This window comes from Clytia hemisphaerica, unplaced genomic scaffold (genome assembly GCF_902728285.1).
Source record: "Clytia hemisphaerica strain Z4C2 unplaced genomic scaffold, Clytia hemisphaerica genome assembly, whole genome shotgun sequence".
NCBI classification, from domain to species: domain Eukaryota; kingdom Metazoa; phylum Cnidaria; class Hydrozoa; order Leptothecata; family Clytiidae; genus Clytia; species Clytia hemisphaerica.
The window spans coordinates 119,979-192,067 of NW_027103409.1; the positions used below are offsets into that span (position 1 = coordinate 119,979).

The following is a 72,089-nucleotide window of genomic DNA, read 5'->3' on the forward strand; positions in this document are numbered from 1 at the left end:
CTCTCTTGTCTCTCTGAAAGACTTCTGGAATAGACTTTTTCAAGATACTGTAGAGCTGGATACTTATTCCACCAGTAGCATCGAACTGTGTCCCAGTCCAGTGGATGAATACTGCTGGATCTTTCTGACCTGGCACATTTGCACGCATGACATTGAGGTACGTATCCAGGAGCACTTTATTTTCGGGCGAATCAATATCTCAGCTGGCCCATAGTCCTTCGCTGTTTTGTGCTTCTTGACCAAAATTGAAGATTTTCCAGTAGCCGTTACTGTTGCCTTCTTGTATTCTTCAAGGGTCATATTGGCAACAGCACCGGCTCTGGAGATGTTTGGCACAACCAGAATTAGCAATATTGCGTCCCTGCAATTTGTAAACGTAGTCATGCTTGGAGATTATTTTTTCGGTGTATTTCCATACTGTTCTTGCAAATTTGTGATGCATCGCCGGACTGCCATACAATGTTCTGACTCCAGTGCCATCCTAAAGTCGTCGATTGACAAAACGCCCTCACCATCTTCGTACATTTTCTAAATTAAATAAAAAGTTGCTTAGACATTATAAATGACAAACCGGACAAAACACTTAATCACAGGAAAAAAATCTAATCTCTAGGTGGTGTGAATGATGAATGTTACTACCGACGAATTTTTTCGGCTAGAAATTTTGTTTTGAAAATCTAGGAAGGTAACTTCTTCATAATTTTTTAATATAGAGGGAATAAGTATACATTATTCATATCATAATTCAAATTCCTAGATGGTAAAAGATGAAGATTTTGCCATCTTGAAATTTACAACGTGGAAATTTTTCCTCAGGTAAGGCAAATTGTCACATCACTATCTTGTAGGAATTTTAATGTCGCCAAATGTAAAGTATTTTAAAATCGAAAAATCGCGCAAAAAGTAGTTATTTTGCTGTTATCTTCCATAAAAATTTAGGTTTGTAATAAAAATTATACCACAAGAAAGAGCATGAAATTCTTCATACAGTGATGTAAAAATTATCATATTTACGGTTTTTACGGTATAGTTACGGTTTTCTAAAGTTTGTAATTGCTAAAATATCCACTTTCGGATATATTTGACATATCTATAAATAGCAGTTTTTAACATCACCAGCTATTTCTAAAATCCTTTTTACAATCATATGTTTCCTCAATAGTTACTTTATCCTGGCCATCAAATGCATATTTATAACAGCAAGCAACCAGAGCCCACATATTTTCGAGCAGCCAAATCAAGATTTCAAGAACAACGACAAACAATCAGTTCTCTTTTCCACTGAATAAGAGGAGGGATAAATTCTTCCAGATTATCCATAACTTGAATATGTTCGTCCCCATTTCAAAGCAGGCAAAAAGGCCAAGTTCATGTTCTTGCTCACTCTCTTATAGTTATATTCGCTTTGCAAAAAAGGTTTTTTCACCACGTATGCAGGTCATTTTTTAGCTTTCCATTTCTGGAAATGACACAACAACTCTGTTGAGCCTGTCTTGTCAATGAAACCAGATGAAACAATAAAAATTGCCATCTTCTTTCTTTTGTTCTTTCTCTTTGCTACAGTTTCAGCTTCTTCTTTTCAACCAACATATTACACCTCTTCAACTTTTTCAAAACATTCAACGTTTCATTTTTATTTCTCACAAAAAAGTAAACATTCGAAATTGGAAAGATTCGAAGGTTCGAAAGTGTCTGTGCTTTCAATGCTCGAGTCAATGCAGCGACTTCTAAAAAGGGAGCACCATGAGAGCGCAGAGAGAGAGTTTGAGTTTTTTGAACGCTTCGACCGCGCGCTGGTTTACCGAACCAATCAGCTTTCTGATATTTGAACGCTTCGACCGCGCTCTGGTTTTCCGAACCAATCAGCTTTCTGATATGGAGCGGGAGTAAAGAAGCTAAAAATGTACGGGAACGATGGAATATCTTTTATGGAAGTTGCCCTGACTCGGAGATTTTCGGCGCCGTAGAGTGGTTCTTTTTCTCGACGAGGCCATCCTAAATACAATCTACCAAACCGATATTGTAACGCCTCTTACCTGGACGAAAACAACCGGGATCTGAATGCTTAATCCACATTTAACAGATGGGAACTGAATTTTCGTTTTCGTCATGCGCTCCCCTGGGTATATAGAATTTAAAGGTACATGCACACTATAGCAAAACTGCTTCGCTCATGTATATTCGCTTTGCAAAAAAGTGAAAATACAGTCCAGAAATCAACTATCCCATTTTGCGACCACTCATCCCAAGTTAGAGCAGTTGACGGTATATTAAGTTATTTCTTGAAAAGTTAGGTGGAGGTCGGTATTTGGTATTCAGACATTTATTTTAGGTTGATGTATCGATTAATTCAGTATTTCTTTTTTTTAACGGTCCGTATTCAATATTCCTGTGAAAAACGTGGTCGGTATTCAGTATTTCTACACTCCCGTACACCCCCTACTCTAAAGTTTATAAAATGATGCAGTGATGCTGGAACCACAATTTTGAGGATTACGATTTTACCAGCTTTTTAGCGATTTTTGCCTCGCTAATGGGCCATTGAATTTCGAATTTCAAATTTTTTAACGGCATTTGGCCGTTAAGGCTCTGGTCAAGTATTTGAGGGATGTGCAAGTTTCCATCCACTGTTGCAAGTTACATTATCTCACTGTATTACCCAGGATTGTATTCTATTATATTCCATTGATTCAGTTCTAGTTCTATTCGTTAATCGACATCATACATTACGTACACATAGTTTGCACCCCCCTTTTTAATAGGGGGATGACAATTTTTTGGGAGCCTTTGTAGGAGGGGGTACTAAGATTTGCCTAAAAAACTAGGGGATCGGATTGTAGGGGGATCAAATAATAAAGGGGGGGGGGGTCAGAAAGTTTGGTCAACTTTATCATATGCAAATGGTCTCAGTCTTGTATTCAGTAGATATATGTGCTATCAAAACATAAAAGTGTATCGTTTTGTTGAAAATGCTGGTTATAATTTGAAATTTATTGATTTGTGACCGTATACATTTGGTACTCTTTGAACACTTTGGTAGCGCTACTGTAAAGCGAGTTTAGATTTTCTGCAAAAAAGGGGGTGAAGTTTCATTTCAGAAGGGGGGATGGGTATATAGGGGGGATAAAATAAACCTAGGGGGTTCATACCCCTCTGCAAATTCTAAAAATTCATTACTGTTATCTTCTGGTTCAATCAAAATATCTAGGTTATCAAAAGCTGAAAGCTCATTAACTTCAATCATTTTGCAATATGAATGGGTAATATAAAGTTGAGGTAGAAAATATAAAGAATCAGGTCTCTCTCTTGGCAGAGATACATTTTAACTAGGTGAAAGTAAATACTGATTCCGACACAATGCTACATCTGTAACCTCTGCAAACTATACATATGGTACATATTCGTGATTTTAAACAAAAACAAGTGATACCTATGATAGACCTACCTGGTTATCAAACAGACTAATCGATCGTCTGTGGGCGATTTTAACAGTGTAGATATACAAGTCAAATCTCGTTTTTGAATCGAAAGTAAATGTTTGACTCGCTTACCTTTATAAACTCATTAGTTCCCTTACATTTTGTCTGAATAGGAGAGATTTTAAATTTTTTTTCAGGTTATATCCCATCCCCTTCCTCAAGGTGTAACTTTTTTCTCTAGGGTCTACGCTTTACTTTTGATTTGATCATGTGTTATGTACTGACTAATAATGGCAAAAGTTGCAGATCAAATAAAATGTATAACAGTCTTAAGTAGTTTATTGTATTCATCACTTTTGTATTGTTTATGACGTCATTCCCCTATCATTTCAATGTTCGTCTCATTTATCCATGTTCATTATGCTTAGAGCTGTCAAATTGATTTACTTTAAGCGAGACAATAATTTCACAGCTGTTTTAAAACGCATGCATAAACATTTTGTTTTTTTACAACAACGATTTTGATAGTAAAATTAGTAGTGTCTCAAATTCAAATTGCATGACCTTTAAACCAAACAACGATAAAGTAGCTTTTTAAAGAGGCAAGTTTCACTCGACCATTTTACTCGACTTTAGAATTTCGCCTACGTGCTCTATTCTTGCCCTGTTTTATCAGAGATAGATCCGCATCGCAGGGTGTAAAGTAATTGGCCATCAACCTTACCCTTCTACTGTAGCGTCAGGATGAGATTGAATAAACAATAACGCCGTGTTTGTAACACTGTTCAGTGCATTAATTTATTGATGTGTAGTAATGTAGTGTTCAAACTGAAAATAAAAATTGAAAGATACTAAGTCTAATGAATGAAAATAAAATGATGTAAGTCTATGAGAACAAAAGTAGAAGTAGAAAACAGCAAATGTATAAATGAATGATTGAAGTACTAATATAATGTAAAAGAAAATCTAACTTAAACTTAACTTAGGTGCCACAAATAGAGACAGAGAAAAGAAACAAAAAACTCACCAGCTGGCCTGAGGTAGAATGCTGTAAGCAGGCAGCAGAACACAGGGTGTGTCAAGACTAACACCAACTGTGTGAAATGAAAATTGAATGTGCTTGTATATGTGAGTAACTAAAGAGACTATTGATTGATTTCATTTGATTTGAGTTGACATCATGTCAGAGGAGGTCTTCACTCCTTGAAGTCTCTGTTGAAGTGAGGTCTGAGTGATGATGTGGCATTTATAGGCAGATCAAAAAGTCTAATTTACAGACCAAAATAAATTATGAGAAAAATTGAAATAAATTATAACAAAAGGAAATGCATATCAAATTGACATAAAATTAATGAATAAAATACTGACCAAATGCTTATCAAACACAGAAAAATGCAGAATAACCAAAATGGTGGGAAAAGTGAAATAAAATGCAGACCAAACAAAAACAAACAAAATGGCTGCACACTGAAAAAGGTGAGAGTGTTTGATTGACCAAAAATGGATTAAAACTAAGGTTTATGCCTTAACACTCCCCCAACAGAATGAAAAATAAGATTTTTTTTTTTTTTTTTTTTTGATATATTAGAAAATTTTAATTTTTTGAGTTATCCAATTGTTTCATCAAATCTATTTCATCCACACCACGTATCAAAACCAACGAGCGAACTGATCGATGGGTCTCACGTTTGACTTTCTCGGTTGAATTTTGATACTGCACAATAACATCCCGAATCTTTCCATCACGTCCTTTATTGATGCTCTTAACGATTCCAAATTGATAGTTTGCGGATAGGCTCGACTCCTGCTTGGTGAAAAGAACGATGTCTCCTGGCTTGATGTCATTGTCGTTTTTGAACCACTTTGGCTGATCCATTAATGCTGGTACGTGTGAAGTGAGCCAACATTCAAACCACGAGTCAAAGATCTTTTTGTTGGTTCGTAGAATCTTGTCGGTGTCATTTGTGACTGTTAAGGGCTCTGACGGTGAGCGGTCGTTGTTGCGGCCGAGGAGTAGGCGGTTCGGGGTGATCAGATCTGACATCTCGAACTCCTTGAAGTTGCCAACGGCCAATGGCAGATTGTTGATTGAGTTCGAGATTGTTGATGCCAGTGTCTCCCAATGAAGAATGGACAAACGTTGATTTCCGGCAGTTTTATCGATCGACTTCTTGATCTCCTGAATCTTTCTTTCTACACGTCCGTTGACATTATGTCCACCAACAGGACATGTCTCAAAATCGATATTCATTTTTGAATGAAGGTGTTGTTGTAGGTCGACGAAGTTGAGTTGCATTGTTTCACAACCCTTTACGAGCTGACTTCCTTCATCAACGAGAAGCTTTTTCGGGTAACCAACCTCACAGGCTAGTCGTGTAAATGCTTGAAGAAATGACGTTGTGTTGTAGCTGTCCATGACTTTGATTTTGACAGCTGTGGTTGTAGCGCAGCAGAAAACGAGTAGCCAGATCTTCACAGTGGTGCGCTTGTGATGTTCTGAATAGGACTGAAATGGTCCAGCAAGATCAGTCTGGGCGACAAAGAAGGCAGGGGCAATCTTTAGGTTGTCTTCTGAGAGTGGTCCCATTATGACTTGGAATTTCCTTTTTAATAGATAACGACATCGAGGACAAGAGGAGCGAACTTGTTTTACGAGTGATCTTCCTTCAAGTATGTAGCAGGTTTGAAGCACATAGCGCCAAGTGGTTTCGATGCCAGAATGGATTGCTGTAGGATGATTCCAGTGAACTTCTTGTACAATTGAATATGCCAAAGGTGAATTTTTGTCGATAATTGGCACACAGAAGGTTAACGCAGTTAGGTCCTTCATGATGGCGGTAGCTTTTCCAATAGCGGTGATCTGATCGGTTGGGAGGATTCTTCCAGTATAAAAAAGGATTCCATCCTTTTCTTCAGATATTTTGTTGTACTTCGTTTTGTTGGTGAATTGTTTGACTTCAGAGGTTGCCTTTTTGAAGTAGTAGGATTTGGCTCGTTCAATATCCGCATCATTTAGGAGTAGGTGTCTTTCCTTGGTAGAAGCTGAGGGATTTGGTTTGTGAAATTTTTTGAAGCTATTGATGAATTTAAGTACGTAAGCCATCACTCTGATTACATGGTTGAAATTTCTCCAATTGGGGTCGATCAAATAATTTGAGTATTTGTAGTGATTTGAAACGGCTTCTGGAATCATCGACTTGGTTGAGGATATGTAGCATTCGATACCTTCCTTGTGTACTTCTTCTCTTGACTCTTTCTTAAGATGTTGTTTCTCTTGCGCTGTCAGTGAGATGTCAGTAGTAGTCTTGGCTGGGAAGTCCGAAGGGTTGCTTCTCATCCATTCATATCCGTTGATCCACTTTGAATGTTGGTCGACATCTTGGATGGCTGTGCATCTTCTAGTGCCCAAGTCTGCAATCATGTCCTCTGATCTGACATATTTCCATTGGGATGTGTCTGTAAATCTGTGGACTTCAGATACTCTGTTTCTTGTCCATTGCTTTAAATTCAGGTGAAGGTTACAAATCCAATAGAGACTGATCTGAGAATCTGTAAATTTGATGCTCGACTTGTGTTTATCCTTCAGGGCTTGTTTGATTGTATGACCAGAGTGTGCATTGATCATCGCTGCATATAGCTCTGCACGTGGTTGAGTGTATTCATCTGAAATGAGTTTGGATCTACCAAAGATGAATTGACAGGAGAATGATCCATCCTTCTTCTTGAATCGAACATATATAGCGACACAAATGAGGCTTTTGCTTGCATCCCCAAAGTCAAGCGTCTGAATGTCCAAACTTGCAGCATCTTCTGGTACAACGGCTCTTTGATACTTGATTTGTTTGATTTCATTCATCATATCGAAATGGTCAAGCCAAATGGTCCGGATGTTATCGGGAAGAGCATCATCCCAATCCAATTTCCGAGTGACAAGGTCGTGAAGATCTAGTTTCATGGTGGCAACAATCGGTGTGATTAAACCAGTGATGTCGTAGAGTTCAGCTACCTTGGCCACGCATTGTCGTCGAGTTAGGTTCTCAGGTACCGTAGATACAAGTGTTGGTTTGCGACCTCGTGATTTTTTGGCGAAGTTGAGTTCTTGCACATCGAGAGAGATTTGATCTTTGAGTGGAAACCACTTGAGTCCAGCCACTCCAACCGATTGACCATCAGCAGATAGAGACTCTTGAGGAGGTCTTGATGAAAATGTGAAGCCTTTGAGGCCGAAGCCACCGTGATTGACAGCAACTTCTAGATCGTCTGCTATTGATTGGACTTCTGTCATGCCTGATGAACCTGACAAACAATCGTCCACGTACACATCTTCGGAAACAATCTTGTGGACGGTAGGATATCGGTCCTTGAGGATTCGGGCTGTCTCTCGCAATCCTCTCTCCGCTTGGTTGCCGCTTGACTTGATTCCATAAATGAGTGTTTTTATGACCTTCTCTTCTGGGGGCTGTGAAGGGTCCAGTGAGTCTTGCCAGAGATATCGTTGGAGTCCCCAGTGACATTGGTCCAATTTGATGGAGTTATACATTTTTTGTACATCAGTGTGGAATACCACAGAGTGGCACCTCCACCGCACAAATATATCAACCAATCGATTCATACTGTTGCGTCCTTTTGCCAAGATGTCATTCAGAGAGAATCCTGTGTCGGTGGGCATTGAGGCGTCGAATACCACTCTGCATGGCGTTGACACCGAACTCTCCTTCCAAACGGCACGCCATGGTATGAAATTCTGGTAAGGTGATTCTTTGAGGATTTGTTGAGATTCTGTTGATAGATTTTTGACGTAATCTACATATCCAAGCTTCTGAAGTTTTTGTTCCGAATGGAGGATGTCTTCTCTATCTTTGGTGTTCTTTGCGAGGCGATGAACTTGTTGGTTGTAGACCTTCAGTGCGATATGTCGATTTGGTTGCAAACGGTGTGTTGGGTCAGCCATCAGTGGGAGGGTGGCAATTGATTGGTGATTTTGTACATCGACTGTGACGGAATCATTTATGATCTGCTGCTCTGTTTCCTCCTTGATGCTCATGATTTCGTTTGGTTGGTTGCGACACGTCTCACATCCTCTACAATTAACACAGCGAAATGACCATTCGCTGCCAGCACGTTCCGCTTCATTGAATGTGATGAGCTTCTGAACATCAACATCATCGTCTTCGTCAAGTGTGTTGTTGCTAGTGACGTCACCGATGGTTGCAGAATATCCGAGCATGCGCACATCTGGGTTGACTTGATAGCCATTTCGAAAGAGAGCCAATTGATTGGAGATGAAGTGTGTGGAGAGGTGACTTGAGCCAACATTGTTGAAGACCTCATGAGGTCCTCCGATGACACCAGTGGAACCGTCTGCGTTGATGAATTGAGATCGGTATATCGTCAGTCCAGATGGAAGTTGGAAGATGGGTTCTGGGAAGTATCGCTGATATCTGATGCCCACCATAAAATCGACGTCTCCTCCAATGGATTTAGGAACGGAAGGAAGAAATTGAAGTTTATTACCTTCTTTCAAGTATTGAGTCTTGATGTCCTCGTAGACCCTTCCTTGGAGTGGGTAGCTTGGAAAAGTCTCGGTTATGCGATCCATGCAAGGTCCAGTCATCATGGCATTAACTCCGTGGCTGAGAGGAATGGAGATGGTGTATACTCCGTGAGATGTGATATTGACTGATCCACCAACACCACCCATTGAGATGTCCCCAGAGAATTGCTTGATTGCGTTGGATCCAAGATGCCTGACTGCCTCGAAGCGACTGATAAAATCGCTGCAGCCAGAGTCGTAAAAGATGGTGTACGTTCGTTTGTTGATTTGGATGGACTGCAGCATGAAGATAGCACTGTTGGAGTCGTCTGTTGGAGTTGAATGGCTTGATTTGAATGAAGTGTGGAAGATCTTTATATCCTTGGAATACGTAGGGACTGGGAGTCTTCTGATGCATCGGCTCTTATAGTGTTCGAGCACGTCTTTGTTGGTCTGGTCAAACTTGTGATCGTCACATACCAGTACATGTTTCTTCGTGATTTCGGAGTTGTGAGCCGGATTCTTGCAGATAAAGTCTCGTTGACATTTTCCTTCGGCGTGTTTGCCTCTATCCATTTGTGCTCCGGGATAAAGGCATTGATAACAGAGTCCATTGTCTTGGAGGAACTTGAAACGTTGGCTGGTTGTCATGTCGACAAACTTCTTGCATGAGAAATACTGAATTAACTTTGTACCTCTCGGACCATTGGATTTGATATGATTGGTTGCGCCACAGATGAAGCATATTGGCTCTTGGTGTTGTTGGTGTTGGGGTTTTCCATCTGACGAGCCATAGTAAGTTGACGAACCAGACTTCCTCTTGTCTTTCTCCTTGTCATTGGTTGAGTTGGATGTCTTGGTATTCGACTGGATGACAGTGACTTGTTGCTGTACCTTGATTTCTTTCTCCAGAAATTCAATCATCTGTTTCCATTTGTATTTTCCCTCTCTTGGACTTTCGCAGGTCAATGTCAGCCATCTCATCATTCGACTTTGACCAAGTTTGTTCGACAGGTGGGTTAGGGCGTCACCATAGTATAACTCGTTCTCGATGTTGTGGTCGGATGCTAGATGCATTAAGTCCCGCATGACGTTGATGACCTTGCTTAACGATTCAGTGATTTTGATGGAGTCCTTGTGCTTCAAGTCAATGGAATTGAGTTTGGACAGCTTGTTGGAAAGGAGCAGACGTCTATCACCAAACGCGTCTTTGAGTCTTGTCCAGATATCTTGGATGTCGGTTACGTTCTTGACAAGCTCCAGGGCATGTTTTCCGAGATGATTGTTTTTCAGTAAGTCAGACTGGTACGATTTTGGAATGTCTGAGAACAGTTTATTGAACTCCGAGTTGAAGGTGTAAATGTCAATGTGCGAGTCATAGCCTGTGAACGTAGGCAATTTGATATTGAGCTGACTCTTTTTAAAGTTATCAAGTTTATCAAGTTCTCTGGTTTTGATTTCCTCTTGAAGACTGCTCTGGTATGACAATCGAAGCTCTAATAACATGTTGTAATCCTTCTTCAGGCTGGCAAACTTGTCTGGTTTGATGTTGAGATCGAGGAGTTCCTTCATCTTTAGAGATAAACTGTTGAATTCTGTGCTGACGGACGATAGATCTTTCTTACGTTGCTTGAGGTCTTCATTGGTGCACTTTCCAGCAATGAACGTGATGGTGGTCTTCAAGTGCTTCATTGACTGAGTGAGATCGTCTATGGCAAACTCTGACTTGTGCTCTTGTGTGGCTTGAGATGTAGCAGAAATGGCGATGTTATATTTTGTGAGACATTTCACATATTCACTGACTTTTGATGTAATTAATGTCAATGGTTTACTATAACTTTGCTCATAAACACCATCTTGATCTTGAAGATGAAAACGAAGTTCTCTATGTTTCTCTCTGAACTGGTTACGAAGTGTCTCAATTTTGGTAGCACACGATTTGATGAGTTCTGGCGACTCTTTGATGTCATCTGGTGCATAGTCTTGGATGATGTCAAGTATCTGATCCTCAAGACCTGAGGCTGAGAACAAAATGATTTTGATTTCTGTCTCTGCCATTGAGCGAATTGAAGTGTCGGACGACGGACGAATTGAAGTGTCGGACGACGGACGAATTGAGGTGTCGGACGACGGACGAATTGAGGTGTCGGACGACGGACGGATTGAAGTGTCGGACGACGGATGAATTGAAGTGTCGGACGACTGATGAATTGAAGTGTCGGACGACGGACGAGTTGAGGTGTCGGACGACGGACGAATTGAGGTGTCGGACGACGGATGAATTGAAGTGTCGGACGACGGACGAATTGAAGTGTCGGACGACGGACGAATTGAGGTGTCGGACGACGGACGAATTGAGGTGTCGGACGACGGACGAATTGAGGTGTCGGACGACGGACAAATTGAGGTGTCGGACGACGGACGAATTGAGGTGTCGGACGACGGACAAATTGAAGTGTCGGACGACGGATGAATTGAAGTGTCGGACGACGGATGAGTTGAGGTGTCGGACAACGGACGAATTAAAGTGTCGGACGACGGATGAATTGAAGTGTTGGACAACGGACGAATTAAAGTGTCGGACGACGGATAAATTGAAGTGTCGGACGACGGACGAGTTGAAGTGTCGGATGACGGATGAGCGATAACCTTTTCTCCGGTTGATGCAAGGATGCGATAGTCAATACGATCTTTCTTCCTCGTGTTCATTGACCGCGCCCACAAACAGCAGTGATGTTGATTGAACGGTCCTGTTTGAATGTAGCGTCAGGATGAGATTGAATAAACAATAACGCCGTGTTTGTAACACTGTTCAGTGCATTAATTTATTGATGTGTAGTAATGTAGTGTTCAAACTGAAAATAAAAATTGAAAGATACTAAGTCTAATGAATGAAAATAAAATGATGTAAGTCTATGAGAACAAAAGTAGAAGTAGAAAACAGCAAATGTATAAATGAATGATTGAAGTACTAATATAATGTAAAAGAAAATCTAACTTAAACTTAACTTAGGTGCCACAAATAGAGACAGAGAAAAGAAACAAAAACTCACCAGCTGGCCTGAGGTAGAATGCTGTAAGCAGGCAGCAGAACACAGGGTGTGTCAAGACTAACACCAACTGTGTGAAATGAAAATTGAATGTGCTTGTATATGTGAGTAACTAAAGAGACTATTGATTGATTTCATTTGATTTGAGTTGACATCATGTCAGAGGAGGTCTTCACTCCTTGAAGTCTCTGTTGAAGTGAGGTCAGAGTGATGATGTGGCATTTATAGGCAGATCAAAAAGTCTAATTTACAGACCAAAATAAATTATGAGAAAAATTGAAATAAATTATAACAAAAGGAAATGCATATCAAATTGACATAAAATTAATGAATAAAATACTGACCAAATGCTTATCAAACACAGAAAAATGCAGAATAACCAAAATGGTGGGAAAAGTGAAATAAAATGCAGACCAAACAAAAACAAACAAAATGGCTGCACACTGAAAAAGGTGAGAGTGTTTGATTGACCAAAAATGGATTAAAACTAAGGTTTATGCCTTAACACTACGACTAAACGAAAAAATGGACAAAGTGAAAATTCTTTTCTTAGTGAACACTACAGAAGGTTCTTTCTCCGATGATTTTGTCGGAAATAAGCGATCGCCAACAGTGTGTTTGAAACACGCTGACCTAGTTAATATAAACATTGTTAAAAATGAATACAAACAATCAATGATATTCAGAACGTCAAATGGTAGTGTACAGACCAACGTTATATTTTGGAGCAAAATTGCTACATGGATGCAGGAAAAAATGTTCCGAATTCCAAAGAGGAGTAATCAAAGATAGACTTCAAAGGTTGATGAGTAAATCAAGTTAAATTTAACTAGTTAAAATATCATAAGATAGTTTTTTCTTTCCAATAAAAATAATGCAACTACTATAAAAAATAATAAACAAAAGTGACTTTTTCTTTTTTTCAATAAAATGCTGTTACTATTAAAAATAAAAACAAAATCAATTTATTTTCTAATCAATAAAAAAATGTTCCTACTAAACAAAAGACAAAATGAAAAGTCAGTTTTATTGCTACTGCAAAAATACAAGTTCACTTTCTTGAGTAGATAAGGTATAAGAACTGGAAATCAAGTTTCTATACGAACAAGAAACAAAAGAAATTACTACTAAATGAAAAATTAAATGTTTTTGAGGCGATACTATAAAAGAAAATCTCAAAAGTTTTCAAGTTCAATCACTCACTCCACTGCTTTGGTTAAGAATTTTCAAGTAATTCCATTTGTTCAGGATTTTTCTTGCTTTGCCTGGAAATTTGAAGCAAAATCATTTCCTTTGCATTGTACTTTATATTGAAGTTATTTAGCAGTAAAATCTCATCTTCTAAACTTTCGGGATCATTGACGTAATTTTCAGCGAAAAAAGACTTTAAAACTTCGTTGTCACACGATAGGGATACCTGAGCACCATTAATAGAAAAATCAATTGTTCCCTGAATGACGGTTTTCAACTTATTGACTTGTTGCTTTCGCTTACAACTTTTTGTTTTCGTCTTCTATTGTGATTTCAAATGAGCAGTTACTTTGACTACAAAGACGAATCTTTTCCAATGTGACAGAATCCACGGTTGGGTTTTCATAGCTCTCTCGGGGAAATGTCCAAAAAAGTAAATAAAGAAACGCGTTTCATTAGATCTTTTGCCCGCGGGTTATGACGTCAGACTGCGGTAAACGATTTGATTGGTTCTTTATTCTTTTTGATCATGAAAATCTGCCGTGAAGCCGAAAGACAGAAAAACAACAAAGCAGCGACAGGATGGAGCAAAATGGCGATCTGGAGATTTGGTGTTCAGGAACTATAGATATTGGTAGATTTATTTATGTTTAACCATTAAGGGGATTATTTTCAATCCTAGAAATCGATGGAGTATTACTGCGTTTCTTCTCCATGACCATGGTCCATGATATGATTAAAAGTAGTCTGACAGTTTGACAGTATTTTTCAATTTCTAATCCATTAAATGGATGGCCATGCAGATTCCATTACATTTTTCTAAGCTTGATATCTTCTTCATGGGCATGGACGAGAGAGTATAATATGGTTTTTAAATAAAAGAATATTAACCAACCTAGCATGATGATTTAAAAGGAATGAGCATCTTCCAGAGGGTTCAACCCCAGATTTCCAGTGGATAATTAGTTATTCAAAATTTCCAAGGGGGTTGGTGAAAAAGGTTCGTCAATACCCCTGTATAATTTTTGTATTTTTGGAATAGCCCATTATACGATACACTGGGTAATTACTCTTGCATGATATGCAAGGCTACGACGGCAGACATGTGCCCGTTGAAATAAAACTTTTACTCTTGATCTACAACTACCGTGAGATTGGGTAACTTGCATCAGTGGAGGCTAACATGCATAGCCCTCAAATGAAAGACCTGGCTGGCCATTAAAATACAACTACGCAGCTCTCTCGCAGCTCTCTACCCTACCATTTTTGTTTTGATTTAACTTTGTCTTTCATTTGAGTGCTATGCATGTTAGCCTCCACTGATGCAAGTTACCCAATCTCACGGTAACTTGTTATTCAAAACTTTATGGGCATTGGGGTATCAGTGTATTAGGTATTAGCATTGTTAGCTCGGTTGGTTAGGTAGGTGTGCGCCTTGCAATACAAGGGTGAATCATGGTACAGGTTCGAGCCCTAATGGCTGCTATTGAAATCTCATCAACATTCTCCTGGGAAGATGATGAATGAGAAAGTAACGTATCTCAACGTTGTTTCAAAGAGTTTGGCAATGAGAATACCGTGATTCAGCCATGTAGATGCAAGACGGTCTTCTAAAAATTGGAGGTAGCCATGCTGAATGCCGGCCCACATCAGTGATAACTCAACAGCATAGTTGGTGCAAGCTACAATTTGGCCTGGTTAAAATGAAATAATAATAATAACAGTGGTGTCAGTAGCATTTAGGAGTGTAAAAATGTTTTTATTTGGTTTGACTGATGGATACGATAAGGCTTACACCATTGCAGAATATAGATAAGATCTAACCCTACTTACAGCTACATTTCCAACAGTTTTTTGGTATTCTAATGGGGAAAAATGACAGAAATTCAGTACCATCATTTGGGGTTCATAACTTAGCCTTCAAACCAAAAGGATATTTCTGGTCCTTGGTTTAAACTATCCTGGGTATTCAGACTCAAAATTCTTAGTTGGACTAGACCGTAAACCAGAGACAAGACTATAAAAAACTAGACAGTAAAAAAGTTTACGGTCTGGACATCCAGGCTAGGTTTAAGCTAGAGAAGTCTCAGCATAACTTCTTTACATGCTAGAGACCTTTTCCTAATCAGGATGTCATGCTTGAATAATTAAAAACTCCATTCCAACTCCAGCACAGATTATAATTTTTTATTGTTGTTGTTTCCTTCGCATTGCGTCCATTGAAATGGGGAGTTGTCGTGATTTACGCTGGAGTTATTTTTAATATTCAACACAGCATTGTGATTAGGAAAATGTCTTTTCTAGCAGGTTAGTATAAATTACTTATAGGATGAAAACAAATTTTCGTTCAAAGTTATATACAAACCAAGAAAGTGAAATTTATGCAAAATTAAAATTTGTGATTTCTGCCTATACTTTGTCTGAAATTCAGCGGTTTCTCTGGTGTAGAAAGCTATTAATCAGGCTCATTATTATAGCATGGGCTTATAATGGAAATCCCATGATATAAGCCCATTATAGTATTATTTCTGAAATTAAGTGGTCCCCAGCATGTTTTTCTGGTGTAGAAAGTTATTAATCAGGCTCATTATTATAGCATGGGCTTATAATGGAAATCCCATGATATAAGCCCATTATAGTATTATTTCTGAAATTCAGTGGTCCCCAGCATGTTTTTCTGGTGTAGAAAGCTATTAATCAGGCTCATTATTATAGCATGGGCTTATAATGGAAATCCCATGATATAAGCCCATTATAGTATTATTTCTGAAATTAAGTGGTCCCCAGCATGTTTCTCTGGTGTAGAAAGCTGTTAATCAGGCTCATTTTTATAGCATGGGCTTATAATGGAAATCCCATGATATAAGCCCATTATAGTATTATTTCTGAAATTCAATGGTCCCCAGCATGTTTCTCAGGTGCCATCCATAATAGTATGTACGCAATGAAGGGGGAGAGGGGGTTTAGCAAAAGTGTACATCTATTGCTTAAATGACGCCATTTTATATATTGCATTTCCGAAATTCTTTAATCACAAATCTTCTGTTTTTTTATTCATGTGCGCAGTTTTTCAAATTGCTCATTAGAATTCAAGGCAGAACATCCAAACTCTACAGTATAGATTTTGAATGTCAACACTTTCTAGTTCATTATTTTAAATTTAAACTTACTGAAACCAAGGGGGGGGGTCCGAACGACAGAAAAAGGTAAAGTTAGACAAAAATCAGGTTATTTAGAGCAAAATGAGGGACTCTCTTTTGACAGTTGACATTTTAAAGTATTTGACAGTTGAAAATATTTTCAAAAATTAATAAATCTTGGCCTGCACTGAGAGATAAGTTAAGGTTGTCGGCACTTTTCGTATACCTTCTTAATTTTGGGAATGGAAGGCGTATACAAAATACTGCCAACAAGAACCTTTTGTTATCCCTCAGTGCAGGCTAAGGCCAATTGAATCAAAATCAAAAGTATTTTAATTAGACTAGACTTGATTTTATTGTTGGGCAGTACATAAATATAATATACATATTATCATTTAAGTAAAATTATTAAAATATGAATATATTAGAATCAGGTAAAAAATCATCAAATCTATACACTAAGATAAAAAACCTATTTCTTGGATAAACGGTCAGCTAGAAAAAAATTCTATTGTTCTCTTCATGCTCTCAGATTTTATATCTGGTGGTAAGGAGTAAAAATAGAAATACAAATTTAACACTTTATCCACTATATATAAGCACTATCTATATAAAAACTAACTTTGATAGATAGATAGATAAGGAACTTTATCATGCTACTTTAATTTCACGAAAATAAAAACTAATAAATATAATTACTCACTAATTATTGAATTATATATATATTTGAAAAATTAGAAAAATATTTGAATTTATGATTTCTAAGAAAATAAAAACGAACTGCGATAGATAGATAAGGAACTATAATTAATCACTAATTACAGCTAATTATTGAATATATATTTGAAAAATTAGAAAATTATTAGAATTTAAGATTGTCTCTAAGAAAGTAAAATGATGAATAAATTAGAATTGAAAATATTTGAAATCAATAGACCATATAAATAATAAAATGTGTCTGAGAAGCACGATAAATTAGAAAGCTGTATATTGGCATTATAAAATGTCAAACTTATCACTTCCTTTACAGTCCTGGTGGTCTAGTTTTTGAATATACATGGAACAGTAGAAAATTTACATACTCACTAAATAAATAGGAAATGCATGAATGAATAAATTAGAATAAAATTAGAATAAATTACAATTGAATTTTTTTATAAATAATAAAATGTGTTATGAGATGTTGAAGTGTTTCATAAGTGATTTAGAATTTATCATTTTCATGTAAATCTTTTTCATATCAGAATCCATGTATTTAAAAAGCGGGTCCGTCAAATGTTTCTTTAAGTAAGCGTCTTCCCATTCCTTAACTTGTTTTGCAGAATCACGGTAAATATTCTTCAATTCTGACGTAAATTTTGTGATCAAATTATTGCACTTCGCACGATCTGATTCGTACTTATAATCACGGAATTTGAGATGATGGGAATCAAAACTTTTCACTTCATTAGTCATACCAAAGACATGATATAAACTTTTACCAACTTTCGTTTTCAATTGGTATGACAGGTCGGTATCAGGGAGTCTTTCTTCTGAAATGAGTTAAAAATAATGATTTAACTATTTGTGTTCGGTGGGGAAACTAATGTTAATAGCTCATGAAATAAATAATTTGTTTAGAAAAGCCAAAGCTAGGACCAACCTCTTTTACTGGTCGATGCCATATTTTCATTGACGAAATTTTCTTCTGTCGCCTCCATCATATTCAACTCTATAAAGTAATAATTGAAAAATATTTTACTTCAAAGCACGATATTACTCACGGGTTTATGGGGCAGTAAGATTTTCCAAATAATATAAGATTGAGGGATACGCATAGTCTCCCTCACCCTAGAAATTTTGTACATTTTGTTATGGTCAGAGCCCTTAAAAACAAAAAAATGATGGGCATTGCATTGCATTGCTTTTAAATTTTTCCTACCCATAGGCTTTTCCTGGACATCCACGGAGTGGTTGGTTTCCATTGTCTCTGGAAGTTTGTCATTTTCCTCTGAATCTAAAAGAGATATTTCATAACTTAACATAATAGACCTTTTCATAAATTACGTCACCAACATCACTTGCCTCGTTTTCAAACAATGACCATAGTGATTTTGTCCCTTGAGACATTAAATGCTTTCTTCATGAATGGAGAGTAGTTTTAATGAACTCCGCTTAAAATTAGTTACCATGGCAATAAAGTCAAAACGAGGCAAGTTATGTTCGTGGCGTAATTTATGAAAAGGTCTATACTGTGTAATTTTTCTTCTTAGATGAATGGTTATCTGATTTGGAAAGGTCTGATTTAAAATTTTAGATTACTTTGATAGCATATATGAAAATTATTGAAAGCAATATTTGGACAATCACCTTTTTTCTCATTCTCATTATGATCATTATTGTCATCTGTGTCATCATTCATTTCAGGTTCGCAAACCAACTCTTCCAAAATATCTTCTGGAACGGTTTTCCATTGGCTAGTAAGGATTTGTTGGACCTTAGAAAAAAATGGGGTAAAAATTCTGTTTGATTTTTCAATATCCTTCCAAAAAAGCCAAACTCTACATCCTTTGAAAAACAAGCTTACTACTCATATTGTATTCAAATTAATCAATGTTTCGGGTCTGCTTAAAAATTGAGTAATTGGCTAAAAAACAAAAAAGGGGTTTTAGTGTGGTGAGAGGTATCTTATTGTAATGAGATACACGCAAAACAAAAATCCTATAGAATTGATGTCAATAAAACATTTTTTGTTTTTTAATTTTCTTCAAGTTGATTTTTAAAAGGGTTTACCTTCTCAAGGTTAGTTGTCTTGAAATCTAATAACTCGGGTCCCTCCATTCTGTTCTCAAATTCATCCTCCCCGTCAAAAAAAACGATATAGTTTCCTTCTCGCTTCCACCAGTTTCTTGCCAGCACATAGTCCACAATGCGCTTCAGATGTTTCGGCCAACTTTTATCACACTCTCCGAGATGGAATCTTGAATTTGGGTGGCTTGCTGGAAATGAAATGATTTTCTTTAGTAAATCAGGCAGTGGGGATGCATAGAAAATCTTTACTTTACTTTCGTATTTATGGAGATTGAGTAAGGACCATCACCCTTTTGTATCCTGTACAAATATAAAATCTGACTTCATATAAACACCCCTGTATCAAAGACCCGGTAGGATCTACCCACTAGAGAAATCGGCAAAAAAATCCTCCCCGTTGATCAAATACCATGAAATTTCATCCCCATTAGAAAACTTATCATCCCCATTGGAAAAAAACACTGACATTTTGGCTATCCTACTGGAATTTTTAAGCTGTACACAATATAATTTAAAATCCCCACCCATTAAAAGCAAGAAAGATATTTTCATCCCCATTTGTATTTAGCGCCATGATTTTATCCCTAAGATAGAGACAGGGGTGTATGCAGTTACACTACCCCTAAACTACCTGGAAGTTTACAATACAGTCCTATTTTTCAAAAGGAAAAGCAAGGTACCACCCACTAAATTTTACATAACACTCTTCGGAAAAAGGGTCAAACCAGGCAAATTTAGGGAGGAAAGAAATACTAAAGATTTTAAGTTACTCCGAAAAAAAGTTTTTCTGTGGCCATTCTTGACGAACCTTTTTTCACCATAAAAAAATAAGGAAATGATATCAAACTATTTTATTTTTCTTCATCGATTGTTTAAAACATTTACTTACTGATAAGTGTTTGGAACTGGGCAATTTTTGATTCTTTGTTGTTCGAGTTACCACGTGTCCCATAGTTTTGTTGAAACTCTTTCTCTGTTTGGTATCTGGAAAGTTTTTTAAAAGTAGAGTTTTAAAGAGGCCAAGATACAACTCTCTACAGACTTTTCCCACCTGGAAATATGGCTAAAACTTACCACGCTGGCACAAAACGTTGTTTCAACGTTTATCTAACGTTATATGGACGTTATGAACTTTAGAACACCCCTGTCTCACAGCCCCACTGGAACTTTTTTCCTCAGTGGGTATGAAAATTCCTATTGAAATCCCGATGGGGATAGATATTCTATTGTTCCACGGTTAAAAAATCCAGTGGGGATGGGTTTGGAGTACAATTTTTAAACATTGAATTACGAATGAAAAAGCTTGAATCAATTTTTTACAGTTTTAATCGCTTACCTTATTAAACCTACATCCCTGACTGATTCTTTTGTCCTGTTTGATGTCGACTTTACTATGGCGCGTATGATGGCAAAAATACCCTCTTCGCTCTCAGTGTAAAGGGAGGAGGGTGCGATGATACGAATGACTTCAGCGAGATGAACCGTTAAAGAATGAAAATATGTGCCGTAAAACTTCGTTATCTTAGGTTTTTTACCAAATAGCTGATTGCAAAGCATTATGTGACGATAGGTGATGTTATACGCCCTTAAAACAATTCTTGGGGTTCGTTTTTGTGCTGGTAAGTATGCCAAGCGACACAGTTCGGTTAAAGTGTATAGAAATTCCTGCAATAGAAAAAATGATTGTAAGCTATATCTGAGGCAAAACTTAACTCGACGAAGGTTCTGAAAAAATCGTGGTTTCCTTGGAGGTAGCTACATATTGCAAAAAGGGGGATAGACGTAAAGGGAGGGGAGAAACACTTATGGACGACAGTCACAGGAAATAATATTAACCAAGTCTTAAGTTCGGGGTGGGTAAGCAGTTTCAAGGCAATATTGATATGAAATTATGAAAAAACTTTCTTTTCATTCACCTTAATTTCTGGTGGACAGTCTTTATTGTCATTCATTACCATATACATATATAGTGCAGAAAGCCGGAAATCTCTACCACGGTATGTGTCTTTGGTGTCTCCTGTATTAGAATAAAATCATTTGATCGTCACGCTCTTATAGTTTTTGTAGACTAAGCCTTGAAAATTAGAGACCAACTTGTGTCGCCTTCAAATAAGCTGTATTTTTCTTACCTAAAGTGTTGTTCAGCTCATTTTCAAAGAATTCTTTAAGGTCATCGTTGCAGCAAGTGGGAAAGATCTCCCAAACGTTTTTAATGTGCCCTTTGATGTCATGTAAAGGTTCAACGGGGCTTATCTCATATTGACCCATGTTACGGGATAGAAGCGATATCGAGTTGTTGAGATGACACACTGCAGGAACTCTGACCAGACCAGTCATGTGTGATTTAAGTATTTGAAGTAACTCATCTTTCAGACCTTTGCCTTAGTAGATAAAAAGACATAAATACTTAATCTTTTTTACCCCTATTACTAAAAAATTGGCCTGACTTGTAATAAGAAACAGGATTACTTTAAAAGCCCGGCGGTCAATAGCCGATTAGTATGTAAAAAATGTGTAAAAAAATTTCAAAACATGCAGAAGTAAGTTTTAATTGAAAAAAATATACCTTTCACCTGGTTCATCAGCTTCCTATCAAATAAATCAGTTCTTAAGGGGTCAACTCGTATATTTTCATGAGGGCTGATAGAGCTTGTTTGTTGTCCTAGACGTCCGATCGTGATCTTTGAAAAAAGTAAAACATAACTTTGAGGTTTCACTGATTAAAGGAATTATACGGTGTTTTATACACCCGACTCGTCTGAAACTGTTGTCAGCAAAATTTTAATAAAAGAGTCCTTTCAAATTTGTAAATAAAAGGAAGAAAAAAATCTTGCTCCACATTTTTCTTTATTCAATACAAAAGATTCTATTTATTTCAATCTGCTGAATCAACATACACTATAACTATGTAAGAGGTCAATGGCTTTAAGGGTGCTTTATTTTTTATTGAGATTTATGTCACTAGTAGTTTTTAATATTATTTTTTTATAGTTATTTTTACCAAGTGCTTACCTTTGCTCGTCTACTCTCCAAAGACTGTATTCTTCCATTCCCAAGAACGTATGCAGCGTCTCCAAAGCGCCCAGAATAACAACCACACATGCAAGGGTAATCTCCTCCTTGAGCATTACCTGCTTCAAATTGCAATTCTGGATGATCACCTTTAATAAAAAAAAAATATTTCAAATTAAGATAAATCTTTGAAAACTTTTTGCCAGTTTATGCTTATTATCAGATGAGGTCAAATTAATCACTTTGAATTGAAAATGACGAAAAAGACCTCTACAAAAACGATTACAAAAAAATTACCGATGAAAAATCTCATGCAATCCTCTATCTTTTTTCCGTCGACGTAAAAGGGTTCTTTCATTTGTTCAATATCTTCCATTCTACTAGAGACGTACGAAAGCTTCTCTGCAATTGAATCTTTGCACTGACCGACAATGTAAATCTCTGGTTTTTGTACTAAGCTCTGGACCTTGACAGACTTCTTAAAGATATTTTCCATTTCAAAATCTGTGTAAAATATATCTTTGGAATAAATGACTTTAACGGTGTAAAGTAGGTAGCCTGAACTTAGCATAGACGTGTGGTCTCCCCACGTAGCGAGATATCGTTTGTATTCCTCCAAATCCCGAAGTATCCCTAGGCAAAAATAGAACATAAATATTAATTCATCGACGGACAAGCAAAGTGAAAAAATTGAAAAGATTTTCTTTATTTTTTAAATAATTGATGGACAATGCAGGAAACCCAACCTAAAAAGACTACTTTCAATTCTCTAACTCTAGAAAGATTTTTCACTTTCGATCGAAAAATAGTTGAAAATACCTAGAGCTTTGTGCTCATTAAAAATACGAAGTCGTATTTCATCCAGTGGCAGCTTTCGTCCATGCACTTGAAATGTTTCCTTCACCAGTTTTCCTTCTTCCAATTTGACCCGAATGTATGTTTTAGGCTCAATCAGCTCGCCAAGAAGAATTTCACCTTTCTCAATCTTCTCCAAAAGTTGCTTTCTGATATGTGAGTAACATTTGGGCATTGGTACCGATTGACCTCCTGATAAGAAAACACAAAGTCGTAACACGCCTTGTTTATAAGAATATTTCACCCTCAATTTTGACAATTTCTTAAGAACACTTGACCCTTAGTCAAATTACACTACTGTATTCTTATAAAAAAACGTGTAGCTGAACTCGCAATATTCTTTTTAATAACATTCAACACTATCATGGACTTAATCTATTCAATTATCGCCTAAAAGATTTCTACTTTATATTCTTTTAATCTATTCAAAGTAAAATTCACTATCTTAAATAAAAAAAATGCCCAAGTCCAAGTACCCCCCCCTAATTCAAAAGGGGCCTACCCTGATTCAAAGGGGTCTAAGTCCATTTTTATGAAAATTGAGATTTTTGGTTTTGTGGTTGTAAATGCAAAGATTAGCCCTTCAACATTTTACATAATTTGGACTAATTTTAAAAAGGCCAAAGCCAGTTCTATTGAATGATGTAACCTTTTCTCTCATCAGCATACCTGACATTTTCTGATAAGCCCGTCTAGATGATCTAGTTGTGTTGATGTAATTGTTGTCATACTCTCTGAAATCAACATTCTCGCTGTCTAAAAACTCTCTAACAACCTGACCAGCACCATCTTTCTTGGAAATTTTATACTTGTCTGCCAAATATTGCAAAATCAACTAAAAAACAACAGGATGATTGATTAGCCTTTGTAAAAAATCGATAAATAGCAGGGAATTCACCAATCTGGGAGATCGTGCACGTGTAATAAATTTTAAAATGACTTTAGATTTTTTACATTATATTGTTGGTGCTTTCAAAGGTCGGAATAATTTCAACAAAGATTTGCTAATCATAATAAAAAAGTTCCTTATACTAACCTTTTGACCTTTCATACCCCTAACTTCTTCTAGCATAGCAGCCTTGTCAAACTCTACCTCTTCGAAATTAGTGCAGTGGCGTCTTTTTTTAAATTTGCCAGATTCCTCATCAAGTTTACCTGTTAGAAAATAATGACATTAGTAACGCAGTAAATTTTAGGAATTCTAGGGAACAATTTTTTTTTGCCCTAATTATCCTCAGTCATTCTTGCAAAGAGCTGTACTATTTGGGGAACTATAAATATCCCTAATTCCTCGTTGAACTATCTTATCCAGTATTGATTGGGATTTTTCAATTCGTCTGAGTCACACACATAACGGAGCCTTTCTTATTTGGTTTATAAAAGAAGAATCAATGATTTGAATCCAATTTTCAAGACTGTAATTATGAATAATGGTATTAGCTAACTATACTTTGAAAAAAATCGCAGAAAAATCTTTTGTCCAAATCTTATCAAAGATTAGTTGTTCATATTTCTCCTTATACACACGTAAAGAAGTCAAATGTTGCTATTAAAGGCGTCAGATAATAAAGATAGTTTTCTTCTACATAAACTCGTTCACCCCCTGGCTAATTTTTTTTCTCTGTGACAAATTACTCAAAAAATGATAATTACGCTTTTCTGTGCGAGCAACTGCATCTTTCTTTGACTCCATATATAACGCAGACCTTTGATCAACGTATTGTGCTTTACTTTGTCGAGTACCAAAGAGAATATCAACAGAGCGTGCATGCATCACCTATCAATTCAAAAAATGCTCAACCTTATATACGTCCTATACGTAAAGTTTGATTATCGCATACTACCGAGTACATAATTAGAAATAACTGTTGAGTTCTGAGATGTTTTCAAAGATATCTATATCAGCTCCCCCTCTGGGTTCTACCCCCTTTCAAAAGTTTGACAAAAACCTCTCTCATCTCAGGATGTCTAAAGAATTTGTATTGCTAATATGTGAAAAATATTTTAAATAAAAAAAGTTTTAAAATAATCTGAGCAAAAATTTTGAAATGCCGTAACAAGCAAATCCACGCTGCGAGAGTCGTAGCCTAGTTTGTTAGAGATCATGCTTATCCAAGGATGAGCACCTTTCAAAACTCTAGTAGGCAGCTACTTTCATGTCGGGATTTGCGTTAGTTACATAAGGCTGCACATTTACTGGTCAACAATCACAATCAAGCTTGCATCATGTAAAGCCCATTTTGTACTTTTATATCAAATTTCAGAGGTTTCAGAAATGGAAAACTATTAAAAATCAGGTCAATTCTTTTGAGCATGGGCTTATTTGTGGGAATTCCATGATACAAGCTCATCTAGTACTAGTTTATATTGAATTTGAGAGGTTTCAGGTGGAAAGCTATTAAAAATCAGGTCAATTCTTTAGAGCATGGGCTTAGTTGTGGGAATTCCATGATACAAGCCCATTTTGTACTAATTTATATTGAATTTGAGAGGTCTCAGGTGGAAAGCCATAAAAATCAGGTCAATTCTTTTGAGCATGGGCTTAGTTGTGGGAATTCCATGGTACAAGCCCATTTTGTACTAATTTATATTGAATTTGAGAGGTCTCAGGTGGAAAGCCATAATAATCAGGTCAATTGTGGGAATTCCATGATACAAGCCCATTTTGTACTTTTAAATCAAATTTCAGAGGTTTCAGAAATGGAAAGCTATAAAAATCAGATTAATTATTCTGAGCATGGGCTTACTTGTGGGAATTCCATGGTACAAGCCCAAGTACTAATTTATATTGAATTTGAGAGGATTTAGATGGAAAGCTATATTGAAAATCAGTAACAGTTATCAGCAAGTACCTTGCAATTTTATATATTTTGACTTAATTTCATAGGAAATAAACAGAAAAGCGGAGCTGCAGGCAAAACAATTTTAAATTTTAAAACTTTGATGATTCTGGAGGTTTTCAAAAGAACATAATATGAGTAACTCTCCCCTATAAAACATGCCTTGATTTTGAAAGTGGAGGGGCAAAGATATAGTGAATAAGTAGGTACAATCAACAGCTGTTTTTGGCACGAAATTCAAACCAATGTTTACAAATTCAAACTGGGACATAAATACCATACTCTCACTGAGTAGCTTTGATGGGACATTTGCTTGAGTGGTGTAAGTTTTGGTTAGAGAGTATGGATCTTTAGACTAGTAAACATAATACTTATTGAAATGTCTCTTGACTACTCACCTTTTCTATATTTGTTTTCACTCTATTTTCAATGATCCTCACATTCTTCTTCCTTTCACTGTCAGTTTGCCGGTGTTGGAGACCTGATTCAGTAACTTTTGAAATTATCCCAGTGAAGTCTTTGCCATATACTTTATTAAATGTCTCATTTAACTCTTTTAAAACTTGATTGGCTGTCTCTTTTTCAAATCGCACAGATTGTTTCTCACTGGGTTGTGGTAGTTGAATGGTAAGGGTGGAAAAAGGTGTTGTTGGAGTTTTAATGGCTGAGCATGAGGAAGATGCTTCTGTGATTGGTGTGGAACATAATTGAGAAGAGCTCGATGAAATTTGGATTGGTGTTAAGGGTTGTGAAATGGACGACGATGTGGGTGAAATTAAGGAATTTGAAACAGACAAAGATGTTGGTGTTTGAGAAAAGTTGCATGGTGTGGAAGTGGAATTGGAGGAGTTTGAGACATCATGAGATGGAAGTTGAGGGATGGGTCTCAGTGGTGTATGGCCAATGATCATGAACTGACATGGCTTACATAAATTTGATGTATGTAGCTTTTTGTAATCAGTATCAAGCCTATTCCATGCATCAATTGAATATTTTTTCAGCAGCGTAGCCTTAACAGCAGGGCTCACTTTGCCACGACATTGTTTGGTAAAACGTTTTAAATGTCGATAAAATGTGGTAGCATCGACATTTAAATGAGGAAATTGTTCATTGAATAGGTCATATTTTACATTTTGATTGGACGAATGAACTGTTGCGTTAAGACGGTGAAGTGCAGCTTTCATATAATTACATTGTATTACATCTGACATCTACAATTATAAGGATCAGTGTTTAAAATGTATTAACTGTAGCTGTAGGATTGTCTATTATTGGACATTCCCTTTCTAACCCTGTCACCAGATCTACAATATAGTCAAAACTAACCTCTACATGATTCCTATGATGTAATTAAAGGGTGTATTCCTATTTTGCAAGTAAAATCAAAGTTGAGTCAAATTTCATCATACCCTGTGTAATTTTGTCGAAAGCATTTAGCATTTTCTTTGTGGTGCCTGATGGAAGGACGATTAAATTTTCATTTTCCATTCTGCTATCAAAAAATATAGATTGCAGGTCAAAAAAATGGGGTGGCAAAGTTAAACAGGGTAAAAAGTATAGAAGCCAATAGTGGTGACATCAATAACCACCTTGCCTGAAATGAAACTAATGCCATATAGACAAAATTTGTTTTCGTGTCGTCCAACTCATTTTTGTCATTTTCTACCTTGACGGACAACCAATTTTTTAAATTTTGGCGGGTATTTAATTTGGCGGATCTTACCAAAACCGGCAAAATCCGCCAAATTTAATCACCGCCAAAATTAATACACTGAAGGTATCTTAAAAGTCCAATGCTTTTCTAATTCCTATCCACAATTCTACAAATATTTTTTTTGTATTAAAAAAATGCCCTATATACATGACGTGGTTGGATTTAGTTGGAAAATATGCAAAACATATGCAAGTTCACACAAAAATTAAAAAGCCAACAAAATCTTACACACAATAAACATGCAATTGAAAGCAGTAATTATGACGTCATACTTTCTTTCCCGTGCATGAAAATATTAAAACCCCCGTTTTGATCTACGAGGTCCAGCGCAAGCCGCAAGACTTGTAAAAACAAGTATTTTGCTGCCATTAATCAGGGGCTTGAGATCAATGTTTTGATTTGAAACATGACATCATTTCAGCTGCACTATTCCCAGGAGAATAATTTGTCCTCAGCCAAATAAGGGTTATACTTGCACCTTCGCTGCTGATTTTTCAGCTTGAGTTTATAGCTAATGTTATGGTTTTTTGAAGGGCATGTTCTAATGGGCCATTCCAGAAAAAAAAAATTACCCCCTAATGGATGACATCAATTTTTGAAATAAATTTTGGCACGGAATTCCAGGCAAACTTTAAAGAGAAAGTATCGGAATTCCATGAATTTTACTTAATTTTGCATTGAAGTATTGGAATTCCATGATTTTTTTAGGTTACAGTAACGGAATTCCACTGTTTTGACAGGTATTTTGTAAATTTGTTACGGAAATTCCGGACTTTCTTGAAAGCAATTTGCTACGGAAATTCCATGTCGTCCATTGGGGGGTAACGAATGAAAACTGGAATGGCCCAATGAGAGGAGATAATTATTTTTGGTTTTCAAGAGATTTCAATCTTATTTCTACAAGATAACCACTTTAAAAGTTTTATATTAATACTATTTTCTTGCATATAGGTTTGGCATATTTTCCTAAAAAATCTCACCACGGCAGATTTGCTGCCATAATTTTGCACGTACAGATGGCGGATGAAAAGTGAAAAGGTAATGATCAGATGCCAGAAGTTTCTTGTACAAAAAGTTCAAAAAATATAAGTTCGACTAGCTATCATCATTTTTATAGATTACCAGCTATATACAATATAAGGAGAAGCTACCCATGATACTAGGGGAAAATAGGTAACCAGGGATATGCGTCGCTGGTCAGGTTACCTTTTTTAACCTTGTAAATCCCAAGTATGGTTGCAAAAAATCAACATACTGTAGAAAAATCATTCCCCCGTTTGTAGGAATTTCAGTCCCATTCAAGGTCCCTTTTTCTTTTTGCAAAAATAAAAAGTCCCACTTTATAGAGCACTTTTTAGGGTCCATACATGGATAAATATGACATAAAGTTCATCATAGCTAAGCCAATAATGGCAAAAGGACAACACCAATTTTCTTTCTCAAACTCAAAGATTGTATCAAGAACCATTCTCCAAAAAACCATCAAAGACCAAAATATTTGAACCATTTTAAACAACACCATCAAAGACCAAAATTGTTTGAGCCATTTTGAACACTTCAAAAGTTATTTTTTTTTTTCCATTTCATTTTCCCGTTCTACGGATTTGGATGATTTTACGGGACCGATCTCTGTTTTTCTTCGGGTTCCAGGGGGTTCGTATTGACTCTTCCCGCGTTTCTCTTCGCGTTGTTTCTAAAAATAGTAACATTACGTCATTTTAAAGAAATTGCGATTTTTTCACCAATAGCAGCGCTTTTTGGCTAAAAAAAGTTATCAAGTTTGAAAGCTAGTATGTTGGGCTAACTGAAAACAGCTGTTTGAAAAATTTAATAGCGTTTACAATTCCCCAAATCAAGAAAATCGTTGATGCAAACCCCCGGATTTTTTACAAAAAAATGAATTATGACGTCACAGATAAAATGATAATTATCAAACAGCACTTTTTGAAAACTTGGAACTATTTAGGATCGGAAAATTATAACATTTTATTTTGCAATCTTCCGCTATTGGTGATTAAAAATTACGGAAATTTTGGACATGCCTTAATATTGCCGAGCTTTTCATTTGACGGAATTTGTGGAACATTGAAATCTGGCTTTTGAAAATTCAATTCAATATTTGATGATTGTATGGCAGAATAATAAGTAGATTCGAGTTTCAAGCCATAAAACATTTTTGTAGTGAGATCTGTGAAGACGTATATTTTATCTTCCTCAATAGTGGAAATGAAGTTTTCACGCCAAACTGACACTCTGATATTACCGGTTTCGTCAACAAGCATACCATGTTTCACAACTTTGTTGAATGGTGTTTTGGATGTTCCGGCAGGGCTCCAATATAGCTCACCAATAACATTCACGTAGTTGGACTCTATAGTTATGTCTGAAATCTTTGTAGTTATAAATTTAAAGGGAAAATCTGGCTCGTGTTCCTCAACAAAGACTTTACTACCCGTTTTGGAATTAAAGAAATATGTTTCGATGCTGGTACTCGAATTTTTTTCAACTTTGACGTTATCCAAGGTGACGGTTTTTCCGTAGAAGATTGTCTGTGAAGGTAAACCAAGAAGCATGACCCTCACTGTTTGAAATAGTTCAACAGAAATTTGAACTTTAATGTCGATGTATTTGTTTCCAAATTCCGACGCTGTAATGATTTCACCAACATCGTATCATCATGCTTTTATTTACAACTCTTAAAAAATTTATCATTTTTATCAAGTACCTCCTTCATCATTTTCCTTAAACTGACTAACTGAAATCCATTCCATTCTTTTGTAAACTGAAAATGTATGTTTCATAACAAAGGAAGAAAAGGTGTGATGTTATATAATTACTTGAAATGATTGGTTACGTAATAATTCTCTGCAAATAAATAGCACAATCCTTTGTTTGCATCATTTAAATTACATAACCTCATGACAAAAAGTGTAACAAGTAAAGAAGAAGCATCCACATAACTTTTCTATGTTATATAATTTGAAAAAGAAAGCGCAAGGTCAAAATGCTGAAGAAGAGATATGTTTTTATGTTTCATAATTTTTAAAATTCAAAGATCAAAAATCAAAATGTTAACGATAAGCTTCACCGGAAAAGCTACCTACCTATCTTACATAATTTGAAAAAAATGACAAATGTCAAAATGCTGAAGAAGACATGTGTTTTTTGTTTGTTGCATAATTTCTAAAATTGAAATTTAATTTTTAACTTTATTCCAATGTATTAATGATATCCCTGATGATATGACATAAATGAAGACATCCCTCAATAATTATGCTTCCTGTACAAATTAATTTATGAGGAGTGCAAGATCTCCAAGAAGCAGAAAAACTAATGTATAATAATAAGGGGCGTGAAAACCACAAAAATCGAACGGACGGAAAAACGCGCCAATTGCATTTAAAAGGCTCATTTGTTTTGAGCTGAGCGAAAGGAAACTATTATTCACAATTTCATTACATCAATTTTATATTCATATACATTTTCTACTATACAAAAATTTTAACGTGCTTAAATACACTTTTTATACAATTTAACATTTCTTTCAAAAATCTAAATTGTCTCAAACTTAAGTTCATGATTTTGGAATGAGATTAACAAAAATAGAATTGACCAATTTCATTTTTGGAAAGCTGATAAAATTATCTTTCCAACGGTATTTAGAAACTTTTATAATAATTTTTTCTAGGTTAAACCTATTTTAGACGAAATTCTACTGGACTATATCTATCAAAAAAAACGTGAACTTGATAAAGACAACCGTCGAAACGTCGCATACACAACTGTGTTTTTTTATGTTCACCTATAATTTTTGACACAATTATACATTGACTTTTACGTTCACTATCAAAAGAAAATATGTTGTCTTATATACAGTTAAAAATCTTCAAAACAATGAGTATACTATAATGAGCATAAGCTATTCTCTGTACAATTTTAATTGTTCATTAGCATGCGTGATGCAACTTCCAGAAGCCTGGAAGTCCTTGAATGATATAAATTGTAGCATTGTTAAATACAACTCAATCTTGGACGGGTAGTCTAAATTGAATAGATAATAGGAGGCCAAGAGAGCAATAATAGCTTTGGAAATGTCGTCCACCGTGAATATAATTGATTTGTTCACTAAAAGGCTGACCTTGCTTGACAATCAAAACTGGATGACTTGGTGCAACTTTGCCGGTGAATGCTTACTCTGGGTCTTCGTGATTCTACAAACAGCTAAAATATGTAAAGAGTTAATAAGGCATTTATTGAAAATTCAACCTTCAAGGGTCCCATTTAATTATTTTTTTAAATATCTTACCTCAATTTCAATGCAAAGTCTTTTCTTGCTGTTTTTCTTTGTTGCTTTGTTGAGAAGATCTTTGACTGAGTGGGAAAAAATGTAAAGGAGTTTACTAAAGTAAAAGTACAAAACAGGTTTGTTTGATTAGAACAAATTACAGTGCAATTATAAATGTCTTTAGCCCTCCCCTTTCTAAAGATATTTCTAACACTGACAGATTTGGCGTCAGAGTGGCTGTAAAAGGGAAATATTTTGGTGGTACTTTTAATTATTTCCACAGAGTGCAAGAAAAATTCCATTCTTTGAGACCAATTCTACTTTTAATATTTAAACTGTAATTATTACCCTGATATCAAATGCTACAAAAAATGAACAGAATTTCATCACTAAGTCATTGGTTTTCATGTAACAAATCACCCTCCATTTTAAAGGCATTTTCCTATACTCCCCCCTTTTCAACTTCTTCCTTTATAGGGGGGGGGTACGCACACTGTGGCAAAACATTGTTAACAATAAAAACTTAAACCGAAAATAAACATGGTATTTAGAAAAAAACAAAAAATAAAGTTTTTTATAGAAAGACTCCAGCGTGCATGTTTTAACTATCTATTAACCTGACAAATGAGTCTAAAGAGTAAACGAAATACTGAAAAAAATCATACCAGTTGAGGATTGGTTTGGTAGGTTCAAAGCATGGTTTGACGTCTTTCCAAAATAAATTAGATTGTCTATATTGTTGAGTAGTCTGGAAAGACATATGTTGGTGAAACCATCTTCAGTAATAAAATGATCGGTTCCAGCACAAATTCGTTTTACTTCATTTACCATCTTTGAAAAAGAAAATAACTAAGTGACTACAGGCTTTTCAAAATAAAATTCCTTTTGGTATATAGTGGGAAGTTTGATTAAAATATGTAAAAACAGGCTGAAAATGGCACACAAATTAAACATTAGCCTATAGCATACCTTTAGCCTGTTTTTTTTTTAACCCGGGGGTTAGTTAAAAAAAGCTGATGTTTATAAAAAAATAGTTCTTGTATAATTATTGAATCACAAAGCTTTAAATTGTACGTGGAACAAACCTCATACCTCAATTGGATCTTTAAATGCTGGTTAGTCTTTCAAAAAAAGTGTTACAATAGTGGCACTTGATGATTTTTTTTCTTTGTTTTTCTTTGTTCAAAAGGGCTTTGAATTTTGCAAATGCAATATCCGATTTTGGGATGTTTGAAGTATCAGTATTTGAAACATCATGATCTGAGATCTTGTTTGGAGTTTCTTCAGTTTCGGCAACATCTGCTCACTGCAAAATCATGAGAATTAATCTAATTAGAATTTTCTTGTTTTGGGAATTTTTTTTCTTGATTTATGAATGCAATTTCTCGTTCTTTTTGTCTGTATACTGAGATATTTTATTCTCATTTTACGAGATTATACGATTGAGAAATATATTTCTTGTTTTAAGCTAGCTTTCTACGCAACAATTGGGAGAAGAAAATGTTTCAAAAATATAGGTACTGCAAGTAAGTTTAACCCTATTCGGCCTAGGGGGGTGGGCTCTTTCTGTTCGGAGGTCAAACTATTGGTAATAGTTCCTGAAATAATAGAGTTTTTGCCGTGCAATTTTCTGTAAATTCCTAACTTTTATTTAGCTTAAAAATAAAAAACAATTTGGCACCTAAATATTTTCGCACCTTGAGGTGTCACAAAAATTGACACTTTTCTAATACAAATTTATTTTTGATGTCAAATATATCTTTTAAACCGTCATTTATTGAATATTTAGGATAAAATAAGCATTTTAAACTCAGGCAACTTTTTTCTAAAGCCTTTGTTAGAATACAATAGCTATTTATTCTCTTATTCGCTTTAAGGTATGTGTTCACCTTTCTTGACACATTCTCTTTAATTGATCATATCTTTAGGACAACAAATTTTCATATATCAAAAGTATATATTTTCTGAAAGCCAATAACATTCTCTTTCTAATGGTAAAAGTTTCAGATGAATTTAATAAACTGGGCAGGATATAATTAAAATCTTAAGAATTTTAACCTTACCTACTTCAAAGAAGTTAAAGTCACCCATAGCTTTTGAATTTTGAAAAAATAATTTCGATACTATGTTCCCAATAGATTGAACTAAAAATTGTCTTGGGATTTTTTTTGGAATTGACTTTAACTCTTTAAATCCTAAATTCTGTAAAAATATCGTTAAAAAAGTAAATTTAAATGTGATTTTTTCAGTTATCTGTAAATTGAGGAAAAACAACTCGGTTGGAAATAAAATCCTAAGACCCTTTTTAAGTTTGATCTTTTGGGAATCTCAAAAAAAAAGAATGAAGTCGATATCTAAATGCTATGGGTGACTTTAACTTCGTTGAAAGTAGTATGGTGTGGTAAAATTTCGTTTTTTTCTACATCAATTTGAAATTTTTAACGAGATGATTGCTGTTTATTTGAGTAATCAGTGAAATCTGTCAAAAATATTACTATTCATAGAGGTGAGAATAAACATCAGCTGACTTCTCTCTTTTGTCTTTGATGTTTCCGAAAGAGACAATTATTTGAGTAAATAATCCATCATAAGACGAACTTTGTTTTGAAATTTAAATGGTTATAACTCTGGATCAAAAAAATATTTTAAGATCGCGATTTTACCAAAATGAAATCCAGTAACTTTTCTTCCACTTTGACTGAAAAAAATTTTTTTGACAAAAAATCAGAAAAAAGGTGTACACATACCTTAAGGCGCTTTTCAAACACTTTTCGATTCATTGACGATCTTTTAACCATCAATGATGACAATTTATTTATGGAAAACTATAAAGAAATCTACCCTCCTGAACTTCAGCTCAATCTTGAAAGTTCAGGCGATACTATTAATTTTCTGGATCTCTCATTAACCAATGACAACGGTTACATAGATGCAAAACTCTATGACAAAAGAGATAACTTTCCTTTTTCGATTGTTCGTCTTTTATTTGCGTCGAGCAATATTCCATCTCGGATGTTTTATAACTGTGTGGGAGCTGAAATTTTGAGGATTGGTAGGGTCTGTTCCAGTGTGAACAATTTCATTAGTGCAAGTATGTCTCTCATTGATAGAGCAAAGAAGCAAGAAGCAAAGATTACACGGTTGGAAAAAGTTTTGAGGAAAATGTATGGTCGTCATCAAGTTTTGAGAACCTTTTTCAGTAATGCGAAAAAAATTTCAGATTCATTACTCCACAACTAAACAACAAAAATTTTTTGGACTTTTCACTGTTTCTTTTACTAATTTACTAATTTTCATTTCTTTTTAATCGATAGAGTCGTTTTATATTTCAATGTGTTGTATCTTTTTCTCTGTCCAGTATATTTGTAGTTTGTGTCTAAGTTTGTTGAGTTTGTCTCATTTCCTAATTCGTTTCAAATGTGTACGGCCACTCGGTTACGGGGTTCCGAACCGGGCTCTCGGTCAACCTTTCAACTTTTTCTCTTTCTTTCTGCTGTACTTCACTGTATGGTCAGAAATTTTAAACTTTTTCGTTTACAATTTGTTTTATTTTAATCCCTTTTCTCTGTTTTTTTATGTACGAAATAGTGATCAACACTATTTCTTCTTTGGTAAAGATGACGGGTGGCTCGCGGGCGCCAGAGAGTGCTTACTCTTGGTACCACACCTGACTCTAGGCTTTGTCTTCATCTTGCCATTTTCATTTTCTTTGTATAATTGTTTGTTTGAATGTTTTGTCTGTTTTGTATCATATTTGTTGGTATTGTCGGTCAAGCAATTGGGGTGTGATGATGTTTCAGCTTTTGCTGAGATTATGTTGAGGGTAGTGTTTTGATCCATGAGAGATTTTCAAACTTTTCTTAGATATAAAAACAAAGGAAATTTTCGGTTTTTGCTCACTTTGGGTATGATGAGTGACGTCATCAAAAACATTTTTTGTCAAAAGTTACCTTACGTGACAAGGATCTTGTATGCCAAATTTCATCCAAAAAGACCCACTAGATCAAAAGTTAAGGGGTGGTCCCCCTAGTTCTGAACCGCCTCTAAAAGCCTAGGTTGAATAGGGTTAAACGAAGAATGAGATGTGTTCTTTCTGTCAAGTATTATGACTAAAATTGTGTACATTTAGTGAAGTTTAGTGGTCAAAGCGCAATTTCAACACTACAGATATTGATGCAAGAATTTTCGAAAATTTGATAACTTTAGAGAGAAATGTTTATACTTTTAAAACTCTTTGGAAGAAGTTTGAACACTGTAGTAATACTGGTGCGAGTGTTCATAAATGTACAATATAATACTATATACATTTAAAAATCTTGGCTAAAGCTAGTGACTAAATAGGTTTTCAAAGTAAAAATCTAGGGATGATAAGAGGAAATAGGTCCTCGAAAATCATAATGTCCTTGAAAGCGTCTTTCTCAAGCCATTCTTCCATGTTTTTGGTAAAGATGACGGGTGGCTCGCGGGCGCCAGAGAGTGCTTACTCTTGGTACCACACCTGACTCTAGGCTTTGTCTTCATCTTGCCATTTTCCTTTTCTTTGTATAATTGTTTGTTTGAATGTTTTGTTGTTTTGTATCATATTTGCTGGTATTGTCGGTCGAGCAATTGGGGTGTGATGATGTTTCAGCTTTTGCTGAGATTATGTTGAGGGTAGTGTTTTGATCCATGAGAGATTTTCAAACTTTTCTTAGATTATAATCAGTATACTTCGCCATAGTGTATCAACTTGTTTGAAGATTCCTGGTGATGTTTTTTCATATCGAAACATAACATAATGCATTATAGTAAGTGCAACCTCGTGAGTCTCATCTTACTCCATGTCTGCGATAAAATGAATGCCAATGAAAGAAATTAGAGCTTCTATGAAGCTATTCTGATCAGTTAAGATTTCATTACCCGCTTTAATGATTGTATTTCCTTCTCCTGTGACAATAACAACTGTATTTTTAAAATGCCTTTATAAGCATATTAGTATGTTTGTTCTTTTGATGGATGTTTGTTAAAGGCCTATCAGTATGTTATTGCTTTTGATGGATGTTTGTTATAAAAATATTAGTATGTTTTGTTGTAAGCATATCAATATTTGTTGTTTTTGATAGATGTTCATTATAAGTATGTTAGTGTGTTTGTTGTTTATGATAGATGTTCATTATAAGCATATCAGTATATAGTTGTTTTTGACAGATGTTTGTAATAGGCATATTAGTATGTAGTTGGTTTTGATAGATTTTCCTTATAAGCATATCTGTATGTAGTTGTTTTTGATAGATTTTCATTATAAGCATATCAGTATGTAGTTGTTAATGATGGGTGTTTGTCATAAGTATATTGGTATGTAGTTGTTTTGATAAATGTTTGTTACAAACATATCAGTGTGTAGTTGTGTTTGAATGTAGGTTTCTTATAGATTTCTGGGTCCATCAGATAAATTCTATATTTTTTGTGTGTCAAAGGTAAGTAGGATTAATTATGTATGATGAAATATTTCATTCTCTAAGAAAAAAGTATAAAAAATAAAAATTATAAGAAACGGGTTTTGGTTAGGATGTCTTTGATATTTTTGTTTCTTTTGTATACTAAGAAAGGTTTTTTATTATAGATCTTTTTTAAGCTGTCATCTTGTTGAATGATGGACCAGTGTTTTCCAGGTATCTTTTGTATAATAGTGAAATGTTCGCAGTATTTAATGATGAATGGCAGGTTAGAGGGGTTGTTGGTTTTGAAGCAATGTTTACCCAGTTTTTTGTTATTATAAAGACAGTGGAACTGTTTCAGATGTTTTGTTTTTTTAATGTAATTTTTTATTTACAAGTTTTGGTGGGTATCCTCTACCGTAGAGGTCCTTTTTTAGTTGATTGAGTTGTTGTTTAAGAATTGCGTTGTCTGTAGTCAGCATACGATACCTTAAAGCTTGGGTCTGTATTATATTTTCTTTTGTGTGTTTTGGATGGTATGATGTATATTGTAATAACGAGTTTGTATGTGTTGGTTTTTTGTAGAGTTTGCTTTTAAAAGTGTTTGTTTTATGGTCTTTGTATATGATTGAGTCTCAGAAATTTATTTCCTCAGTTGAGTATTTATACGTGAATTTGATTATCGGGTGTATGTTGTTAATATGGTCTTTTTTATTTCCAGACCAGAGCATGAAAATATCGTCTAGATACCTCTTATATAGTCTAATTTTTGATTTTGTTTCACTTGTGAGTATGTGTTGTTCTTCAAATCTACCAAGGAAGAAATCGGCGAAATTTGGAGCTACCATTGTACCCGTGGCAACGCCTTGTAATTGTTCATAAGAGATGTCTTTGAATAGAGAATAGTTGTTTGCAAGTACGAAATGGAAAAGTGTAGAATTCTGGAAGGAGTTGTTTGTTGTTTTTATCTATGTAGTGTAAAACTGCTTCAACACCTTCTTCAATTGGTATGTTTGTGTATAGTGAGGTGACATCTATTTGTCACCAAGTATGTTGTGTCTATTATCTTTTTGTTTACTACAGAACGTAGGAAGTCTTTTGTGTCTTTTAGGTGTGCAGGTATCATTCTAGTGAGAGGTTGGATACATCTTGATAGAAAATCAGAAATATGTTCATTTACCGAGTTAACTGCAGAAACTATAGGCCTTTCTGGGATGTCTATTTTGTGAATTTTGAATGTAGTCTAGTTTGTGAATATAAAATAAATTGGTTCTTGGGGTGGTCGGTGGTAGCAAAAAGTTAAAGGTCTCTTTGTTTATGTGGTAATGGTAGTAGATCGTGTCCAGGAAGGCCTCGGTGTTTGTTTTCAGATCTTGCAAAGGGTTTCCATGATTTTTTCATACTGGTCTTTATTTTTTAAGTGGTCCCTTGCTTTATTTTCACAATAAGTTTTATTCATTATGACTATAGAACCTCCTTTGTCAGCTTTTTTTATTTCTATTGTTGTGTTTTTTTTATAATCGAAACAGGGTTTTCTTTTCTTTTTGGTTAGGGGCCATCCACATAGTACGTACGCAGTGAAGGGGGGAGAGAGGGACTTAGCAAAAGCGTACGTCTATTGTTTAAATGACCTCATTTCTATTGTTCTCTGCGTACAAGAGGGAGGGGTATCCAATATTTAGAAAAATTTTGCGTACGTACTATATGGATGACCCCTTAAGGTTATCCGTTAGTGGCGAGTTTTTCAAGATGTCTTTTAAGTTTGAGATTTCTTTTGTGATTATTGTGAGATATTTATTAGGGTTTTTATTGTCAGGTGTGGGTCCCTGCCATTTTGTTTTGGTGTTCTTTCTCCAAAGTTTTTGTTTTGATCTAGGTTGTGTTTTTATTAATTCTGGGGATAATGAAACCCGTAGTTTTTGAGCTGTGAGTAATGGTCCGAAATAAATGAGAGCTGAGTGAATGATGAGACACTTAGTGTTTTAGCGCTAATACTAGATTTTCTGAAATAATATCTAAAGGGAAAGTAGGCTATCCAGGGTTGGTCAGAGTAAGTAAACAGAGACGATTGAGTATTAAGCCGAAAGTTGAAATGTATTGAAACTCAACATGTGAACTATTCAAAGTAGATATAAGTTATAAGTCTAATGCGAAATGCTAAGGAGGGAATTGATCGACCTGCAACTGAGAAAGAAGATCTGCGTAGACATTATCGACACCTGGAACTTAAAGCTAATGCTTAAAGGAGATGGAAATATTGTGACGAGTGCAGAGAAAGAACATTGAACGCATGAGTGCCGAAATAACCGCATCCTTAGAGGGACCTGATGGCCATATTGTAACAATAGCCTCGTTGTCTGTGAAGACACAGATGGACCTGTGCTGAAGCTGGTTTGACCATGTGATGATGGCTGTGAAAACAGAAAACAACTTAAGGAGAGCGATGTTAATACCTCCGTGTCATCTGACCAGGGTTCAGAAATCCATTGATTGTGGAAGAAGGCTCCAAGGCCCAGCTTAGAAGCATCAGTGAACAAATTGAGAGCAAAAGAAGATGTAGTTGGCTGCTGGAAAAAATAACATCCGTTCCAAGACTGTAGAAACACAGACACAGACCACATGGCAAGATCCTCCCTAACTGAGACCGAGATGTCAATGTGATGATGCAGAGAGCGAACAGAGTGAGCAAGATCAATAAGACGTCTGAGAAAAATCCTTCCGGGCTTAATAACACGACAAGTAAAGGAAAGTGAGCCAATCAATGATAACAGTTCTCGTTTAATGCATTTGCGTCGAGTGGACCAAAGAAGCACTAAGCCACGCAATTCTGTAAGTTTCGGTAAAGGAAGTCTCAAAGTAGAAGCCTGAACATCAATTTCGATACCAAGAAAAGTGAGGACTTGAGCTGGGCCTTCCAGCTTGTCCTTCGAAATGGGGACACCAAGCAAGGAGAAAGCTAGGAAAACTTTATCCCGTTTAAGTAAACAGTCCTGGAGGGAGTGGCCTGCTAATAAAAAATCATCCAGGTAGTGACAGATACTGGGGATAGAAAACTTGTTGACCTGGATCCAAAGCAAAGCATCAGCGAAGCAAGTGAAAATAAAAGGTGAAGATCTCATGCCAAATCGAAGACACATGTCGAAATAATACTTACCCCTCCATTTAAAGCCCAGTAAGTGCCAGTCATTAGGATGGACAGGGCAAAGTCTAAAAGCGTGCTTAAGATCGACCTTAGCGAGAAAGCAATCTTTGCCAAACAATCTAACCATCTCCACAGCATCGTCAAAGGAGGTGTAATGGACAGAGCAAGCACTCTTCTGCGGGAATACCATCATTGACTGAGAAACCGCGAGGGGATGAGAGGTCAAGGACTATGCGTTGAGTGCCATATTTCTTAGGGGCTGCGCCAAGAGGGGGACACTTGAAATAGGAAAGGGGAGGGGATGCAAAAGGACCGGCAGTGTGTAAACGTTTTAGTTCCTTGACAATGGCTGTGGAAATAACTTCTTCATTGAGTGATACTGAAAAGTTGTTTGTTGTAGCACTTGTGGACGCGGGTGCAACCTGAGCATGAGAGGCCCTTATTGTACCTGAAGCACACTTTCCCTGATGTTCCTGCGGCTTGGGCTTTCTGGGGGTGTGGGAGTGAAGACTGGCGCTGCCCACCCTGAGGGGCGAGAAAGCGCTGACTGGGCGCAGGAGCAGACTGGCTCAGGGTGGAAAAAGCAGAGTTTGCAGGCTGCAAGAAGGAGCGAGCACGGGACGTTGTGGCGCTGTTGCCTGACTGCTGAGGTGCAAACGAACGCTTTCCCGAAGCCCGCCCGCCTAGGGCAACTGGAAACCAGATGGTCGGACCCCCCCACAAAAGTAACAATTACCCCTTCCTTGGGAGCCCCTGACGTGAAGGTTAAAAATTAAGTCGTTTGACTGGTCCCAACGCTTCAATAGGTTGTTCGCAACATGGTGTCTAAATGCCTGATCATATGCGTACCATGCACTGAAGTTATACGTATATGCCAGGTTTGAAATGAATTGCTGGTACCTACAATGCTGGCCATAATATTTGGAATAAAAGGGAAATTCCCTCAACCGCAAGTGATTATTAAGTGCCATAAATTAGGGCTGGGAAGTAGAGTTTTAACTCTGAGTTTTAACACTAGACTTAAGACTTAGGACCTTAGGATCTCAGGATCCAAAAGCTCAAAAAAGTTCCAACAAGGCTGAGAATATAGCCTGGAAGCCACTTAAGCCCTCCAAAATTGAAATATCCAGTGAACTAAAGTGGCAAATGCTGAAATCGCCATTCTCGCCCGAACTTTAAATTCTGAAAAACGTTAAAACAACCAAAATTGTCAATATATTTCGACAATGATTGTAGTCAGCTGCTCAGTCAAATGAGGACGGTAGAATAGAAAAATTTGCATAAGCACAGTCCAAGCTAGGAGCCACGATTGCATGTCAATCACCTTATATTTGTAGTCCTTCCGGGTATCATTCCAGCTATCATCTTGTGCAAGGCTGAGGCTATCCCCATCAATCAGAACCTTGAGCGACTTTTTGTCCTTGAGATTGATAAACTCACCGCGTTGGATTCAATGAATGACTCTTGCAGGCGGAAGCAGTGAAGATAACGATTGTTGCTGGGCGGCTGGAACGTGTAAAGGAGCTTCGAAAAGGCCATTATGGATATGTGACGCACTGGGCGAAATCATAGATTTCTGATGTAGGAAATATATAGGAAATCTAACATTTTCTATATATTTCATACGTTTTGAAAGACCATATTTCCTACGAAATGGAAAGATGGAGAATTCCTATTGAGACATTTCCTGACACATGGAATTATCATATTTACTAACTTTACATATAATGAAATTTCAAGTTTAGAAGTTTTCAACAAGGGAAATATTACATTTACTAAGTTTCCATGGAATGTAATGTCAAGTTTAAAACATTTCCCAAAGGAAAATTTTCATAATTATTATCTTTACACAAGGATGAAACATTAAGTTTAAAAGATTTCCAAATTGCAAATGTTAAGTTTCCATGTATCAAAATAGAGCTAGAAAGGAAGGAAGGCACAAAGGTTTCTTTTTAGTTTACATTTCATGTTACTGATCTATTTCATCTTTAGAAGAACTAAAAATTCATATTAAATAAGATAAAGTAAATTTAATATTTAGATAATCTAAATTACAAGGTAAAAAATACAGAAAAAATACAAATTCTACTTATACAATGTATGAGAGCAAAAGCTTAAGAGTATTAGTCAAATAAGTTAAACTTTGGTCAAACTTTCTTTATTAAAATTCCAAGATCAGTTTCCTATTTCAAGCAACTTTTAGCTCTTGAAACAAACACTCAAAATAAGAAATCAGTAACCGTCACTTGCCAAATAACTCGATTTCAGGATCATAAGTCAATCAGCTTTCTTCGAAAATCGTGTCAGTTCATGGTGTTCCCTGAAAAAAAATTTATAATCGATAATAATATGGTCAAACTATCAAAAGTAAATATGAATCTTATCACGAAATTAACCCAAGGGCTCTGACCTTGACGGCCGACGGGAAAGTACCACTGTAGTTTGAAAAGTTGATACTGTCAGACGTGCCATATTGGCAAAATTGGAACCCTGTCAGAACAGAAAATTAAAAGATCTCCCATTTTCACCCTGGAGTGGCAAAAATTAATAAAAGTAGCCGAAAATTTTTAAAATTTTCTCATTTCCACCCTGAAAATTGTCCAAAATAATAAAAATAATCGACCCTATCAGAAACTCATCTTGAAAATTAGAAAATTTTGCACCCTGTTAGATATCTTCAGAGTATAAAAAAAGGGACACTGCCCAGCAGAACGTCTCCATACCCAAATTTGACTAAATGCCCCCCCCCTCCGGGAAATTAACAAAACATTGGCTATAAAACAACAGTTTAGTAAAATCACTTTATTACATTTGATCTCTACTTTCGAGAGAAAAGGTTACCTTGTAAAGCAAATGGACTAGGAATAGTTGAAAAAATTGAATTGAATTCTGTGATAAATACCTTTCTCGTTTTGTCTGTCAGATCATGTAGTGTAGGCTATCTGGATTTTTTCTTTATGGTGCAGAGAGTTGTACAGTGCTTGATAAAGTCATTTAACCTGTAAAAATTGAGAAGAAAGCTTTGCCAAAAACATTTCATTGCTCAAAAAAAAAACTTGAAATACCTACATATATAGCAAATTATCCAGCTTATAGTTCTTTTAAAAAAAGTAGCATACAAATAAGCATAATTCCCTTACCCTTGATTTACTTGACGAGAAATGGTTTCGTGGAGTTTATGTTATGATACAGCATCACGACCTGTAGTGTAGAAAGACAAAAGAGTCAAACATTTTGACAACAAATGAACAGCAAAGGAAAACAACATTTACAAAAAAGGAAAAAAGTAGAAAAAAAGTAGAAAATATACCCCTGATCTGGGTGAATGACTAGGTGAATGACATGCCAAATCGCAAAGGTAAATTAAAGAAAGGAAAAGATACAAAAAAATCCTTAAATGAGTGTTGTCTGATCGACCCTTAGTTTAGGATAGATAGAAATAGCACTAACTAGACTCATTTGTTGATATAAATGGGTGAAGTAATACTTACACATCATGATTTTGTGGTTGAATTATGTTTCTCCTTTCCATTTTTCTTACACCAGACTCCAGATCAGCTTATCACTTCCACCACTCCAACTTTCACACTCACTCAAAGAAACCACAAAAATTGAAAACTGGTTTTGAATGTTTTGATTTCGTGATCAGCGAATCTGGCATCTGGTCAGGGGGTTATTACATTATTAAATTTTACTCAAGATACTCTCAAAAATATAACATAAACACCATACAATTAGGTGTTCTTCGAATTAAAATTATTCGAGTGAATTTAAAACTAAACTGGAGTAATCTTCTAAAACATATTTACATTGTAAATATTGATATCATACGAATCATATTGGTTTTCTATTGACCCCCGGTTTAAGATCTATGCCGCCATTTTAGATTGGCGCTCTCATATTTCAAAAATTGTAAATTTATTGAAATATGATATTTTCAAGAATTCCCATTTGATGGAAATTTCAATTTTTAGATTTAGCGAAAATTTAATGAAATATCATATTTCAAGAGATTTTAACGACATGAAAATTTCATATTTTCAAAATATTGAAATATAGTAAAGATCATCTTTCAAATACTTGGGGTACCTAAGGCACTCCCCAATGGTCGCATGAGGTTCCGCCCCTTAACGTAAATGTTTTTTAGGTTTTTTGGAAGCATTTTGATATAGAAAATGAGATGGGGCATGGTCAAATGGTCCCACTTCTGAAAAATTGAAATTTTTTGAGAAAAACCTAATTTTTCAGCCAATTTTCATGATTTTGATGACGTCACAGAAATAAGAATTTGAATAACTTCTAGTAGGTAAAAGCCTTTGACTTCAAATTTTCACCAAATGTGTAAATCAATAAAAGGAAGCGATTGAAGAAAAAAAAATTAAGATGTTTTGCTGACGTCAGCATATTTCAGCAAAAATGGTTTTTTTGCAAACTTTGCGGACGTCAGCAGAAATTGAAAAAGTTTTTTTCGTAGATCGCTTCCTTTTGTCGATTTACACCATTGGTAAAAATTTGAAATCAAAAGCTTTCTCCAACCTAAAGTTATTCAAGATTTTCTTTTTATGACGTCATCAAAATGGGGCAAAAATGAGGTTTTCTCGAAATTTTTCAATTATGGAGCAAGTGGGACCATCTGACCATGCCCCATCTCATTTTCTATATCAAAATACTTCGAAAAAACTTAAAAACATTTACGTTAAGGGGCGGAACCTCATGCGACCATTGGGGTGTGCCTTAGGTACCTCGAGTAGATGGAAATCCTTGAATTATCATATTTTTTCAATATATTTCAGATATTTACACGTTCGAAAGGTGGACTTTCAAAGTCCTCTTGAAATTCATTGAAATACCATTTTTCATATATATTTTTACTATATTTACAATTTAGGAAATCTATGATTTCGCCCAGTGACGTGTCTTGCGGATTGACCGGCAGCCGAGGGTCTACAAAACTCGCGTTCAATCCCGACAATGGGTTCGATGAACGACACGATGACACCAATTGAGCGGCATGACAGAGGCTTCTTTGTTGTTGTTCAGAAGTTTCCCGCAACTGGCTCGTAAGTTGAGCGATTAATGGCGCAAGGCTGTTTAGATGGTTTTTCCTGTGATTGCTGGCTTCTTGTGGAGGCCTAGTGGGAAGAGGATCCAACGTGGTGGCAGGACGACGTAGTGTGATTGGTGCTGAGGTTGCTGCAGGGGGTTAGTGGATGGCAGCGAAACGTGGATGTTGCTGTCGACTGGAGGTGGTGTGTAAAACGAATGGGTGGTGCTCGCCACGAGGTGAAGCTGGGGTGGTGAAAACTCTTGGGTCGTCGAGGGGTGGTCTTACGTGAATCTGTTGCATGATGGAGAGAGGAACTGCTGATTTTTCTTCTACCGCTGGTCTTGAAGTTTGGGCAGGTAAAATTGGATTTGGGGATTCAATGGTTGAGCCGCTAGGTCTTGTCATCATTGGATCATTCAGTAAGAATCCATCGTAAGATTGGTAGCCACCTTGGTTAAGGTTGCCGAAAGTGTTCAGGTTGATGACTGGAGAGATGGCAGGATTATGTTGTTGAATTGGATTGCCATCTGGAGCTAAGGTGAAAGTTGCTGTTGATGTTTCTGTCTGTTGGGTTGTAGGAGTAGTGGAGCTGGATGCTGCTGCTGACGTTATTGTGTTAGAGCTTTGTTTTCTTTTTCTTAGGTGTTGTACTGCCAAGTTTTAAAGATAACCTTAGACAGGCAAAAATGATGATAGTACAGATTTGCATGGTGGTAAAATGTAAAGTGAGGATTGTTACAGTTGCTAAACTAAAAGTCTGAATTGAAAATCTGAGGGAACTGTGCTCAAGGAGGGCCAGAGCTTAAATAAGCCTAAGACCATGTGGGCTAGACTAGGTTCCAGGCTCCTCTAGCTTGTGTACCTAGCTCACTTCTCTCTGACACTATAATTCTGATGTGCATCTAGGCTATAGTAAGTAAGAGTGATGTGCATCCAGCCTATAGTAAGTCGAGAGTAGTAGAGAGGTAAGTAGAATGTTGTGGCTTAATTATCTGGGAATTAATATAAGTTATAAATAACTCCACTTTTATTTGTAAATTGTTTTAAAGAGGTATCAATTTCAGAAGAGGTTTCTTGTAAAGTTGGTGTACACAGGAAAAAAAATATTGATTCCCTAGCCTAGGGATTGTTCATTTTCAGACGTGGTTTTTTATTCGATCACATTAGTCTAGAGTTTTAAGTGCGGAAAAGTAAGGAAACTAGGGAAACCTATTTTCCCATGCTGGAAGTGTATTACCAATGTGTTAGTGAAAAAGAAAACGGATTTCCACATGTGGAAAACTAATCTTTTTAACTTTCTAGTTGCCCATTCAGAACCCATTCAGAATTGCATTGGGAAATTAAAAATCCCAAGTTTTTCTAAACTGATTATGGATGAGTCGGGAAAATAGAGATCACGTGTTTTTAAAATGATTACTTTCTACAAGCTAGGGAAAGGAAATATCACGAATTGTGACCTTGCTTGCTTTATTCTATTCTTTCTCTGGATCGGGAAATTTGATTTCTCGAATTTGCGAAATTCGATTTCCCGAATTCTTTAGTTTGAGCGTATCCTTTAAACAATTAATTAAATCAGAACTTATTTTTCAAACCTTCAAATAAGACAATTCAATCAAACATTTTAAACTGTCACAAATTAGAGTCTAAGTTCGGGAAAATTGATTTCCCTAACTTGTATTACACATGCATGAGAAGAAACCACAAGTGATTTTTGAGTCGTATGTAAGGCAAACCATTATAAGGGTGTATTCGATCAGTGTGTAACACAACGCTAAAAAGGGCTCAGTGGATCGGTGAGACGGGCTTGAGGTCATTAAGTTTGCTCTCCAGTGCAGCTCCACTGTTGTGACAAAAGTGCCGGGATTCTCAAAGTAACGCAAGTACATGTCGGAACGAATGAGAGCTATCGAACCAATACTCACAGAATGATCGAATACATTTGATTATTTTACCAATCAAAGGAAGGATTTAATTTGTGAATATGGGTAACCCTATGGGGTTCGCTCTAGAAAAGCACTTTTCAATAATAGGGAAATTTAACATCCCTAGGTAGTCATAAGATCGGGAAATTTCATTTCCATAATTAGGGAACTTTTGCATCTTCCCTAGCTAGAGATTGGTTAGGGAAAAATCCAGATTTCCAGGACTGGAAATATGCATTTCCATAGCCTAGGGAATCAAAAAATCTTTCCTGTGGTAGGGATAAAGTTTAGGCCCTTTTTTAATATTTCTTTTTCTATTTTGCTTAGTTTGAGGTCCGATAAATTAATAACGGAGTAAGTTTGTTGGTTGGTTATGTGGTTATGTTGTGTTTTCTTTTTTACAGGACTATATACAATATTTACATGAGAAATTACTTTTTTGAATATTTGTTATAACGGTTATGTTGGGGTTGAGTTCTATGGTTTAGTTGATATTGTCTAATTTTTCGTTGTTGTTGTTGTCCGCTGGCTTCTTCCGCATGATGTCGTCGAACATTCTTTGTTCGACTTCTTGTGCCTCTTTGGGATCAATTTTTGTTTCGAAGTAGTTCTCTGTTGGGGTGGTTCAGAGCCACATTCTGTAGTTTTCGTCCTGCTTCCTCAAGAATTTGTCGCCATGTCTTTTCTTCACCTTCAGACAGAGAAAGTTTTGATTCTGCTTCGGGATTAGTTCTTCCGGCGTTCTTTTCCTAGAGACCTGGTCTTTGAAAAAATATAGTTGCTTTTGATTGTAGGGGAATCCTCTACAAACTTTCCGGTACTCCTGTTTGTTCCTTTCGTTTTCTGAGGGGTTTGGTGACGGTGTGTGCGTGTTTTCAGGTGCCTTGTTTCTGACTGGTGTACGTATTGATTGTGCCAGTTTCAAGAGTAGGTCGTTATGTTAGGAAGCATGAGACTTCAATTGTAATTTAGGGGTCAAAAATGGATTCAAATCTCAGACCCAAAAAATTGGCACCTGTTTGTGTATTTTACAGACAAGAACAGGTTCCCAGGCTAAAATGATTTTTTTATCTGAAGAATGACATGTTTATACATACCGTGGGAAAGCAATTTTAAAATTTTAAAATTCTTGATAGCTGAATTTCGGTATTCGGTACTAAATTTTAAGCAAAAAAGTCCCAAAAAGGGTCACAAAATTCACGAAAAATCGTTTTTTTCCTGGATTTCAGTCCCTCTAAGGGTCAATTTAAGTCCCTCTAAGGGCCCATCCACCGAAAGTCGGGCGGCACATACCCGTCAGCTCGCAACCCTAGCACGCCCCAGGGCCTTTAACACAATGGGACTTTTAATCAAAGAAGATATATGTGTCCTGCCAAGCGATTTCCATACAGCAAAAACACACACCGGTTGAGATCGGTTTTTCCCGACTTAAACCGGTTTAAAACGGTTGAGAAATCGGTGTCAAAGTTTCTAAAATTGAGTATCTTGAGCTTGTTGATTTTTAATTACAAACCGGTGCAAAACGGTTTGAAAAGCGATCTCTACCGGTTTTGGAACCGTGTCAACCCGGTTTACGGAGCCGACAAAATAAATTTAAGATTTAATCAGTAGCAAAAACTGTAAATTGTTTCAAATTACTGACTTAAACACCCAATCCTAAATTTAGGGAGGTGGGTCTGATGTAGCCTGGGAATCCATGCTATGATTTCTTCTTTGATATACTGATGGCGAAATGTATAGCATTGTATGGGCTGAGAGTTTGAAAACAGAAAAACGAATTAATTCGAGAGGAAAAAGCGTTTTCATAAAAAATTGGATTAAAAATGTGTTTCTCTTTGCGATATAAAGTAAAATCCCCATCCCCACTGAATCTTCTTACTTGAAAACAAAAGAATTGAAATCCCCAGCAATAAAGAGTATGGGATTATTAATCCCCGTCGAGTTTTAGTCCGTTATTTTTACCCCCACTGGCTGAAACAATCCCACCGGGTCTGTGAGAAGGGGGTGTCTTTAAAAAGATCGATCGATAGTGATACAGGGGAGAGTGAGTGCACATTGAACAATATTAATTAAATATGCAAAAGTTGTTTATCAAAACGCTTTATTAAACAACTACATTCCCCTCTCTTTGAAATTCAAAAGGAAAGATAAATGTCTAGACTTGTAAAATGTAAAAGGAATTTTTTCGCATGTGCTTCTCACTCGTTACTCGTTACTTAAGATAATAAACATGTGCAATGAACCGAACATTTGTTATGACGTAATAACAAGAGAGAAAGAAAAATTACTCAGCAACAATTAACGAAGAGATTTTCGCCTCAGCAAAAAGGCAAGCAAATAAGGGAATTTCTTCATTTATGATGCCAGAGAGAAAAGCGTGGAAAGATTGAGAAAGAAACTTTCTTTTTTAAAGAAGTTTTTCTGCACTTGCGATGCATCGCACGCCTGAATTGATTTTACATGTTTTACTAGTGCGATGAATTACACGCCTCAGTGCCTTTGGGGCGTGTGTGGAGGCGTGCGCGTGCGATCGCACGCCTCATATACCGAAGCCTTTGAATGGTGTCAAAAATAAACACTCCCATCCTGCTCAACTTGCATAAAGAATTTATTCACAAAAGATAGATTTGTATAGAGGGGCTTTGTTTACTTATTTTTTAATAAACGCATGCGCATTATATTATTTTGGAACTGCCGGCAGCCGAAATCTATTGCAAAACCGGTGTTCTTCTCTTCCAAACCGGAAGCAACCGGTTCTGATTGACTGAGATTTCAGATTTTTTGGAAACCGGTTTAGATCGGTTTGAACCGGTTGCACGAACGATCGGCACCGGTGCGAACCGGTGCAAAGATCGGTCTTTCGATAACCGGTTTAAATCGGGTGTTATGAAAATCGCTTGGCAGGACACATATTATTTAAAGCGACAAAGCAATATTTGAAGCTGTTCGAACCCTTCACTTGAACGCTTCACGTGCATTCCAGCAAGAAGCAGTAAAAAACATTTTTATGATTAAACACATTAAGCCAATTAGCTTGAAATTTTCAGTGTGAAACCACCCAAGGCCTGCAATGCAATATTTGAAGCTGTTCGAACCCTTCGCTTGAACGCTTCACGTGCATTCCAGCAAGAATTCTTATTTAGACTTTCTTTGTTTTATTAACAAACATTTTTATGATTAAACACGTTAAGCCCATTAGCTTGAAATTTTCAGTGTGAAACCACCCAAGGCCTGCAATGCTTTAATGCATCTCGAGAAGAATTTATTGGTCTCGCGAGAACACCGTTTTCCCAGTGTCATTCGAGTGTCAAGGTATATGTCACGGTTCGCGGAGCTCGCTCTACTACCAATTCTTTTTAGTAAATAAGAAAGATAATTATATTCTCGGCTCGATTGTTTACAGAAATTTCCCTAATTTGAATTGATGCACCATAATAATTAGACATATTGTATGATAAAACGTACCTTATGTAAACTTTTGCCGATTTGTACAGCTCAGCCGTCAAAGAGATGACACACGGACCAGAAGTATCTAACGCCTTATGGTCAATAACACTAATATTGAAAGAATCACCATCGACCAATCCGTTTTTGAACTCGTGCAAAGTCATATTAGCCAAAGCTCCACTTCTGGCCGCGTTATCTAGACACATCGACGTAAGGATACAATCCCTGGTATTGACAAAATTCGTCATTGAGAGGCTGCTTGGTTTTGAGCAGAGCGATGCCAGAGTGGACTTCACCTGCGCAGATTGATCGAACTTCAAGATGTCATCAGGTGTGAGCATTTCCTGAATCTGCTTGACTTCGTTCTTCCAAGTGCGCTCTTTTTGTTTCTTTCGGTACACGGTTATCCAGGAGTCCATTAAGGTTTTCAGCTCCTGACACTTTGACTCAAATTGTGTCAGGGACTCTGGATGGTCGGTCTCAATAAATTTTCTCAACTTCAGTTGAGCTAGAATCTGAGAATGTCTGTGTGTCTGTGTTAGCGAATCCTACATACCAAGGACCTGTGTGTGTTGTAACCGTTAAAGTGAGGACCTCCCGCAAAGTGAGGACCTGAGATCAGGTCCTCACTTTGTAACTTTTTTAAAAATGAATTTAAACCTCATTTTAGGGGTAAATAAGACAATTTTTGTTGATACTTTAACTTTTAGGTTAGGTCCTTAGTATGCTGGTTTGGACACAAATTGTGTCAATTCTTATTTTTGCTAATTTTTAGGTAGAAGACTCCTTTTTAATCATATTTAACTCAAAATAGTTGATCTATAATTCTAATCAATCCTCAGTAAATAATATATCAAAATTAATGATTTCGCTTGCCCAGTCCTTCTTTGTGAGGACGTCCTCACATTGTTGGCTTGAACAAGCGATGTGTTATCAAGTCCTCGGAATGCAGGTTTATGTCAAAGGTGTGTCATAGGTCCTCTGAATGCAGGTTAAAGTCAAAAGTGTGTCACGAGTCCTCAGAATGCAGGTTTGTGTCAAAGGTGTGTATCATAAGTCCTCGGAATGCAGGTTCATGTTAAAAGGTGTGTCATAAGTCCTCGGAGTCGGAATGCTAACTTGATAACAGCTGTTTATAATTTCTTTTTTTATTGAGTAGAAACAATATATTTCCCAGGGTCACAGTTGACGAATTGGTCTGAAAAAACGGTAGATAAAATAGATAAAAATGTACATTGTCAGCCTTTTGGAATCACTTGTTCGATACCAAAATCGATTTCTTTAAGTTCTACAGGCTTGGATGAGCTTGGTGCAAAAGGTGACACACAAACATTGCAGGGACACAAGAGAATTGTTGAGAATTCTCGATTTTAATGAAAATAAACCATTCTCGGCTCAAAAAGTCACACACAAACATTGTTGGACTTTTTCGATTATCATATCAAAATTGCTTCCTAGTAAGTTTTCTGAGCTAGAATTTCAAAGGTTTTTTTAGTTTTTTTGAACTTTCCGAAATATTCCGGCCATTCCAGGAATATCCGGTCCTCTCGATAATATACTGAGTCTACAGTATCAGTCCATACCTTTTGTTGATTCTAGGCATCATGGTCAGTTTTTAGCTTTCTTCAGTCTTTGATGATATTGTTTAGCTGTTTAGATACTTTAATCTTATTTTGTCTTAAATCGTCCTTTTGAAAAAAAATACGTTTACGGATTTTCGGCACTTTGTGGAAAGTCCGGAATCCCATATTTTGGTTAAGATCTTATGTTAAGATTGAAATATTTGGCCTTTTTTCATCACTTGTTCGATCCCAAAATCGATTTCTTTAAGTTCTACGGGCTTGATGTGCTTGGTGCAAAAAGTTACACACAAATATTGTGGGGACCAGGCTCGGATACAGAGGGAGGCTATAACCAATGGAGGAGAGTGCACTTTATTATCGTATTACCTTATATATAAACTAATTACTCTCCATGAATAAGATAGCCTACCTCCTGTATCCGAGCCTGGAGGAGACAAGCAAATTGTTGAGAGTTCTCAATTTAATAAAAATATAAAACCATTCTCGGCTCAAAAAGTCAAAACATTGTGGGACATTTTTTAATATTATATCAAAATTGCTTTCTATTAACTTTTACGAGCTAGAGATCCAAAGGTTTTTTTTTGTCTTTCGAACTTTCCGAAATATTCCGGCCATTCCGGGATTATCCCGTCTTCACGATAATATACTGAGTCTATAGTATCAGTCCATACCTTTTGTTGATTCTAGACCTCATGATCAATTTTTGGCTTTCTTTAGGCTTTGATGATATTACGTTTAGCTCTTTAGATATTTCAATCCTATTTTGTATTAATTCGTCTTCTTGAAAAAATCTACATTTCCGGTATTTTCGGTACGTTGTGGAAATCCGGAATCCCATCTTTTTGTTGAGATCTTTATGTTAAGATTGAAGTATTTGGCCTTTTTTATGACTTGTTCGATCCCGAAATCGATTTCTTTAAAGTTATACGGGCTTTGATGAGCTTGGTGCAAAAGTGACACAGAAACATTGTAGGACACAAATTTTTTTTGAGAATTATCGATTTTTTTAATGAAAATCTACCACTTTCGAAGACTCGGGATGACATTTTAAAATAGATTTTAAGCTTTTTCTGCTGAACGAAAACGCTTTTGAAGCCTTAAGGGTTTTCTGCTGAATGAAAACAATTTTGAAGCAGGCGAATGGTATTTAGAATCAATTTTAAGCTTGTTTTGCCGAATGAAAGCACTTTTAGAAGACTTGGGATGACATTTTAAAGCTTTTTCTGCTGAATGATGACAGTTTTCAATCCTTCAGATGGAATTTGGAATCGATTTGAAGCTTTTCCTGCTGAAGGAAAACACATCTTGAAGCATTCAGGTGGTATTTAGAATCGATTTTAAGCTTTTTTTGCTAAACGAAAACACTTTCGAAGCTTTAAAATTCATTTTAAGTGTTTTCTACTGAAGGAAAACATTTTCAAGCCTTGTGATCGCATTTTGAATCGATTTTAAACTTTTTCTGCTCAACGAAAACGCTTTTGAAGCCTTCAGATGGTATTTGAAATCAATTTTAAGCGGTTTTTGTTAAATGAAAACACTTTTGAAGCCTTTGGGTGGTATTTGGATTTGATTATAAGTTTCTTCTGCTGAATGAAAACATTTTTAAAGCCTTATGATCGCATTCTGAATCGATTTTAACCTTATTCTGCTCAACTAAACGCTTTTGATGCCATAAATTCGTATTTAGAATAGATTTGTACTTTTTCTGCTGAACAAAACGCTTTTGATGCCTTCAGATGGTATTTGAAATGAATTTTAAGCGTTTTCTGCAGAATGAAAACACTTTTGAAGCAGTCGGGTGATATTTAGAATCAATTTTAAGCTTTTTTTGCTGAATGAAAACATTTTTCAAGCCTTATGATCGCATTTTGAATCGATTTTAACCTTTTTCTGCTCAACCAAAACGCTCTTGAAGCTTTAAGATCGCATTTAGAATAGATTTTGTGCTTTTTCTGCTGAACAAAACGCTTTTGATGCCTTCAGATGGTATTTGAAATGAATTTTAAGCGTCTTCTGCAGAATGAAAACACTTTTGAAGCAGTCGGGTGGTATTTAGAATCAATTTTAAGCTTTTTCTGCTGAATGAAGACAGTTTTCAATCCTTTAGATGGAATTTGGGATCGATTTAAAGCTTTTCCTGCTGAAGGAAAACACATCTTAAAGCATTCAGATGGTATTTAGAATCAATTTTAAGGTTTTTTGCTGAATGAAAACATTTTTCAAGCCTTATGATAGCATTTTGAATCGATTTTAAACTTTTTCTGCTCAACGAAAACGCTTTTGAAGCCTTGTAATCCCATATTGAATCGATTTTAAACTTTTTCTGCTCAACGAAAACGCTTTTGAAGCCTTCAGATGGTATTTGAAATCAATTTTAAGCGTTTTCTGCTGAATGAAAACACTTTTGAAGCAGGCGAATGGTATTAGAATCAATTTTAAGCTTGTTTTGCCGAATGAAAGCACTTTTAGAAGACTTGGGATGACATTTTAAAGCTTTTTCTGCTGAATGATGACAGTTTTCAATCCTTCAGATGGAATTTGGAATCGATTTGAAGCTTTTCCTGCTGAAGGAAAACACATCTTAAGCATTCAGGTGGTATTTAGAATCGATTTTAAGTATTTTCTGCTGAATGAAAACACTTTTGAAGCTTTAAAATTCATTTTAAGTGTTTTCTACTGAAGGAAAACATTTTTGAAGCCTTGTAATCGCATTTTGAATCGATTTTAAACTTTTTCTGCTCAACGAAAACGCTTTTGATGCCTTCAGATGGTATTTGAAATCAATTTTAAGCGTTTTCTGCTTGAATGAAAACACTTTTGAAGCAGGCGAATGGTATTTAGAATCAATTTTAAGCTTGTTTTGCCGAATGAAAGCACTTTAGAAGACTCGGGATGACATTTTAAAGCTTTTTCTTCTGAATGAAGACAGTTTTCAGTCCTTCAGATGGAATTTGAAATCGATTTGAAGCTTTTCCTGCTGAAGGAAAACACATCTTAAAGCATTCAGTTGGTATTTAGAATCGATTTTAAGCTTTTTCAACTGAACGAAAACACTATTGAAGCTTTTAAAATCTATTTTAAGTGTTTTCTAGTGAATGAAAACATTTTTGAAGCCTTGTAATCGCATTTTGAATCGATTTTAAACTTTTTCTGCTCAACGAAAACGCTTTTGATGCCTTCAGATGGTATTTGAAATGAATTTTAAGCGGTTTTTGTTAAATGAAAACACTTTTGAAACAGTCGGGTGGTATTTAGAATCAATTTTAAGCTCTTTCTGCTGACCGAAAACACTTTTGAAGAATTGGGATGTCATTTTAAAGCTTTTTCTTCTGAATGGAGACAGTTTTCAATCCTTCAGATGGAATTTGGAATCGATTTAAAGCTTTTCCTGCTGAAGGAAAACACATCTTAAGCATTCAGGTGGTATTTAGAATCGATTTTAAGTATTTTCTGCTGAACGAAAACACTTTTGAAGCTTTAAAATCGATTTTAAGTGTTTTCTGCTAAATAAAAACACTTTTGAAGTAGGCGGGTGGTATTTAGAATCAATTTTAAGCTCTTTCTGCTGACCGAAAACACCTTTGAAGCCTTTGGATGGTATTTAGATTCGATTATAACCTTTTTATGCTGAATGAAAACATTTTTCAAGCCTTATGATCGCATTTTGAATCGATTTTAACCTTTTTCTGCTGAGCAAAAACGCTTTTGATGCCTACTGGAACGAAAAGCATTCGTCGTGGACACACGAACGGTCAGTCATTCGTCACGAACGGTCTATCCGTTCGTCACGAATGCTTTTCGAGCGACTTTCTTTTAAAGCGTTCGTCACAAACGCTTTCTAGATTTCGACTCATTCGTGACGAACGCTTTAATAGGGAGGCGTTTGTCACGAATGCTTTATGATTTATGACGAATGCCTAAGCGTTCACGACGAACGCTTTGCTTTTAAACGAAAGTTTAAGCGTTCGTGACGAACGGTTTGCTTTTAAATGAATGTCTAAGCGTTCATGACGAATGTGTGCATTTTTCACGAACGCTTTTCAAATAGGGTCACGCAAATAAAATAAAAACTGTTCGTGAAGAATGACAGAAAAAGACTATGTTATTAAAGTGTTCGTTATGTTTACGAAGTAAATTCGAAAATGTCATTGAATATAAAATCTAGTAATGAAAATAATTATCATGTGGAAACTTTATGCTAAAATGCCATACAAAGTAACGACTTAGCCAAACCAAGACGTGAGACATCAAATACTGTGCCATTTCAATTTTTGATGACAATAATCTTATTACTGACTTTAAGCACAAATGTATTTCAAATTTCAAACGAAGACCAAATTAATTTTAGAGCTATTTATTAAAGTATGCACAAGGAGAATTACACACACCATATTGTCTCCACCGTGAAATTAGAATTCAATTTTCCGGCTGACACTTGAAAAAAGCGCCCGAATTCTGTTGTTCCAAGGTAAAAAGTCCGTGGGGATGGTTTTGGAGTGCAATTTTTAAATATTGAATTTCGAGTTGGGATGAAATCAAAGTCATTCTCCCAGTGGGGCTGAAATTCGAGGATATTTTCCCACCGGGTCTGTGACACAGGGGTGTGTTGGATTTTACTCAAGTAATGGAGCGTATCGAAAAGTGAGCAACAACTGTAGATAATTGAAAAAGGGCCCTCTCGGTGGATGCTTTCCAACATTATTACTTACTAAAGTTTACTTGTATAGTTCAATCTCAGTTCAATCCATAAGTCTTTAAATTTAACCACTCTTTACTTTAGATCTGGCCCTTGGTTGGAAGGTGTAAAAAGGGAAGCGAGTATACCTCCCCCGATACCATCCTGATCAGAAGAGGCTTTTTATAATATGCATTTGCTTTCTTTTTCAGTGAAGATTTATGAAATAAATAAAAGAACTTTCTAAATTCAAGGCAGTCATTACGAGTACAAATTTTTGGTATCAAAAAGAACTTGTTAGGTCTATCGAAAGTATAGATTTTAAAGTAAGTACTGAAAGATTGTAGAAATTATCAGTTCCCACTACGCATATTTCGATATTTTATTAATCTATACTTACTATACTATACTATAGAATGGGCAATTGAATTTGTTAATTACATTTTGTAAAGGTCTAAATCGTTAATTAGTTACGGCAGCTCAAAAATATTGTTCAAAATTACCTTAAATGTGGGTTAATTTACGCCGTTTTCGTTTGACATGGTTAGTGAATTTCAAAAGACAAATCGAGTGACAATTTTCAAATCAAGATAGACACTTCACCACAGCAGTATTTAAGCTTAACCATTATGGGCAGTATCTCAAAAACAAAATGGAGTATGCGACATACGAGTTCGAATCTTGGAAAGATAATCGATAAAAAGGCCGAAAGATTTCTTAAATTTGATTTTCATAAATAAGCGCTGACTTTAATAACTCCCGTCTCGAACATATTAAAGATCGTCATCACCACGGGCGAGTCAAATACAGGTATCTACTTATAAATAAAGTTTTAAAGAAAGAAATGTTTCCCTTTTTTACATGTCTCAGTACTTTGTCTTTATTTAGTGGAAAATGACTTTTATAGGCTCACTCCTTTTCTCTTGGTTTCTCTATTTAGCAACATGTTGGGGAGAAATGACCATAATCAGATGATGCTTGATTATCATTTTTTATTTGAATTTGATACATTTACCCATGTCAACTCAGCGTATTTCATTGCGCTCACTCCCAGTTCTGCTCTTTGCAAAGAAAAAGAAGACAATGCAGTGTCATTTATGAAGATCAAATAAGCCGCCACTGAGCAACATTTTTTTCTCCTTTTTTGCAACATTCAAAAGAAAAAGAAGACATTCCAATGTTTATTACGTGATATAAATTTCCCACGCTCTTAGAAACGTGCTTCACTATCTTTCTCTGATTTTCAGTTTTATTGTGGAAAATGAAGGATTGCAATTGAGTACTTGCGTACTTGTTGAGGCGTGCAAAGTTTTCGAAGAATCACGAAATTTACAACATTTACTTTCGCGAGCATATACTTCTAGAACTGGATTGAAACTTATGTCTTTTGACTTATGAGACTTTAACAGGCTAAAAAGTGCCATAAATCTTACATTTTATTTTAAGTTAGACGTTTTACAGATTTTGTCAAGAATTTTCAAGAATTTGTGAAAATCGCGAAAGTTTCTGCCAGTGAAAGTCTGCGAGTCTGTACGCCTAAAGTAGTATTTGGTTGTCTTAAAACAATCAAAAAAGCTTATAAAACAGAAAGTTTGCAAATAAATAACAGTTTGTATTAAATAAGAAAAATTCTACATAGTACCTTTTCGCAAGTCCCTTACTTTTCGGGTGAAAAATCTTAGGGTTTAATTTAGTGGAGGAAAAACAATAGCTGATTCACAGACCCTATAGATATACTTCCTGTAAGAAGCTTTTTTCGTTTGAGAATAATAGAAGCCTAGGCCAAAGCTTCGACGGGAAAAATTGGCTCACCTTAGAACATTCAAAAAATTTTACTTTAGTAGTTTTGGAAATAAGTGTTTCTACCCAGAGGGAGAACCACTCATTTCACCTCATTTTGATGAAATTATATAAAAGTGCAAAAAGGTCGTGGGAGGTTAAAAATGGAATGAAATGCAAGTTTTGGTTGGGGATAAAAATATCGCGGAAAGCTTCGTCGGTAGAAGTAAGAACGGGTTGGAATCTCCTAATTACTTACTTCCATACGTAACAAAAACGGTTCTTCAAAAAGTATACGTGAGGGAGGGAGTCAATCAAGATATGTATGTATCGCTTGCAAATTTTTTAAAACTTTCTTTTTTCAGTTTTTTTTAAAGCCTTTATATGTATATAGTTAACTTAACTTACACCCGACTTACACTAGTTTCTTCAAAGTTTCAGCCCAAATATAAACTGGAATAAAGAGGGCTTTATTAAAGAGAACGTTTTAAAGTACATATTTATTAAACAGAGGGGTAAAAGGAAACAGCTAGGTAAAAATATCAACAAAACTAATTTTATAAGTTTCGAAGTTGCTCGAAATTAATTGATTGACAAGCTCTTGCAACATTTTCTACTCTCGAAAGAAGACATTACAGTGTCACAAAAAAGAGATCCCCCAAAGCCGTGATCTTGGTAAACCTTAGAGAGACTTTGGGAGGGTGACCCAGCCCTTAAGGCACGTGTCATACCCAGCGCCCATATTTTTGCCGAAGTACCCCCCCCCACCGGGGGTTCAATCATACTAAGAAAATAACAGCCGAAATACTGCTCAAGTCTGTATTCAGTTCATTTGCGAGACAAATTTTTTGCAGTGCTCGTATCTCATCTTGCTGAAACGTATCTTCGGCTTGTCTTTAAAAAAAATGTCTTTATACTCTTTACTCTATCTTCAAACGAGAACGATTGACTCATGACTATGTAGGCTGCTGGCATCCACTAACGGATTCGTGCTCCTTATAGAGGATGCTTAATAAGCTATATTTCCTTTGTCCAGAGATTTGCCGCCTTTAGCCGATATACGGCTAAAGACATTTTTAGCTGGCGAGTGTCTACAAATATAACATTACGTAATGTTTAAGTTTTCTGTGAGGCACCAAATCATAGATTGGAAAATATATTTGAATTTCAAAAAAAAAGTAGGCGGAAGGAAGTTTGCTTGTTTTTCGTCCTCCTTTCTTGTTTAATATGGAGATTTTGTAAAAGATGAGAAATTAGATTTATTGAATTTAAGTGCCCTGATGTATCTTCTGTGTGCACCAACAAAATTTTACTTCATAAAACTACATTTTGATGCTTGAACTTGGACTTGTATGAGTGTATAATTTTTACCACACTGGATTCGTTGATCACTTTGGCTCCAGATAATTGTTTTGTGAGTTCTACAGATATGTTGCAGATTATTTCAAGGTATTCTAGTTATGTTTATACAGTACATTTTGGGGGTCATATTGAATATTTCTGACATTACTTCTTTATGATTCTACAAAAGGGAGTGTTGTTGTTCCTTCAACAAGGGCCTTTAAATGTTAAAACAAACAAAGAACTTTTCTTCAGCTTTGGCATTTCACTTTTTAATACTATGTGGCCTTTGTATCTTTTCAGGTACTTATCTTCAATTCTTTGAAGAGATTGAAGTGTTTCTGGTTGTTTTCTTTCACTTTTGTGTTCATATTTTGTATTTTTTGAGTTTCGACCGAAGAGCTGATGGAAAAGTTTTGATAAATTTACAGACCAGATATCTTATAAAAGCAAAAGTCAAAAATAAATCTACAGACTGTACATAATGCGCGCATCAGATTGTTTTTTATCTTTTTTCTGTTTTGTTTTTTCTGGTCTGGGATTCGAATTTCAAATGTAAACATTCCATTGAAAACGTTCGAAATGATCGTTTTCGCGCGCACATCAATGTCAGTCAAATTATTAACTCGCCAAGATTTTCTTTGCGAACCGGAAAGCGGTTGGTAGATCATTAAGCAGACCTATACTACCTGGGGTTTTGTAGAGGTCTGCGATTCAGACTAATGACTATGCTTCTTGCCTTGGTGCTTCAACGATTTGTCTTTCTAAGGAAAAAGATAAGAGTGTATAGTTTGTTACGACACTTAATGTCGGACGGAAAAATACGTACAAATTGATAGATCGGCTCGTTTAAGAAAAACATCACAAGATGCATGATTTTAATCTCGCTTTTCATGTCAGATCGACGCATGATAGAATTGATATTTTATACTTTTCGGTTGTAGAAAGTCGATTAAGAAGACCTTTTAACCTTTTAGAGATGAAGTTAAGAATCATCACTTTTTGTAATACCCCCTCAAGAACAACAACAACCTCCTTTGACCTAAATAAAAGCTCGACACGGCAACTTAAAAGTCGAAGAGACGCTAACCGAAATATCGAAATATTCAAACCGGGAGATAATGAATCCTACAATGTAGTACTTCACCTTGATAACTTAACACGATATAAAACTTCTAACCATACCAATGTTTTTTTTTCTCAAACCAGTAATTTGTACTTACAAGCACTGTCTCAAATTTTTTAAATCTAAATATTGTATATCATGCTGAAAAAAGAGACTAAACAAATTAGTCCCCGATCGGCAGCCCTCTCTTATCCCCCATATACATCATACCATGTTCTCGTTACGATCAAGAAAATCGCCTAAATTTGTTCATTGTAAATTTTTTAAATATAAAAAACATAAAATGAGTCACGCAAATTTTCATCCAATTACAAATCAGGCTGAAACTTTGATCACACCTAAAAAGAATCTGGAATCAAGCAAATGTAACACCCCTTCTCACAGATCTGGTAGAATTTTTCAGCCTGGGGTGGGAAGGGGGTAAAAATAACGGACAAAAACTTGATGGGGATGATACTAACATGTACATATTTCAGAAAGTAGAAGTCTATATAGAGCCAATGTTCCTTGTTTTCATTGAGTGTTGTTACGACTTATAATCTGTCAAGAAAAAACACACATCTTTAATGAATATTTTGCCCTTACAGACATTTTCAACATTCCCAGAAAATATATATTTGTCAGAAAATTCAGTGGGGATAGAGAAAAATAGCACACAAATTTAAGCAAGGATTTTTTTATATTTGATTATTTTCGACGGGGACAAAAATTAGAGTCTAATTTTCCACTGGGAACGATATTTCGGGCAAGGGGTCTCAGAGGGTCGGTGAGAAGGGGGTGTAATGTAGGTAAGGAACAGAAGCCCTAATCACTCCAAACTCCCGAGGGCATTTTTTTTCGTAACGAATTGCCATCATACAGTAATAAAAATCAAGAAACATTTGTCCAAGTAATAAGAATTAAGATTATATTTTTTGAGTGTATTAAAATTCAGAGTTATGCAAAGAATGGTTTGGATTTGATTCACCGCTAGATACTTTAACCCTTTTCAATTCAAAACTCCCTTTAATTACAAATTACATTCAGTACACTCCTGTTTCAGTGACAAGTCAAAAGTTGACTATCAGTAGGGATAAATTGAGGTGCTGGACGCGATGAGTCTAAAAGAGAACTTCCTGGTTTATACAAGTGAGGTTTGAAATTCTATTGTCCCTACAATCACCCTCGAAATATGAGATTTTAGTGTATTTTAACGTTTTTCAGAATTTAAAGTTCGGGCGAGAATTGCTATTTAGCACTTCGACTTTCTTCCATTGATGTCTCGATTTTAGAGGGGTTTGATGGCTTCTAGGCTATATTCCAAGCCTCATTCGAGCAAATTTGAGCTTTTAAATCCTGAGATCCTAAGGTCCTAAGTCCTAAGTCTCGTGTTAAAACTCTACTTTCCAACTGTATTAAAGATCAATTGTGGTGTTCAAAATTACACCGGGAACTCCCCTTTGTCTCAAATATTTAGTGGATGATTGTAGTTTGAAATTCAAGTAAATTTTTGTTTCTTCGTTTCTGTGATAAAGGGATGTTTAATTCCAACAAAATTATATTCCCTGTTCGCTTTATCGAGATCTAACTAGTGAAAGGCTCGTGTGATAAAACAAATTATGAAATATTTATTTCGCTTCCAGGCAAATGACTTTGTGCTGGAGCTCCTGATTATATAATTTGTAACAAACAACAAAGCAACTGTGACGAACGCTTTAAACATAGTCTACCTCTTTTTGTCATTCGCCACGAACGCCTTTGAACCAAACCATTCGTTACGAACGGTTTGGATTTAACCCTATTTGAAAAGCGTTCGTGAAAAATGCACAAGCATTCGTCATGAACGCTTAGACATTCGTTTAAAAGCAAAAGGTTTCATCGTGAACGCTTAAACTTTCGTTTAAAAGCAAAGGGTTCGTTGTGAACGCTTAGGCATTCGTCATAAATCATAAAGCATTCGTGACAAACGCCTCCCTATTAAAGCGTTCGTCACGAATGAGTCGAAATCTAGAAAGCGTTTGTGACGAACGCTTTAAAAGAAAGTCGCTCGAAAAGCATTCGTGACGAACGGATAGACCGTTCGTGACGAATGACTGACCGTTCGTGTGTCCACGACGAATGCTTTTCGTTCTAATTTGAAATGAATTTTAAACGTTTTCTGCAGAATGAAAACACTTTTGAAGCAGTCGGGTGGTTTTTAGAATCAATTTTAAGCTTGTTTTGCCGAATGAAAGCACTTTAGAAGACTTGGGATGACATTTTAAAGCTTTTTCTGCTGAATGAAGACAGTTTTTAATCCTTCAGATGGAATTTGGAATCGATTTGAAGCTTTTCCTGCTGAAGGAAAACACATGAAGCATTCAAGTGGTATTTAGAATCGATTTTAAGCTTTTTCAGCTTAACGAAAACACTTTTGAAGCATTGCTAATCTAAATGAAAGTAGCTTTAAAAGATTAAACACACATTTTTTGCAAAGTGAGGACCTCAGTTTTGATCGAAATTCAAATTGAAAATTTCCTTGATTTTGCATTGTAACTTTGACACACTGCAAAGTGAGGACCTGAAGTCATTTTGTATTTTTACCGACATCTTTCAAACAGGAATAAGTAATGATGATTAAAATGTCAATAATTACATCCAGAATATATTTACGATTTTTAGAGCTTCTGTAATATTTGAAACACAAGAACTTTACCTAAATTTTAGTAAAATACCATGAATTTTAAATGATCAAGATGATTTATGGTTGGTTAAATTTGTAATTGTTTTTAAGTCAACGTGTAAGATGTTCCTAGCATAATAAAATTATCTTAGAAAAGACAATGGCAAAGCGAATCTAAATGAAAGTATCTATAAACGATTAAACACACATTTTTTGCAAAGTGGGGACCTCAGATTTGATCGAAATTCAGATTGAAAATATCCTTGATTTTGCATTGTAATTTTGACACACTACAAAGTGAGGACCTGAAGTCATTTTGTCTTTTTACCTACATCTTTCAAACAGGAATAATTAATAATGATTAAAATGTCAATACTTACATCCAGAATATATTTACGATTTTTAGAGCTTCTGTAATATTTGAAACACAAGAACTTTACCAAAATTTTAGTAAATTACCATGAATTTTGAATGATCAAGATGATTTATGGTTGGTTAAATTGTAATTGTTTTTAAGTCAACATGTAAGATGTTCCTAGCATGATAAAATTATCTTAGAAAAGACAATGGGAACGCGAATCTAAATGAAAGTAGCCATAAAAGATTAAACACACATTTTTTGCAAAGTGAGGAATCTAGTTTTGATCGAAATTCAGATCGAAAATTTCATTGACTTTGCATTGTTTTTTTGACACACTACAAAGTGAGGACCTGAAATTATTTTGCATTTTTACTTAAGGTATACATGGTGAATAAATTTCTGACTTTCAGAGCTGCTGTAATGTTTGAAACGCAAGAATTCTATCTAAATTTTAGTGAAATACTATTAATCTTAAATTATCAAGATGGCTTGTGGTTGGTTAAAGTTGTAATTGTTTTTAAGTCAACATTTAAGATGTTCCTAGCGTGATAAAATTATATTAGAATGACAATGGCATTGCCAATCTAACTGAAAGTTATGCTTTAAAAGATTAAAACACACCTTTTTTGCAAAGTGAGGACCTCACTTTTGATCGAAATTCAAATTGAAAATTTCCTTGATTTTGCATTGTAACTTTGACACACTACAAAGTGAGGACCTGAAGTCATTTTGTATTTTTACCTACATTTTTCAAACAGGAATAAGTAATGATGATTAAAATGTCAATAATTACATCCAGAATATATTTACGATTTTTAGAGCTTCTGTAATATTTGAAACACAAGAACTTTACCAAAATTTTAGTAAAATACCATGAATTTTGAATGATCAAGATGATTTATGGTTGGTTAAAGTAGTAATTGTTTTTAAGTCAACATGTAAGATGTTCCTAGCATGATAAAATCATCTTAGAAAAGATGATGGCAACGCGAATCTAAATGAAAGTATCTATAAAAGATTAAATACAGATTTTTTGCAAAGTGAGGACCTCAGTTTTGATCGAAATTCAAATTGAAAATTTCCTTGATTTTGCATTGTAACTTTGACACACTACAAAGTGAGGACCTGAAGTCATTTTGTATTTTTACCTACATCTTTCAAACAGGAATAAGTAATGATGATTAAAATGTCAATAATTACATCCAGAATATATTTACGATTTTTAGAGCTTCTGTAATATTTGAAACACAAGAACTTTACCAAAATTTTAGTAAATTACCATGAATTTTGAATGATCAAGATGATTTATGGTTGGTTAAACTTGTAATTGTTTTTAAGTCAACATGTAAGATGTTCCTAGCATGATAAAATTATCTTAGAAAAGACAATGGGAACGCGAATCTAAATGAAAGTAGCCATAAAAGATTAAACACACATTTTTTGCAAAGTGAGGACCTTAGTTTTGATCGAAATTCAGATCGAAAATTTCATTGACTTTGCATTGTTTTTTTGACACACTACAAAGTGAGGACCTGAAATTATTTTGCATTTTTACTAAGGTATACATGGTGAATAAATTTCTGACTTTCAGAGCTGCTGTAATGTTTGAAACGCAAGAATTCTATCTAAATTTTAGTGAAATACTATTAATCTTAAATTATCAAGATGGCTTGTGGTTGGTTAAAGTTGTAATTGTTTTTAAGTCAACATTTAAGATGTTCCTAGCGTGATAAAATTATATTAGAATGACAATGGCATTGCCAATCTAACTGAAAGTTATGCTTTAAAAGATTAAAACACACCTTTTTTGCAAAGTGAGGACCTCACTTTTGATCGAAATTCAAATTGAAAATTTCCTTGATTTTGCATTGTAACTTTGACACACTACAAAGTGAGGACCTGAAGTCATTTTGTATTTTTACCTACATCTTTCAAACAGGAATAAGTAATGATGATTAAGATGTCAATAATTACATCCAGAATATATTTACGATTTTTAGAGCTTCTGTAATATTTGAAACACAAGAACTTTACCAAAATTTTAGTAAAATACCATGAATTTTGAATGATCAAGATGATTTATGGTTGGTTAAAGTTGTAATTGTTTTTAAGTCAACATGTAAGATGTTCCTAGCATGATAAAATTATCTTAGAAAAGACGATGGCAACGCGAATCTAAATGAAAGTAGCCATAAAAGATTAAATACAGATTTTTTGCAAAGTGAGGACCTCAGTTTTGATCGAAATTCAGATTGAAAATTTCCTTGATTTTGCATTGTAACTTTGACACACTACAAATTGAGGAACTGAAAATATTGAATTTTCACCTGAGGCTCTGTAATGTTTGAAACCCAAGAATTTTATCTAAATTTTAGTAAAATACCATTAATTTTGAATGTTCAAGAAAGCTTGTGGTTGGTTAAAGTTGTAATAGTTTTTAAGTCAACATGTCCTTATGTTCGTTTTTCGAGATATTTTTTGACTTGTGTTATCTTTTGGTCTGATTACGTGCATTGACATACTCGGTTCTACATATTTCTTCTCTGTTCGTACCGTACCGTTGATCTCTGATAGCCTTTTGGACTTGCTGATTTATTGCAATTTTTCCTCTTTTTTTTTCATAAAATGTTTTTCTGTTCAGACGAGGAGAAAATTACCCAGAAGCACCTGTAAGTCGTCAAACTGACTTTACCAGACCCCGGACTTTGGGCCCGCCCGAACCCTGCATCCACTCCACTGGGTTCTAAATTGTTCCTGGGCCTTCCCAAAGTGTGCCCTGACCCGTGGCAACCTTTCATTTCGTCTTAAAAGTCGGCCAAAAATACCCAAAAAGGTGATTTCGGGCTATCGGGTTCATCCCGAACGCGTGCCAATCGAGCTCAAATTTTGAGGGAGTCTTCAGGGTGACGAGGGAAAGTTCCCTGCCAAATTTGGAGTTTATACCATTTCTAGTTGGCTCAGAATTCACGCGTTCGGGGTGAACTCGATAGCCCGAAATCGCCTTTTTGGGTACTTTTGGCCGATTTTGCCGACTTTAAAATCTGTAAAATCTGTAAAATCTGCTTTATTATAATTAAACCTCTCGGTTAAGACTTTCGGGTCGAAAAAGCATTCACATAAAAAAGAAAGCACACTGTGGTCACTCTTGTCTAGAGGAGCTAGGTATTGGATGTCATTGACTTGGTGTTCTTCATTTGTTAGTATCAGATCTATTAATGATGTTTTAATTCTATTCTATTCTAATTTTTAATTTCTATTAATGAAAGTTTTCCCGATAACTTGTTTTCCGAAAATAATCCGAAATAGGATTTAAACTTAGTAGTCTTAACGACGACGACCACCAGAGGGAAAAAATCGCGGAAGGGATTTGAAGGGTCCCCTTGGCTGACCAATAAGTAAAGTTATTGAGACGAGAAAATTTAGCTCCTATGAGAGTTGTGAGGTGTGATTTACGAATTTTATAACAAAGTACGACAAATTCATTGACTCAATCAACTACAAATTGTTAAATGATTTAAAGCCTCAATCCGATAGCGCCTTAAGTCTGTATTTACACGTCCATTTTTTCCAGATCACTTACAGACGGCTCAAAAATAAAACGTAACAAAAAATGTCATTTTTGACGTCCAAAAATTTTTTTGTTTAAAAAACCTGAATTTGCTTTTTCTAGAAACGACCGTGTGCGGCCAAAATTAAGGTCTTTAAAAACCGACCCAGGAAAGAATTGTCTAAAAATCTATCATTATGGCTCGCCTGGTGTAATTTTTCGATAATATTTGCCTTGTTAAGGACAAACTTTTTGAAGTTTACCATAAATTTCGTATTTCCTTAAATTTTAGCACCTCCTCTCTCATCGAGCCTTAGCGGTGCAATTTCAGATTAATGTCTGATTAATTCGCACAAAAGATTTTTTTTAAGTTTATTGAAGCATAATGTCCCTGCCGTATTATGAAAGAGAAATCTCTAAAGATTGATGTTTATTCTTTACCAGACAGTGACTTATGCCCTGAGGATGAAAATGCTTCCTGACTAGTGGAAAAACCCCACAAATATCCTTTAAGAAGTTTGATTTAAAATCTCTAAAAATTACTTCTGACTACATCGCAACAAACTCGTGCTCAACCCTCCATTATACACCAAATCAGACTGTCACTAATAATTAACATTTACTCAAGTCCTCAGATTGCATGTTTGTACACACGAATTTTCTGAAATCCGGGAAGTCCTCACTTTAACGGGTACTTATAAACGAAAAAATAGACACAGGTCCTTGGTATAACGGATTTTTGAATTAAAAGATAGGGGTGTGTTATTAGGGCTGTTTTACGTATTAGTGTCTACTCTAACCCCACCTAAAATATTATTACCGTGGGTTGCATTAATTTAAAGATATAGACTTTTTTGTGTAGGTCCTCACTTTAACGGGTTGCGAATGAGGTCCTCACTATGGACTTTTCGTGTGCTATGGTGTGTGTGTGTGTGTGTGTCTGTCACCAAAACTTTGGGGCAGGCTGGAGACTTCAAAAATGGTCCGATTTGGCTGAAATTTTGCACGTTTGATCCTTGGGCAAATCCCTGGGGGCGTTTTTTTCATTTTTTCAAAATTTTGATTTTTGGGGCCTGGGGACGAGTTTTTCACCAAAACGAGGCTAAAACTTTGGGGCAGGCTGGAGACTTCAAAAATGGCCCGATTGGGCTGAAATTCTGCACACTTGATCCTTGGGCAAATCCCTGGGGGTGTTTTTTTCATTTTTTCAAATTTTTAATTTTTGGGGCCTGGGGACGAGTTTTTTTAGCCAAAACGAGGCTAAAACTTTGGGGCAGGCTGGAGACTTCAAAAATGGTCCGATTGGGCTGAAATTTTGCTCACTTGATCCTTGGGCAAATCCCTGGGGGTGTTTTTTTCATTTTTTCAAATTTTTAATTTTTGGGGCCTGGGGACGAGTTTTTTTAGCCAAAACGAGGCTAAAACTTTGGGGCAGGCTGGAGACTTCAAAAATGGTCCGATTGGGCTGAAATTTTGCTCACTTGATCCTTGGGCAAATCCCTGGGGGTGTTTTTTTCATTTTTTCAAAATTTTAATTTTTGGGGCCTATGGACGAGTTTTTCGCCATAACGAGGCTAAAACTTTGGGGCAGGCTGGAGACTTCAAAAATGGTCCGATTTGGCTGAAATTTTGCACGTTTGATCCTTGGGCAAATCCCTGGGGGCGTTTTTTTCATTTTTTCAAAATTTTGATTTTTGGGGCCTGGGGACGAGTTTTTCACCAAAACGAGGCTAAAACTTTGGGGCAGGCTGGAGACTTCAAAAATGGTCCGATTGGGCTGAAATTCTGCACACTTGATCCTTGGGCAAATCCCTGGGGGTGTTTTTTTCATTTTTTCAAATTTTTAATTTTTGGGGCCTGGGGACGAGTTTTTTTAGCCAAAACGAGGCTAAAACTTTGGGGCAGGCTGGAGACTTCAAAAATGGTCCGATTGGGCTGAAATTTTGCTCACTTGATCCTTGGGCAAATCCCTGGGGGTGTTTTTTTCATTTTTTCAAAATTTTGATTTTTGGGGCCTGGGGACGAGTTTTTAGCCTAAACGAGGCTAAAACTCAAAATGCTATAATTTTTCTTAAGCCATTAAGTTTACAATTGGGCCTACGAATGATTTCAAAGATACTGAAGTTGAGCCAGTGCGGTTAGCACGTTCGACAGTATAGAAAAAGCTTATGAGAGTACAGATAGGATTTTACGGTACCAGGTGCCCGATTAAGATCAAATCCAGCCAACCATTTGTCCCTGATGGCCTTCCTATCAAATATGTACTTCTCTCCATTGTCACATATTTCTCAGGCTTATGGATTAAAATACAAATTGCATTGTATTTTTCTTTTTCATGCAGATTGAGAAGCTATAAATTCGAGAAAAAAATCTAATAAGTATGTAATAGTTATCGGACAGTTGCGAGTACAATATCCGAGCCTTTAGGTGAGGAAGATATACGGAAAGTCCGGAACGAGTTAAATATTTCCATATTGTACGAGCAAATGTCTGATAACTGACTCAAAAAATACACTTTTTGTGTTGGAAAAAAAGCGCAGGGCAGTTTTGTAGCAAAGTGACGTTAGAATGCTGCTACCCCTGGAACAACATCTTTTCGTCAATTTATATTTTAACATGTAAAATACAAGATACATTGTACCATTTTTAGCCAATCAGATTGCAGATATTTTTTGGATCGCCGATAAACAATTGTAAGGATGAACTCCTTTTATTTTAAACTTTGATATTTTTTGTAAAAGTAACAAAAAGTAACCAAAAAAGTACTATTTTTTAAAATAAAACCTACTCTTCCATAAATGATTTTTTTTGAATGGTAGGGTCGACCTCACCCCCGGTCATCCATTTATCAAGCATCTTGCCTTTACGTAAAATTGCCTCTCCAAAAGTGGAGCAAGCAGTATTTGCTAGCCACTTTATTTAGTGCTTCGCAACTTTTCTCACTGCATTTCTTATGATAAAATGAAAAGGTTTATCATTAACATTTAACACCAGTAGGTTATTTAATTAATTCCTACGAATTTTATGTATTTTAGATTTTGCTTCATACCTTCATTTTTTTTCGTGCTTTAGGTCTTGCTTTTTCAAGGCTTTTCGTTTCAAGCCATTTGCTTCATTTTTTACGGCACCTAGGAAAAATAAAGTTAACATCAGTTGCAATTTATTAGACTAGATAATTTCTTTTTTTTATCATGGAAAATAAAATACTGTACTGTAATTCTGTAGTATGTTTTAGAATGACTTACTTAAAAAAATACTAGTTGTCAGTTGTTTCCAGTCCGTTCTGTTCATGTCAACTCAGTCACTATATTGTCAGCACAAATGTCAGTATATTCATGTTCATTGTCATCTCTGTAAAATAAAATTTATTTACTTTAAGAACTTAAAATGGGTTTAAAATCTGTTATAATTTCTGAAATCTAAGGCTCAGATTGTTCTTAATTTGTTCTTAGGTTTTCAGCCTCGTGTTCTTAAAAAAAAGCGTCAAAACAAAACAGTTACATTTAGCTAAGGTCAATATTTTGGCCATAAAAGGCCAGCTGAAGTGGCAATAACTTTCTTGAACAAACAAATTTTTAATCTATTTAGTCACAGTGGGTTCTAGGTCCCACCAAAAGAATAAGCAGCATTATCTGAAACCCTTCCTAATATTCTGAATGCTTGATCCCACATAAAACGTGTCTTCTCGGCTCCCCAAGCCAATTGTGTGGACCCCTTAATTAACTACAAGAGTTATTCCTTAAGATTAGGCCAATTCTGATCTTTTTCTTAAACAAGATAGCATGAAATAGCAAATTGGTAGACTAATTTTATTAACTCTAAAAATACAACAGGAACGATATACAAGATACACTTTTCTTGTTCGAATTTTAAAAATAAATCAGCTTACTATTCTAAGGATTCTTTTATCTGAAATGATGTAAAAGTGTAAAAAAAATAGTGAATAAACTAGATATTGAATTGGATTATGACAGTGCTGTTATTTCAGCTGAATATTGAAAAAAGTACTACAATGAATGAAAAGAAATAAATAGAAAAGGTTTGCAAAAACAGACCCATAGTGTGTCTTTCAGGATATGTTCCCCTCATACCTAGAATGAAAATCCTCCCATGCCTACAATCAAAATATTCTATCCCCCTCGTTTTTCACCACCCTAGCTTAAAAAAACTCTTTGGCCTCAAAACTCATTCCCCCTGAACCCAAGGGGTTGCAGAGGGGGGACACTATGAGA

The 72,089-nt window shown here is 35.7% G+C and overlaps 1 protein-coding gene and 4 long non-coding RNA genes across 5 annotated transcripts; all 5 read right to left on the reverse strand.

The window, feature by feature from the left end:
* Positions 1-4,155: 4,155 nt before the first annotated feature.
* LOC136797430 (uncharacterized) lies at positions 4,156-11,501 on the reverse strand. Its single transcript, XM_067054007.1, has 2 exons — positions 4,447-11,501; positions 4,156-4,247 (listed from the first exon to the last, which is right to left on the reverse strand). The coding sequence occupies exon 1, from the start codon at positions 11,008-11,010 to the stop codon at positions 5,014-5,016; it is 5,997 nt and encodes a 1,998-aa protein (XP_066910108.1). The 5' UTR covers positions 11,011-11,501; the 3' UTR covers positions 4,156-4,247; positions 4,447-5,013.
* A 248-nt stretch (positions 11,502-11,749) lies between these two features.
* On the reverse strand, positions 11,750-12,200 carry LOC136797418 (uncharacterized). Its single transcript, XR_010845248.1, has 2 exons — positions 12,006-12,200; positions 11,750-11,807 (listed from the first exon to the last, which is right to left on the reverse strand). It is a non-coding gene; the product is annotated as an uncharacterized lncRNA (long non-coding RNA).
* Positions 12,201-18,278: 6,078 nt separating this feature from the next.
* Positions 18,279-19,201, reverse strand: LOC136797419 (uncharacterized). The gene is made up of 3 exons (XR_010845249.1): positions 19,106-19,201; positions 18,683-18,809; positions 18,279-18,329 (listed from the first exon to the last, which is right to left on the reverse strand). It is a non-coding gene; the product is annotated as an uncharacterized lncRNA (long non-coding RNA).
* A 31-nt stretch (positions 19,202-19,232) lies between these two features.
* Positions 19,233-20,520, reverse strand: LOC136797420 (uncharacterized). Its single transcript, XR_010845250.1, has 3 exons — positions 20,460-20,520; positions 20,013-20,107; positions 19,233-19,311 (listed from the first exon to the last, which is right to left on the reverse strand). It is a non-coding gene; the product is annotated as an uncharacterized lncRNA (long non-coding RNA).
* A 22,843-nt stretch (positions 20,521-43,363) lies between these two features.
* LOC136797421 (uncharacterized) lies at positions 43,364-43,969 on the reverse strand. Its single transcript, XR_010845251.1, has 3 exons — positions 43,880-43,969; positions 43,529-43,589; positions 43,364-43,387 (listed from the first exon to the last, which is right to left on the reverse strand). It is a non-coding gene; the product is annotated as an uncharacterized lncRNA (long non-coding RNA).
* Between the last annotated feature and the right edge of the window lie 28,120 nt (positions 43,970-72,089).

Coding starts and splice junctions, on each gene's coding strand:
- LOC136797430 (XM_067054007.1), bottom strand. CDS start 11,010: ATGGCAGAGACAGAAATCAAAATCATTTTGTTCTCAGCCTCAGGTCTT.